Genomic DNA, 58,684 nt, shown 5'->3' on the forward strand with positions numbered 1-58,684 from the left:
AATGACATGGCGATGGGGAGAAGGCATTTCTGTGGCTTTAAGACTAGAGTATTACAACGCCACGCAGGAACATCTGTACATTATTTACACCTTATTGCGGGTGAGGGAAGCAATACACAACACTTACAAGAGGTGAGGAAGCAGACGGACGTCATTATTAAGGACCACGTCGACATTATGGGAAATGTGTAAGTTATCGATAACTGTGAAATCGATAAGTGGCGTCACTTATGGATTTTTTTTGCATGTGTAAAAAAAATATATATACACAAGTTTAAAATACTTTTCTTAAAAAAGAAAATATATATTTAACGTTAGTTTGTGTGTTGTGTCGTGGGCCAACTACAGGATCGCAAAAACTAGTGAGTGCCCGTGACACGCGGAATAACGTATATTTTTTTCTTTTAGGAAAAAAAGTATTTTTAACTTTATTTATATTTTACACATGTAAAATAATCATTTAAAGATATAAAGATATTTATCGATAATTTTGTCCGGATTTATCAATTCTTCCAAATGGCCTATCGTCTCAGCCTTAGAAATGTTCTCACCATCTTCTCCAGACTCAGACAAGTAGATAAAATACACATATCTGTGTTTTCAATAGAAAGTGATCTGGCTGCAAGCTAGCTTAGTTTAGCACAAATTAAATGGAAGTGGATATGGACTGGTAGCCTAGATTACAACTCGGAGGTGTTCTTGGCCAACAGCTAAGCTTAAAACTTGCTAGGCTAGTGGTCCGTATCCGTTTACATGAATTTGTGCTAAGCTAGGCTAACTTGCAAACGGATAACTTTCTACTGAACGCAGAGGAAATTAGTATCCATCTTCTTGTCCGACTCTGGAGAAAACAGTAAGCACATGTCCCATAATGTTGGTGTTCCTTTAAGCCAAAGGAAAAGGAATAGAAAATGCAAAGCTAAAGCCAAAAGATTCTAGAAGAGGCCATACCCCTGTGATGCACCTTGTGCTTATGTTGAAGACTGGAATATAGAGATGGATTCGATTTATTAACAAGTCAGGATACTTCAGAAGCTCTAGTCCTCACTAAGTTATACACTTGATCCCGTGAGCCGACGAAATGGCACACACTCCTGACACAACTCATAACTCACTCAAGATGTTTTCAATAGACTTCCAGGTTCTTCAAACCACTTGTTCCGTCACACCCATTCCTCAACATGGAAGATTCACTCACTTCAAATGCATAGATAAATGAAGTCAACACTGGACAACAGAATAATAATAATAATGATGATCAGTAGGTACTAATGAGGCAAGGGTTGTACAGGTGACATTCAGAGCAGCAATCTAAAGACCCCACAGTTTTTGCATAATCAGTTAATTAGGATGAAGTAGAACAACTCAAAAGTAAATGTCTTTCTCAACTACCTATGTCAAGGTATAGCTCTCTGGATTTAAGATATACATGCACATTAAACCAACTTAAGATAAATAGCAAACATGGCGAATATCGCTACTCTAGTGCATTTGAAAGTAAATCTAAAATGTGCCCATTTCTGCTTGCAAAGCATTTAAGGAGGTACATATTTATAATAAAAAAAATGTGCAGTCCAATGATTTTCTTTTGTAATAAATACCCACCCGATCTAGTCAACCAACTAACATAAGTCAAACATTTCGAATGCAAATCAAATTTAAATCACATTAAAAAAAAAATAAAAAAGGTATAGACAATCGATGTCTGATAGGGCCAGATTAACGTGCCAGCTTTCAATGTTCACTCCATACTTACAATGGTAAATTAGTTTTAGCACAACTCATAAATAAAGGTCAGCTGTCTTGCGTCTAGTTCAGTACAAGGGGGCTGAGGCTGGGAGGATAAAGGGTGATGAGAATTAAGTAGATTCAGGAGGCCAGCAGCTTAATGCACAAGACCCACTCACAACACAATTACCACATTGTACCGAATATAAGAGGTTGTTTTTTTCTCTCCAAGAAATAAATCTGAAAAAGGGGTGTTGTCTTATTTTCTGGGTCCATTATACATACAACAGATTAGGCCAAGCGAGCCACCACCTCTCTCACTCTATCTCCCTCTCCTTCTCACACATAGTGACAGGTGCCAAAAAAACACATGCACGTGTGCATACACAGAGACAGGCACCTGGAGAGATGGAGACACAGCGACGACAAGCACGAACAAATTGGCTCAAAAGTCAGGCAAGTTAACAAACAACAGAGGAGGAGTTATAATAATGCAAATTTTAAGATCATGGTGATCAACGAAGCAGTCATAAAACAACTGTTGAGCAGCTGAGAAATATGATGTTACAGAGTGTCATGTTAGAAGATAGCAAGCCCAAAAAGACCACTTTAAAAAACAAGATTTGGTCTTCAAAAGATTAATCTTGAAAATGAGGAGTCATCAAATAACGAGGGTCGTCTTATATTCAGATCAATGCGGTAAATGAACAAGGCCATATGTGATTCAACATAAACAACTATACATTTTGTTCACATTTTATTTGGGTAAAGTGAACAGCAACAAACTGCAGTGAAGGGGAGTGGGCGACAAATTTGGTTAGTGGGCATAGACAAAATCTGGTTGCTACGGAAACAACGAAAACTGACAACGAGCAAATAAAAACAAAACGTTATACACTTTTCTTTTCGTTTCCTTTTGTCTTTTTAAACCATAGTCTCTGAAGTGCTGCTTTGACAAGAACAGAGTCTCCAGTCAAACAGAAACCCCTCTCTCTCTTTCTTCCTTTTGCACCGGAAGACAAACAGCAGCGCGCATCCATTTCAAAATATACAAAAACCCAGAGCCCTTGTAAGAAAATGCTACATCCAGGGCCGGGCTGAGGGCGTGAGGGTGTGTACCAGTCAACACTGAGAAGTATCAGGAGGGCGGAGGTCAGGGGTCAGGAGAGAGCAGTCGTCTCTGGTGGAAGTGGCAGAGAAACTTTTGTCAGTGGCATTTCATTGGTGTGTAGTGTGGAGGACGTTTCCCCACCACATGGACCTCTGACCTCTCCGACCCCACTCTACACAGACACCAGAGGAGGTGTCCCAACGTGAAGCTCCGACCCCACTCTACACAGACACCAGAGGAGGCGTGTAGTGTGTGTGTGTGTGTGTGTGTGTGTGGGGGGGGGAGGGTTCTCAGTGTTGAAACTTCCCAGGGTTCAGGACTAGAAAATAAATGGCTATAATTCGACTCTTGAGAAATCAAGATTTTCTTTTCTGTAGTTCTATGTACAACAAGACATCACTGATGTCATAGTTTAAAAAAAAAAAAAAAAAAAAAAAAAAAAAACGTATATATGTATGTACACATATATGGAACCCAAGAAATAGAATCTCCAATGGACAAATATGTACACCGTCTGAAGGTTGCAGGGAGGCCTAGCGACGGGGCCAACCGCAGTCACTCCGACTGGAGTGCCGTGTGCTGCTGGTGTTGGTGCAGTGTGTGTGTGTGCGAGTGCGAGTGTGCGTGAGCTCCCAGGTAGCCGGGGGCCCCGCCGCCGAAGTCCGTCACCGACACGGCCATCTTGGCGCTGGTGATGTGGTGGTGGGGCCGCGTGGCCTGGTAGCCCAGGCCCAGGTGGTGGCTCCCCACGGCGGCCTCCTTGAAGGGCTCGGCCAGGCTCATCTTCAGCCGCTTGTGGGGCGGGTGCTGCTCGCAAGCCTCTGCGCCCAGCTGGCCCAGGTCAGAGTGGTAGAAGCCGGCGTCCAGCAGGTTGAGGCACTCTGGCTCTGCTGCTCTGCTGGGAGGGAAGCCCAGGGCCTCTGGGTCATGGCTGGACAGGGAGGCGCGGTGGTGCAGGCTGTCCAGAGAGGGGAACCCGTAGGACTCCAGGCAGCTCACATCGCCTGGGTTACACACCGACGCCACACTGCTGGACAATGCTGTTGGAACAAGAGAAGACATTAAGTATTACTGGTGCTAAAAGCGCTTAACCCTTTCACTGCCGCACTACCAAACCGTTAACCCTTTCACTGCGACAATACACAGAAGGTTAACCCTTTACTATCACACTACCGACGGGTTTCACTGCCACACTACAGAAGGTTAACCCTTTACTGTCTATCAGACTACCGACGGTTACCCGTCGGCAGTGTGATAGTAAAGGGTTAACCTTCTGTAGTGTGGCAGTGAAAGGGTTAACTGAATTAGCGGATCTCATTAAGAAGTTGGACCAGCGCCACTCAATGGCACCATCTTACAGACCTTTAACACTTTCAATGCCCAAAACGTGATAAGACGTTTTATCAGCCCAATGCCGCCCACGACAACAATTAGCGTTTTCTTTTTTTATTAGCGATCTGAATTCATATTTCATCAACCGAGTCTCCCGTTGGTATGCAGCCCCTGTAGGAGCTCAGATGTGAAAAAACCACCCCCTATCGTCTCCCAGATGGTAATGCACCCTTTTGGAATGGACTCAATGAAAATGAGAAAAGAAAAATCCGGAATCCACATTTGACTTCTCAGGCATGTAACCTGAGCCGATCGGATTAATTGTGGAGCCTCAGAACAGCGTGGAATACATAATACAGTATGTAGCGTTGGATCAATAAAAGCGATCGATTTTTGGAATGGCGATCAGGAATTGGAATGATCTTTTTGGAGAACATCTGATCTGAGGTAAGGAATCTATTTTACAAGTCTTGGGATAATCAGAGTTGTATTCGCTGAGATCTCAGCGTTCGCCCTATGTGTGTGTGTGTGTGTGTGTGTGTGTGTGTGTGGGCGATCGCTTTGAGGAAATCAGAGAATCGATTTTTCAGATCGCCTATATAGCGTGCATACATAATACTATCGATAATCTAGCGTTTATTTGAAAACGATTCATAAATAGGCCGAAAAATGACATGTATTCTAGAATATTCCAGTAAAGGGCGATTATCATGGAATATTTATATTTTCCTTGAAAACGAGGGCTTTTCAAAATGCTATAAAACGAAAATGAACCGATAAAAAAACAATCCGCTTCGACAATGTTGACTGGAAAACTAATCATTGATAAGCAGATTAGACACATAGCCATAATTTAAAACATAGATTAGGCGTTATTAACGCTAACATTGAAGTGGATGGTGGGCATTCAAGCGGTAAATCAAGATTAAGCTTGGGCTCTGAAAGTGTTAAAAACAAAGACTAAACTTACAAACGGAATTCAATCTACTCTCTCCACTAACGGGGCTCGAAAATTGCGACCGAATTGGTGGCATATGCGACGGAAATTGTATCTGTGTAACCTCAAAATATAATTGGGAGCATTCGTGCGAGTGCAAATAATTGTTCTGGTGCTCTGGTCAGCTAACATCAACGTCAACACTCTGTTGACACTCTGAGCTAGTTTGCAGACAGCAATGTAACAAACAATATGGTCCGTGCGGAACCATTATCCCCAACACATAGTGTGTGTGAATAATGTTGAGCCACCACAAAAGATGAATCCAAAGTTTAATGCAGTAAGAATAGTACTAAGCTATATTATTTATAACACATCTTTGCAAGTAGATTACATTAGCAAAATGCCCTTTTGACATGTAGCCTACATATTCATAATCATGAAAGTTTATTTGGAAGTATTTTATATTCTGTACTTAGTTTTAAAGTGGTCAGACAGTTCCCTCTGTGTGTAATACAGACAGTCTTCACACATTCATAAATAACACTTACAGAAAAGCTTATTGTGCACTGTAATAGGGCTGGGCGATATAACGATAAATATCGCGATATATTTTAATAATCGATATCGAATATCGAAATTAAAAAAAAACGTTTTAAAACCAGAGACAGTGGACAGACTTGTCTTTCTTGCCTGCAACTTAAAGTAATGGCTTTGCTTGTCCAAATGACAATACTGACCAAATTGAGATTTATTTTTCTCTTGTCCATTTATTTTGTTTGCTTTCTAATTTAAAATACAGTTTGAAACCGTCTGTACACAGTAGGCTATGTGTGCTAGCAGAGCTAGACTCCAGTCACGAGTCTAGTTCTGCGCCAAAAGCGCCAAAAGATCGAAAATAAACTAGCAGAGTGTTACGGACTCTGTCCTTATTTCATTCCTTATTTCATTATGTATGCATGTAATATTATATTGTATGGGTTATTATGTATATATATAATATGTGTTATGTATGTAGGCAGGTTGTAGTGTTTTCTTGTCTCCCTCCTATATAATCTATCTACCTCTCAGGGTCAATCACCATTCCACTCCAACCAACAGAAGAAGCAGCAGCAACCACAGCTGAGGCTCATCAGCCTAATTGGCCTCCACATCCCTTCATATAATCCCTGTGTATGCATTGTTAGCTAGAGCTCTGTCGGTGTATGTGGGTAATTATATCTGGTGGTGTTGTGGTAGAGCTCTCATTGTTTTTTGTGTATGAGCTAGTTAAAGCTCTGTTGAGCCCATGTTTAGTGCATGAGCTAGTTAAAGCTCTGTTGAGCTCATGATTGGTGCATGAGCTAGTTAAAGCTCTGTTGAGCTCATGTTTTGGAGCATGAGCTAGTTAAAGCTCTGTGGAGCTGTTGTTTGTGTGAGAGCTGGTCAAGGCTCTGGTTTTCTAGCAATTCCCTATAGTATTGTACCGTTTTGTGATCCTGCCTGTTGTACATTTCTGTTTTACCCATAACCTGTTTCTGTATTTATGTATTCCTCGTCACCCAGCTTATGGTGATTGTTTTTCTTATATATTAACCTTTTGTTTCGCACACAGGGACATTGAGGGCAGTGAAGATACCCTGGGGTCTACATCTGCATCACGTAGGAGAACCACTGTTAAAGACACCAGCTTAGAGTGAGCACCACCTCCTGTACTTTGGGGCGTCCGCGCCTGTAAAGGGGGGGGGGGCTTTTGTTTTATTTTGATATTATTTGGTGCTCACTGGTAGGTCCTCTTTGCTCTCTGTGTTGCTGATCCTCATTTGTGTAAAATAAATATTGTTATTTTACAACCCGTCTATGGTGTTTTGTGTCACTGCATCCTCACCTATCCTGTCTGTGGCCTAGTGTTGCGTCTCCCCACGGGGGCACGTAACATAAATGGGGGCTCGGTAGTTGGGCGACAGACATTTGGTGTTGGTGCGCGGTGGGCACGTTGCTTGGTTTTGGTTTTGGGTGGTAGTTTGTTAGGTGTGTTTTTGGTGTTTGGGTGCACTGGTCTGGGTAGGGATGTCGTCTTTTGGGGTGGAGGTGTTCCTGGGTGATCCCTCGGTTGATCGTTTGGATCAGTGTAGGAGGGAAGACTTGTTTGCCATCGCCTCGCATTTTCAGGTCGCCCTTTCTAAAAGTTTGGCAAAGGCTGACCTGAGAGAAGAGGTGGTGCGCATATTGGTGTGGAACAAGGTGCTCGGTGTCGGTGAGGGAGCGTCTTTTGTTTCTTCCCCTCTAAACACAGACGAGGAGGGCGAGGAACCTCCGGTGGTAGACCCGGTTAAAGACGGGGTAGAGGATAAGCCTCCCCTTTCGGGTGTCACGTCTCCAGTGCACGGGCGTGCAGCATCTTTCCCTAGTGGGAGTGCTGAGGAGGACAATCTTAAATTGAGTTTAGCACGGTTGCAATTTGAGGAGAGGAAGGAGGAGAGGGAGAATATAGTCATCGGTTAGCTATTAGAAAAATGGAGCTGGACACTGAGAACCGCCGGGTGGATGCTGAGAAGGAGGTTAAGTTGAAGCAACTGGAGCTCGACGCTGCTAAGGCTGGGAGTCCTGCTCAACCCTCTTCCACGGCTGTGGGGGCTTATGATGTAAGTAGGCTTATTTCTTTAGTACCTCAATTTCGTGAGGCTGAGGTAGACTCCTATTTTAATGCTTTTGAGCGGGTGGCTACGTCTTTAAAGTGGCCTAAAGAGGTCTGGGCTCTCTTACTGCAATGTAAGCTAACGGGAAAAGCCCAGGAAATTCTGTCTGCCCTCCCTCTGACTGACAGTTTGTCGTATGACTTAATCAAGACGGCGGTGCTTAGAGCCTATGAGTTAGTGCCAGAGGCGTACAGGCAAAAGTTTAGAACTCACAGAAAGTTACCTGGCCGGACTTTTGTGGAGTTTGCTCGGGAGAAAGAATCCCTATTTCATCGGTGGTGCAGGGCTTGTGATGTAGCTGATTTAGATTCTCTGTCTGAATTAATGTTACTGGAGGAGTTTAAAAATAGCCTAAATGACCGTTTAGTGACTTATCTCAATGAGCATAAAGTTGAGTCGTTGGCACAGGCGGCGGTGCTCGCTGATGAGTTTGTGCTTACTCATAAACAGTCATTTGGTACACTAAGACAGGAGGATAGAGGTTTTTATCCCTCTGCTCGGGCTCCAGCTAAAGTGCACACTAGCCCACCACGTTTGTTATCTCCCCGCTACAGGGAGGAGCGGGAATGCTATCATTGTCACCGGGTGGGTCATATTAGAGAGAACTGTCAAGCGTATAAACGCACACAGTCTACGCCAAGTGGTCGGCCAAAGGAGGTTGGTTTGGTGCAGACGGTGATAGTTCCACAGTCAGTGGTCCCCACAAAAATGTGTGGTGACCTGGAGCCCAGTTACGAACCGTTTATGTTGGACGGCATGGTTTCTTTCAGTGGTAGTGAGTTGGACCAGCGTCCGGTGCGCATACTGAGAGATACTGGGGCAGCGCAGTCTTTTATCTTGTCGGACGTGCTACCGTTTAATCATGAGTCATCAAATGGCTCAAGTGTGTTGGTGCAGGGGATCGAGATGGGTTTTGTGTCGGTGCCCCTCCATCTGATACACTTAAACTGTGGTTTAGCACAGGGGGTGTTCAAAGTGGGCATTCGCCCGTCGTTACCGGTACGGGGTGTCACTTTCCTGTTGGGTAACGACATCGCGGGTGGCAGAGTTATGCCCGTTTTGGAGGTTTTAGAGCGCCCTGAGGTTTTGCGTCCAGATGTGTTGGCGCAACAGTTTCCCCAGGTGTTTACAGTTTGTGCAGTCACCCGTGCTCAAGCACGTAAGTTGGGTGAGGTAGTTGATCTGTCGGAGTCTGTGCTAGCTACACAGTTGTCTGGCGCGCCTATTTCCCCACTTGTGTTTGTTCCACCTGCTATAGAGACGAGTGACAGTAATGCGCTTCAGCAGGATACGCTCACCTCTGAGACAACGCATTTACCCATGACTAGAGGTAATCTGATCGTTGCTCAGAAGGAGGATGCTAGTTTAGCAAAATGTTTTGCTGCTGCTCTTGCCCCAGAGACAGCTGAGAACAAGGAGGTAGCCTATTTTGTTGAGAATGATGTGCTAATGCGGAGGTGGAGATCACGGATGGATTTTGGTAATGAGTGGAGTTATGTTACCCAGATTGTTGTGCCAACACCGTATCGACAGTCTGTTTTGTCTTTAGCTCACGATCATCCTTGGTCGGGACATCTAGGCATCACCAAGTCCAATGACAGGGTTTTGAAGCACTTTTCTTGGGCCCGGGTTAAAGGGGGATGTGACCAGATTCTGTAATACTTGTCATGTGTGTCAAGTTACAGGGAAGCCTAATCAGGTTATTAAACCTGCCCCGCTTCACCCAATCCCAGCGATGGGGGAGCCGTTTGAGCATGTGATAGTGGATTGTGTTGGTCCCCTGCCGAGAACGAAGTCTGGTAACGAGTTCCTTTTAACAATTATGTGTGTAGCGACTCGGTACCCTGAGGCTATTCCTCTTAGAAAGATAACATCTCAGTCTGTAGTGAAAGCTCTGATCAAGTTTTTTTCTACGTTCGGGCTGCCAAAAGTCTTGCAAATGGACCAAGGTACTAACTTCCTTTCAGGAATATTTGAGCAGGTGTTATCATCATTGTCTATTTCTCACAGGATCTCAAGTGCGTATCACCCTGAGTCGCAAGGTGCCCTGGAGAGGTGGCATCAGACCTTCAAGTCGGCGTTGCGCAAGTATTGTATGGAGAGCGGCAGAGACTGGGATGAAGGTGTTCCCCTAGCTCTGTTTGCTGTGCGAGAAACAGTTCAGGAGTCACTGGGTTTTAGCCCAGCAGAGCTGGTGTTTGGGCATTCAGTGAGGGGTCCTTTGAGAGTATTAAAGGATCAGTTAATGGGGGAGGCTCTGCACACCGTACCTCCAAAGAGAGGGGTTTTGAACTATGTGTGTAGATTTAAAGAGCGGCTGCATGAGGCGTGTAGTATCGCTAAGGAGAGTCTCTCTGCTGCTCAGGGTTCAATGAAACGGCAGTTTGACAAAAAAGCGGTTCCACGTTCTTTCCAGTCTGAGGACTTGGTTTTAGTTCTGTTCCCCATCCCTGGCTCTTCTTTGAGTGCTCGTTTTTTTGGCCCTTATGCTATCGAGCAGAAATTGAGCAATACTGACTATGTAGGCGGCACGGTGGTGTAGTGGTTAACACTGTCGCCTCACAGCAAGAAGGTCCAGGGTTCGAATCCCGCTTGGGGACCAGGTTTCCATGATGCCAGTTACCCAGGTGGGGTATCTCCCAGGCCTTTCTGTGTGGAGTTTGCATGTTCTCCCCGTGCTCGCAAGGGTTTCCCCCCCCGATAAGATAAACCCAATGGAAAAACATGCACAACAACAAGATCGCTAACGCTGTGGCGTCCTTGACGAAGACGGACAGGAGCACTTGGATTGGTCCCCTGGCGCGGCTCACGTGGCGCCTGTCTGCTCCCGGCTGCCCTTGGGGGGGAAGGACGACGGGATGGGTTAATCGCAGATACGCATTGTATGCATGGTTCGCATGTGTGCCAAATGGTGACCTCGGAGCAGGTCCTAAATTATTATTATTATAGTCAGGACGCCTGACAGGCGAAAGAAAACCCGTGTTTGTCACATTAATATGTTGAAGCGTTATCTTCCCAGGGACAACCTGCAGCTGGAGAAACAAAGTACGTCCCCAGGGGCCGCTGTGGGAGCTGCAGTAGCAGGAGTGAGAGGAGTACCAGTGACTGTGGTTGCTGTTCCTTCTACTCTGCCAATGAGTGATGAGGATGGTTTGAATGGTTGTGAGGTCCAGCAGCAGACTCCTCGTTTATGCAACTCAGAGATGTTGTTGATCCTTCCCTCCCTGATGCCACACTTGGGTAAGGAGCAGGAAGCTGACATGGTGGCGCTCATTAGCAGTTATCCCATTTTGTTTGGGGATGTCCCAACCCGCACTACCGTTCTGGAACACGACATTGATGTCGGTAATGCAAGGCCAGTCAAACAGCATCCTTATAGGGTAAATGCGGTAAAAAGGGAAATAATGAAACAGGAGGTGGCATATTTACTGGAGCATGATTTGGCTCATCACAGTTTGAGCCCGTGGAGCTCACCATGCCTGCTGGTTCCGAAACCAGACACCACTCATCGGTTTTGCACTGATTATCGAAAGGTAAATGCAGTAACCATTCCTGATTCTTTTCCTATGCCGCGCATCGACGATTGTGTAGATACCATTGGGTCAGCCCGGTATGTGACGAAATTGGATCTTTTAAAAGGGTACTGGCAGGTGCCACTCTCGCCAAGGGCCTCTGAAATATCTGCGTTTGCTACGCCCGATGCTTTCCTGCAGTATTCTGTGATGGCGTTCGGGATGCGTAACGCACCGGCTACGTTTCAGAGACTGGTCAACATAGTGTTGGGGGACGTGCCCAACTGCACAGCATATCTGGACGATGTGGTGGTGCATTCAGTGAGTTGGTCTGCTCATGTGAGCTCATTGAGAACCGTATTCCAGCGGTTGGCAGACGCTTCTCTGACACTGAACTTGGCAAAATGCGAGTTCGGTAAAGCGACAGTGACCTACCTGGGGAAACAGGTGGGCGGTGGTAAGGTGCGTCCTCTAGGAGCCAAAATAGAGGCCATAACCATGTTCCCAGTACCGACCACACGACGGGAGCTACGTCGTTTTCTTGGGATGACGGGTTACTACAGGGGGTTCTGTAAGAATTTTTCCTTGGTTGCAGCCCCCCTGACTGACCTAATCAGTCCCTTGGTGCCATACCAGTGGACGGGCAAGTGTCAAGCGGCTTTTGAGAGCTGTAAGGCCCTTTTATGTAGTGCTCCGGTTCTTAATGCTCCTGATTTCAGTAAGCCTTTTTCTATTGAGGTTGATGCGAGTTGTGTGGGTGCTGGTGCGGTTCTGACGCAGGTGGATTCCGAGGGTTTGGTCCATCCTGTGGGCTACTTCTCAAAGAAGTTTAGTGGCAGCCAGACACGCTACTCAACAATAGAGCAGGAGACGTTGGCATTGCTGCTGGCGCTCCAATTTTTTTAGGTCTATGTGGGATCAAGTGTGGAGCCTGTGGTGGTCCACACGGACCACAACCCACTTGTTTTTTTGCACCGCATGTATAACCACAACCAGTGGTTGATGCGGTGGTCTCTGCTTATGCAGGGGTATAACGTGGTGGTCCGGCACAAGAAGGGCACAGAGAATGTGTTTGCCGATGCCCTTTCTCGGGGGTAGCCTGTTGAAACAGGTGTTTTGCTATTCGGGATGGTTGGGTGTTTGTTTTATTTGTTCTATGGTGACTGATGGTGTGTTTTCGTCGGCCATGGGCTGACTCCTTGGGGGGGGAAGTGTTACGGACTCTGTCCTTATTTCATTCCTTATTTCATTATGTATGCATGTAATATTATATTGTATGGGTTATTATGTATATATATAATATGTGTTATGTATGTAGGCAGGTTGTAGTGTTTTCTTGTCTCCCTCCTATATAATCTATCTACCTCTCAGGGTCAATCACCATTCCACTCCAACCAACAGAAGAAGCAGCAGCAACCACAGCTGAGGCTCATCAGCCTAATTGGCCTCCACATCCCTTCATATAATCCCTGTGTATGCATTGTTAGCTAGAGCTCTGTCGGTGTATGTGGGTGATTATATCTGGTGGTGTTGTGGTAGAGCTCTCATTGTTTTTTGTGTATGAGCTAGTTAAAGCTCTGTTGAGCCCATGTTTAGTGCATGAGCTAGTTAAAGCTCTGTTGAGCTCATGATTGGTGCATGAGCTAGTTAAAGCTCTGTTGAGCTCATGTTTTGGAGCATGAGCTAGTTAAAGCTCTGTGGAGCTGTTGTTTGTGTGAGAGCTGGTCAAGGCTCTGGTTTTCTAGCAATTCCCTATAGTATTGTACCGTTTTGTGATCCTGCCTGTTGTACATTTCTGTTTTACCCATAACCTGTTTCTGTATTTATGTATTCCTCGTCACCCAGCTTATGGTGATTGTTTTTCTTATATATTAACCTTTTGTTTCGCACACAGGGACATTGAGGGCAGTGAAGATACCCTGGGGTCTACATCTGCATCACGTAGGAGAACCACTGTTAAAGACACCAGCTTAGAGTGAGCACCACCTCCTGTACTTTGGGGCGTCCGCGCCTGTAAAGGGGGGGGGGCTTTTGTTTTATTTTGATATTATTTGGTGCTCACTGGTAGGTCCTCTTTGCTCTCTGTGTTGCTGATCCTCATTTGTGTAAAATAAATATTGTTATTTTACAACCCGTCTATGGTGTTTTGTGTCACTGCATCCTCACCTATCCTGTCTGTGGCCTAGTGTTGCGTCTCCCCACGGGGGCACGTAACACAGAGCCAGAACTGTTCAACTCCCCTGGAGCCACAGCCAGCAGAGAAGCCGGTTTACTTTCGCTTTTAAACCAGCTGCAGCCTGAGAACTGGAGTGTGAGGGGATGTAACACTAAAGATGGCGGCAATGACAAAGAATTGCTGCAAAATAAACATACATCTGTTTATATAAAAAAAAAAATTATACTTATAACAATTTCGATAATTATTGATATCGAGAAATATGATAACATTATCATATCGTTATCGCAATATGATTTTTTTCCATATCACCCAGCCCTACACTGTAATACGTTTTGTTCAATGGGGGATTTTTTTATGTACCGAATACCGTGAAAACGAGGTATTTTTTACCAAGGTTATCGTACCCTCAAAATGTCATACCGGCACATGCCTAGTTACACTATAGGCTACACTACTAGGTCTACACTATACTATAGTTTAAGGCTACTTTCACTGTTTTACTGCATTACAGTACTGTTATATTGTATATAAAAAAATATATATGACATAATGTTGGTGCTCCTTACATTTTGGTGGGTGCTCCTACATTTTTGCTGGTGCTCCCAACTTTTTGAAGAAAAGTAAATGTACTGTAAATATGTTATAATGCACAAACTGAATGGTAGTTTACCATGGCCATTTTGTCAGGTCAAAACTAACGTAATTTACATGTATAAATGTACTGTAAATATGTTCTAAATGCACAAACTGAATTGTTTCTGACGGCTGATTTGCATATACTGTGCATCTGTGAAGTAATTTTTTTTTTCACTTCATCTTCAAGTTTCAAGTTTGTTTATTATTATATACAGAATACTTTATAATGCAATGGTTTTTATAACTTGTGTGTCTTAGATTAGAATATACAAAATACATTATAATGCAATGCAAAAATGTCAGAATACTTGTCAGACTGTACCTGCCATGTATGGACGATTCTACACTGGAACACAGGTAAATGTGCAGAGCAAACACAGCTGAGTATGTGGGTTGCGCCTATGAAGAAATTGCAGAATCTAATTCAAACAGCTAACAGTACATGAATAACAGACAGCCAATGTGTTATAGCTTATTCGTTTACCCCCCCCCCCCCCTCCAATGTTGTTTTTGACAAATGTTACTATACATTTGTGCTCATGACACCTAGGACCTGTAAATATTACTGAACCTGATCGAATGCAACAGATATATAGGCCTATAACGTAATCAATACAAGATATCCCTATTTATTACATGGCGTTTTCACATTCGCCGAAATGCTTGCTTGTGATTGGTCAATAGCGCGCGTCAGAGGTCAGTTATCAGACAATAATGACCGCTGTGGGACAATAATGACCGCTGTGCGCAGCTGTTCGCAATCAAGCCCACAATAATGACCGCTGTGCGCAGCTGTTCGCAATCAAGCCCACTGACATCAGTGCAAACTGCCGGCTGCCGGGGAAGCTGCTGGGGGGCGGAGCGACGAGCACTCAGCGGAGCCAGAACCAGTGTTACTGTTGCGAGTCGATGTAAAATGAATTAGGTATATTGTTAGTAAGTTAGCCATGTAATAAGCTTGATAATGTATAGCTATACTCGATCATTGTCTCAAAATAATTGACCTTCACTGACGTTTAAAACACCTCGCTGAGGCGGCTCGGTATTTTAAACTCTGTGTCGGTCAATTATTTTGCGACAATGACCTCGTAGCTATACATTATCCCTTACATAATAGCTTTACTGCATTTCATAAATGATGAACTGAACACTAGGTGGTGTGTTTTACCCTATGAACTGGGAATAATGTGTCTCAGGCGAGCAAAGAACATGATTTGCGCATGCTGCACAAAACGCTCCATAACTCTCTTTCTAGGAAATTCGCCTGGATTTCAGTCAATGTTTACCTTGGAATTGTGAACAAACCTTTAATTTTTTTTTACTAATATAATGATAATAGCATAATAATGCAAGGAAACCGTTTCAAAGTGCAATAAACCTTTAACATTGGAAGACATTTTAAATATCCTAAATTACTACCTAACCAATCAGATCTGTGATATGAGGTAGCGTCACAAGCAGAGTAACCTCGTTCCCAGTTTTATCTCCGTGAGAACAATGATAACCGACATCTAAGAAGGGAGATCCCCCCTTGAATGGCCCTTCTAAGGTTTCTCTCCTCCACACTGTCTGCCTGTGGAGAATTTTTTCCTATTGTTAGGTTTTAGTGAGTTTTTCCTTACCTTCGCGTGGGGTATGTCTGGGAGTGCTTGCATTCTTTCATCTATTTGCATTTATTTTAAATTTGTTGGACCTTATGGTGTCCTTGTTCTATTCTTGACCTATTGTTATGTTTTCTTCTTGACTTGTTTAAAGAAGACTTGTACGGCCCATGGGGACATTAACGTGTGTTGTTGGGCCTTATAAATAAATTTGATTTGATTTGCTTTGATAAAACGAGCAGAGCAATGTGTGTGGACACATTGCTTCAAAAAGAGGGACATCCTCTCAATATGCAGGACACGGTCAAATGGCTGTGCAGTACAACCAAAAGCGGGACACCTGGTCACATGATGTACTCAAGTACTCGTGGAGGAAAACGCTGTACAAAATAAACGTCTTTTCCGGTGTTTTAGACTTTTATTTTGAAACCCACCGACTGGAGCGGAAGTATTGTTGTTATTATCCTAGCAGAACCTATGAGCGGACAACTTGTCTCGTCCGGTTCTGTGTTTTTGAGCTAATGATAAAACAAATGTTGAGATTGTTGGTGAACAACTAACTTTAGGTTAGTTTTAACTAGGGATGGGTATCGTTAGGATTTTATCTATACTACTACTCTTATCGATACTGCTTAACGGTTCGGTACTTTATCGATACTCTTATCGATTCTTTTTGATTATTTTGCAAGATTTTTTTTATATTAAGAACAGAATCGACATTGCTTTATTATTCTTTTATATAACTATATAAATATAAATAAATATTATTTCTTCAGCAGCAACAGCAGCAGCAATGTTTTAAATGTGTCTGAATTATACACTTTTTATAATTAACAACAAATGTAAAAGTTGGAGTCATACAATACTATTTTGATTGACAGTCGATTCTGCCAATTACGTCACACCGCTTGCACCCACCTCTTCTTCTAACCACCTATCGGAAGCTCTCATTCGTTTTTTCACTTCCGGAATTTCGGCCATTACTCTACTCGGAGCTCAGGCTAATAACGTTAGCTCCCCGCCAGCCACATTGACATTGAAGTACCAGTGCTTATACATTACTGGCAAATGTCTTGTTGCACTTGTGGCAACGAGCGTTGTCAGCATTGACTTTAGTAAAAATAGACCCAGACTTTTGAACGTTTCGTTCTGTCCACCATGATGAGAGCAGAGCTGTCTGTACTGTAGCCTACAACAGCACCCGTGTGTGTGTGTGTGTGTGTGTGTGTGTGTGTGAGCACAGCACAGCCCGCTCCTCGCGCAGGCAGAGAGACCGAGGCAGGAGAGATATAGAAAACGGCCAACAAGATTCGTTTGCGACGTTTAAATTCCAAAAAAAAAAATCCATAATTTCTCGAGTACCGATAGCAGTACCGATAACGTCGGAGATTTAGAATCGGGGTCCGGGGGTCATCCCTAGTTTTAACGTTAGCTACTAACGTTAGATGCAGCTATTACAGGCAATCAACAATGAGGAGGAAGCGTCAAAGCCGTATATAATAGAATAGCCCTGTGGTGCGTAGTAGGGGTGGGAATCACCAGTTTCATCACTATACGATATCGATTCAGGTGCCTGCGATCGATATGAGACAATATTATGTGCCCATTTAACACAATCAATCACATTTAGATCAACTAAAAAAAGGCTACGGAAATATCAATTGATGTTTTTATTTTTGAGCTCTTCCAGACATTTAAATGAAAAACAATATATTGTTTTTAATACAAATATACCTCCTGTTCACTTTTTATATATTGAGCTTTAAACTTTAAGTAAAATGTTTTGGAACTCACAACACACAAGCTAAAACCCCTTCCTCTCCCAAACTTCCTACAATTGTTTTATGTTGCATGATGATCATGAATACATTTATTATGTATTCATGTTTAAATATCAACATTATCTGTCCATCCTCAGTAACACACACACACACACACACACACACACACAGAATGCCCCTCCCCCAGTCCCCCACAGAAAGGTAGACTGCCCCCACCCCTCCCAAGTCCCCTCTCCTCTCTCCTCTCCTCTCACGGTTAGCTGCTTAGCTTAGTCGGTATTAGTGGGTATTTAACGCGACGTGGGCATAAAGGAATGGCGAGGATGGATGGAGGATGCATGTTAGATGCATTTGACCCCTTGTGGGGGAAAAAAACAACAGGCACTTATTTCGGGCAAAATAGGCGGACTCTGAAGCATTGCTGTCTAACGTCTACACACGCTGAGCTGCGCTGAGCTAATGTTGTTGTTCCGGCCAGGGGCGGATATGCTCACGAGGGGATTTTCAAAATAAGAGTATCGCAATATGAATCGATCGTTTTACGTTGCATCGATCCTATTTGATTATTGATAATAGATCGATATATCGATCTGGATCGATGTATCGTCCCACCCCTAGTGCGTAGGCACGGCAGCGCAACTCGAAACTACCCGTTATAATAAATTAATTCATGTTTAACTTGTCCCTGTGTCCAGTCCTTTGACTAGCCCCACCCGTTCATTGTAAACAATGATGCATGCAATTGTATCAACGTTATTGTGTGTTGTAGCTATGTTATACATTGTATTTCGTTGGTTAGCTATTTAGCTAATGTTGATAGCATTGAATAGCATCAACGCTAGATCTTTAATCTTTATTTAGTAGTCCAGTTTCTCCGGGCAGTAGCGAGTAACTACTTGGGTCTAAAAATAGCTACACTACAAAGAACGCTACTTGGTTCAAAAGGAGCAACGCTATTGAGAAATGTAGTTAAGCTATGTAGCATTGCTACTGCCCAACATATGCATGGTGCTCACAGGAGCTCCCGTGCTGTACTCTAGTAACGCCAGCGGCCCGCCTCCCCACACGGAGAGTGACTGACAAGAGGTACTGGTTCCGCCTCATTAAAACAAACACGCAAATAGCAATTAATTGCGCCCGTCAAAATCATTGCATTCATTTTAATTATCGGGCGATAAATAGATTTATTGCTTATCGCGACAGGCCTACATGCGTTACTCCTCGCCACTGAGAGGTCGCGCTGTACAGGTGAAAAGATGCGACAGCTGCCTCCTCGTGTACCGGAGGGGACACGTGATGCAAGGCTTGGTCCACATTGCAGCCGACCAGTGGGAGGCATGGTCTAGCAACGTTCGAGACAGGGGAGGGTAGAATTGGATAATACGAAATTGGGATGGGAGAAAAATAGAAAATGGGGAGAAAAATAGAAAATGGGGAGAAAAAGTTGACCAAAAAAAAAGAAGAAAAAAAAAGAAGAGGGAGCTGCCCGGCCGAGCACGAATAATTTATTTAAAAACAAAGCCCTACCCAGCCCGAACCCGTCGGGTCGGGTAGGGCCCCGTCGGGCTCGGGCAGGGATGCAGTGCACTAGTACTCACCAGAGAGGTCACTAGCAGTGATGGAGTTGAGCAGGTTGAGGTGTTGCTCCGCTGTGGGCTCCATCCTGCCCCCGCTGCTCCCCGAGCAGACGGACACGGACCCGTCCACCAGACCCTCCGCCTCGTCCACCAGACGGTCCATCAGGTCCCTGAAGGAGGAGACGCATTAATTAATGGAAAGCTTACCACAGACATTCAAAATGGACACAGCTAGTTGATAGTCACGGTCTTTTAACACATTAATTGCCAATAACGAGTATACTCGTTATTGGCCGCCATGCGCTGAGTGCCAACAATGAGTAAACTCGTTGTTATGATCGTTATTTCTTTTATTCGCTATTGGCATTCATAATTCATCCAGGAAGCCTCCGGGAGCCAGCTGGACCCTGTTTGATATTGCAACGCCTCAATACCGCCGCCTGGTGGATTTCGGGCGAGTTATACTCCACTCTAAACCGGAAGTGGCGCTCGGTGCATCGGGGGAAAAGCTCCGCCAGATATGTTGTTACGTGGATCAATATACACACCTCCAGTGCATTGGATCTCTTTCGAGACGCAAGAATCCATATGCTTTCGGCGTTTATTGCGTCATACAAACGGAAAATGGATCTAGCATATCGACGTCAAATAATTGGAATTTTTTTCTCCAGACGCATTGGCCAGAGGTAAGAGGAATCTAACGTTATTTCCAGCTCGATTGTCCATTTATTTCATTGCAATCTGTCAACGTATGGTGTCTTACTAAAGAAAGCCGTTAGTGACAATCAAGGAATCATAAACGACCCCCCCCCCCTTTCCTTCATGCATGATGGAGGATAATGTATAGCGATCATATGCATTTGAAATTTTTAATATAGCGTGTATAGGGACGAAACGCCAATCGATAATGTATAATACGCGTCGGGGCCTATAACGCTCGCTCTAGGAATTACTGCTATACAGTCTAAAAACATACTTATATTCTCGACTGTACTAACACGACAATGTATGAATGGAAAAATATTACGTTCCCACATCCGGAACGATAGATACAGTAATGCCAATATAGCTATAATATTTAAAAAGTTATAGCCCTGCAAAGAAGGTGAGCCACTCCATAGGGCAGGGCTATTCAACTGGCGGCCCGCGGGCCAGATCCGGCCCGCGGGATGATTCTGACCGGCCCGCCAAAGATTACATGATAATAAAAAAAATAAAAAAATAAATAAATAAAAATTTTACTTTTTTCTTTTCATGTCAACGTTAACACGCACAATTGAGCCAAAAGTCACTCAATTAATGACAGATTTCATTGATAAATTGAGGGAAAACTTTGCAAGTCGATTTGATGAATTTGACATGTCCAGAGAATTGATGCATTTTGTGAGCAACCCATTTGCCAATGTAGCTGCTATTTCCACAAAAGGACAAGAGTTCCTTGCATCACTTCATATTGATGAAGGTCTCCTGCAACTTGAAATAATTGACATGCAAGCATCATCTGCTCTGAAGCAGGCACTTGAGAATGAATCCACCACAACATTTTGGATAAAGTGTATTCATGTCAAGACATTCCCCAAAATAAAAACGCTGGCAATATCTGTGCTAACAATGTTTGGCTCAACATACACCTGTGAATCCAGTTTCTCTCACATGAATGCCATTAAAACAAGCAACCATGCCTCCTTGACAAATGAGCATTTGCATCACTGTTTGCGGGTAGCCCTCACTTCCTATGAACCCTCTTTCTCTGCCATTGCCCAGTCAAAGAAGTGCAATCGCTCTCATTAGATGTGTGTATGTAGGCTAGGCCTGTCTGCCCCCCACCCCCCTGATGTTTGAGAGTTAAGAGTCGACAATAAGTGCTAATAAGATGCTGTGATTTGCTGTTGTTGCACAGACATGAAGCACTTTTTCATAAGCTCAGCTGCACTATAAATGTGTTTTTTTTGTTCAAGTGTTGATGTTAGAATGTTCAGATGCACATCATGCACTTGTTTGTTTTTTATTTTATTTTTATATTGAAATGTTGAAGAGGAGATGTTGCAGTTGTTGCACAGTCATAAATGAACACTTTTTGCAGGAGATGTTGCAGATGTGGCACATAAATGAAGCACTTTTTTTTGAAAAGTATACTACTTTTGCAATGTAGTTAAAGGGGAACTATCTTATAAATGGCATTTTTCAGTGTTTAGCATTGTTTCCTAGCTATGTGGACTTATATTAATATGATCTATGTCTCTAATTCTCATATTGGCGCATTCTTCCAATTCTCCTCTCACAATATTCACCCTCACTGAACTGAGTCATCTGAAAATGTGCTGATTTGTGATGTCAGAGAGACACCGCTGCATGATAATCAGCTGAGTTTCCACACAGTTCCCACTGTGGTTGGAGCCCAGGCTCAAAACGGCTTAAGATCTTGAGGTAGAAAAATGCTGTTTTTGAGTACTTGATTAGAAATACAAAACAATGAATTAAAAAAAAAAAAAATTACAGAGGTGTTCCATAAACCCACAGGAATTGTGTAAAAGTGCCCAAATAGTGAAAGAAATAGTAAAATAGTTCCCATTTAAATAAATGTTGTGAAAATGTGGTTGCGTGTTGTGTCAAGTGACCATATATTCATAGCACGGGGAGGCGCCGTGGCAGTCCGGCCCCTGGCCCCATGGGTTTCTGACAATGTGGCCCCCTGAACCATTTAGTTGAATAGCCCTGCCATAGGGTTACAGCACTGGCAGAGAGTGGTAAAGATGGGCATACTGCATGGCACCCAATGTGTGACTGAGAGACTCGTGTGACGTTTGTGACTGGGAGACGTGGTAAATACACAGGTCACAACATGTTTACAGGAACATTTGGGAGTTGTATTTTGATTGTATTTGGAGTATATTTCCTGACTGTAGTGACGTAGGCTAGATGTCTGCCCCACTTCCAGTGATGAAGCTAAGCTAGGCTAACGGTCCAGGCGTTCCCTAATCCGCGATCACGGAATCGCGGACGGAATCTCGGAATTGAGCAATAAAAATGGAATCAACTGTAAATAAAAAAAAAAAAATGTTTTTTTTTATTTATTTTTTTTATAATGTTGTGGGACTTGTACAGCACTTTGTTCAACTTTGTCAGTGCTGTAAAGTTTAAACCTTTTTAAATCTTAGACAAACAAAACACTTGGCTTTCATGAAATATTGTAAGCCGTCATTTGAGGCTTTATAAAAGCAGCACAATGAACACAAATCTGTCAGTGCCGAGTCTGACCTCATCTTAAATAACAAACAGCATTGCTTGTTGTAATTAACAAAGAGAGGCAGAGTTGATTTTGCAAAAAAATATATATATATCATTTATATTTTTTAATAATCAAATTTTATTTTCATATTCGAATCCCATGCCCATCGAACGAAGCTTCGAAGTATTTAAGACAGCCCTATTAAATGGACTGTTATATCTTATTAAATTGTGGACATTTATTCATTCCCACTTATTAGACACTATTTCTGATGGTAAAATGAGCGTACAAAGCAAAATACAGAATTCTGAAATATTAAAACGAAAAAAACGGAATTTGGAAAAAAATAAAATGGAATTTGGAAAAAAATAAAACGGATTTCATATGGCTCTACCTAAGCCCAATGTATGCAGAGAGAAGAAAAAGGTATGTATCTTCTTGTCTAACTCCAGGGAAGATGTTACATAAGCTAATTTCCCAAAATGTTGGAGTTTTCCTTTAAGCGTGTTTAGATGAAGAGCGACCGTGTGCTCAGTTTAAGCTCCGTTCCCTCCAGGCGATACTGACCGTTACACAACAGTGCCGCACGGCGGGAGTGAAAGGAATGTTAACCCTTTCACTGCCGCACTACCGAATGGTTAACCCTTTCACTGCGACAATACAGAAGGTTAACCCTTTCACTGCCGCACTACCGAATGGTTAACCCTTTCACTGCGACAATACAGGTTAACCCTTTCACTGCAGCACGACAAAGGGTAAACCCTTTCACTACCACACTACAGAAGGTTAACACTTTACTATCACACCCGTCTGTAGTGCGATAGTAAAGGGTTAACCTTCTGTAGTGTGGCAGTGAAAGGGTTATGACACGAGAGCAACATCCACGTTACGTCAGCTTTCTACAAAAGCTTAATAACTGCAGCAAATGTCTAAAAACGTATATTGAAGAACCACTATGAAGAAGCAACAGGGATTTTCTGAATTTGTTTATAAAAATCTAATTTGCGCAGAACGATCAAGATCTTGACCAGTCCGGCTTTCGCTACGTCTACGTCCAAACGCAGGAATTTCCAGCTGAAGTGTTAAAGTGTGCAATTAAAGTGTGCAAATAAAGGGTGGACTCAACAACCCCTAGTCTAAACCACCCCTAGTCTAATCCACCCCTAGTCGGTTAGTCTAAACCACCCCTAGTCTAAACCACCCCTAGTCGGTTAGCCTAAACCACACCTAGTCTAAACCACCCCTAGTCGGTTAGCCTAAACCATTCCTAGTCTAATCTATCCCTAGTCTAAACCATTCCTAGTCTAATCTATCCCTAGTCTAAACCATTCCTAATCTAATCCACCTAGTCTAAACCACCCCTAGTCTAATCCACCCCTAGTCTAAACCACCCCTAGTCTAAACCACCCCTAGTCGGTTAGCCTAAACCACACCTAGTCTAAACTAGGGGTGCACGATATTGATTTTTTGACACCGATACCGATAACTTTATGCTCCTCAATGCCGATACCGATATTTATTGTATTAATTTTTTTTTTAATGTATATATATATTTTTTTATCAAATATAATTTTTTCCAACATGAAACAAAACATATCACAATACAATAATAATAATACATAAAAAGACTTCCCAGGACAATAACTCAACACCAACTTAAATGTATATTCCTGTAGTTTTGACCTAACCAGACAACAGAAACAAAAGCCAAGACAACAGTTTTGACTGATAAAGTGACTATTTATTTTTCCAAATGAAAATTCACAATCCGTCAACAACTTATAATACATCCAACCTAAGACGCTCAAAGCTTTTTTTTCTTCTTTTTTCAAAGCTGTCCGCCTTGAAAGAAAGGCTTTGAGTGGACACATAGCCTAGCAGGTCGCCTGCGGCATCACCACCGCTGCGATGGTGTTAGAAGCCTACGACGACGGCGCAAGCACGCTTGTACCTATTGACGAGTCGTTTGCTAAATTAAAGAAGTTTGACAGAAATGACCCAAGGGCTCAAGCCGCTAGCTTTTAAGCAGTCCTTGGTGGTGCAAATTAACCTGGCTACTACGGAGCAATAAGTGACTGCGTATTCAACCAAGGGTTGCATCACAGGCATGAAAGGGGCTAGCTTTGCTTAGCTCCCTGCGTTGTCGCAGGCTTTTAAGTTAACACAATAATACACCATTGCAGCGGTGGTGATGCCGCAGGTGACCTGCTAGGTTGGATGTATCACAAGCCGCTGCCCTTTTCCCTCCTCGTGGAACTTCTGCATTGCATTTATTACAAATAGCAAGCGAACTTTTTCCCTCTGAAATAATCCCCACTAGCGTCGCCATCTTTGTTGACATCCGCGGCGCGCTGCTTCAAGAAACTTACGTGGCTACGTCACAGCCAAGAAAGGGAGCGCTGGATTTGTGTAAAACACCCTGTTCCTAAACAACACGCTATCAGTCGTACCACAGTACTGGCAAAACGGGAGGAGCCCACAGTCAAAACAAACGCACTTCATCCAAATTCACCCACACCGCATTTTTTTTTACCAAAAAATATATTATATTATCGGAGCTATTAATAACGTTATCGGGTTTCTCGGGATGACGTCATAATTGCTGATATCGGCCCGATAATTATCGTGCACCCCTAGTCTAAACCACACCTAGTCTAAACCATTCCTAGTGTAAACCAGTCCTAGTCTAAACCATCCCTAGTCTAAACCACCCCTAGTCTAAACCATTCCTAGTGTAAACCAGTTCTAGTCCTAGCCTAAACCACACCTAGTCTAACCCACCCCTAGTCTAAACCATTCCTAGTGTAAACCAGTCCTAGTCCTAGTCTAAACCATCCCTAGTCTAAAACACCCCTAGTCTAAACCATTCCTAGTGTAAACCTTTCCTAGTCCTAGTCTAAACCATCCCTAGTCTAAGCCATAGTTTAGGCGTCTAAACAATGGAATCCACTCTGGTTGTTTGTGCTTTGATGAAGGAACGTGCTTCAACAACAAGAGAGGACATCACTCACGTGACACCCGGGTAGCTGCTGTACTTCTTCTTGCCGAAGCGGTTCTGCTGGACGAAGAAGTCGAATCGCTCAGACTTTTTCCACATGTAGTAGAAGGAGACGCACTCTGCCACCGTCCTTGTTTTTACCTGACATGGGACAAGGTTTGGTCAAACAGTGAGACAACAAACAAATTCAATTGTCCACACAAGTGCAATATCAATCAATAACGGGGGAGAAAATGCTTCACGCTTGAAGTCAGATGATTGACAGGGGCTGGCGTGAGCTGGGAAGTGTAGTTTTATGAAATTCGAAAGCCCATCGAAAGCCCTGGGTCTCTTCTCTCAGGTTAGGTTGCGCCGTGTCCTTGCGTCAATATGCGCCTTTTTCCGACTCGATGCGCTAAGATTTCTATAAACTCATATTTCACTAATAACACTTAGGGCGCTTTCACATATAGTTTTGGCGGACTCGGTGTGATTCGGGGGGTGGAGTTGCAACATTGTTGCATTCTTCATTTGTTTCGGTCTGCATTCACATTGCAATTTGTCAAGCGCACCAAACTTTCTGAACAATGTCACGTGGTCGAAAAGGGCACTCGTCTATTGGACACAATAGAGAGTGGAAATGTGTGTGCGTGACTGCAAGCCCTAACGTGTGTGCGCACGTGTGTGTGTGTGACTGCGAGCCGGAGGCGGTGCTGGTGATGCCTTCTGATGGGTCTCATCTTCGAAAGACTCAACGATATGTTTCGGGCTGGATGTGGGTCTTGTGCCAAGTATAATGTCCAGCCAGGTCATCATACCAACTGACACTGGCTGTCTATCTGACAGCCACAGATAATAAACTATAGATTTATATGGAATTCGTTAAACGGATCCGTTGTCTTACTTATTATTAAACATATTATTTATTTTTCCCAAATGAAGGTTGAAAGTCTGTCTCCGTCACAAGCGTAATGTAGGATAGACCGGTCTATCCTATATACGCGCAACCAATGAGTCTATCGAGAGAGAGATAGACCGGTCTATAGAGAGAGAGCACAACTCATTGACTGCCTTAAATTAGCACACACAAATAATCTCCAACTAACGTTATTTATTTAAATTGTTCCTGTTAATTAATAATTTTTAATATACCGGTCTATCTCTCTTGATAGACCGGTCTATCCTACATTACGAGCAACCAATGAGTCTATCTGACGGCCACGGATAATAAACTATAGATTTAGATTCAATGTCAATGTCTACGCCTTTTAAATATTTTCTCAAATGGATTAATGTCAACGGCTCATTCAATTTCTCAAATCCGTCAAACAGCACATCTCACCAGAATTTTTTTTTATTTTTTTTTAATCTTTTCCCCCCTCCATTTTCCTCCGATTTTCTCCCATCCCAATGTTAGTCGTATGCCAATTCCCAATCCCCTTCCTGGTCGCTGCGCACTTACCCCCCACAGTCAGATCATCTGGGAGAGTGGAGGCTATCACGTGCTTCCTCTGACACACGTCCAGCCAATCAACCGCTTCTTTTCACCTGGCAGCGCGGATCCTCCCTGAGAGGGCGTAGCGTGTGGAAGGATCACACTATCCCACTCAGGTCCTATCCGCGCTTAGCAGGCGCCCTGACCGAACTGTAGGAGTCGCTGTTTACAACGACCCGGACCCACCCCGCCAGCTTCTCCCACCCTCTAATACAGCCAATTGTATTAGTGTGAACGGCCAGCCAAGCTGGTGACAACCCCGGAGCTGTGAGCTGGATTCGAACAGGCGAATCCAGCTCACAGCTCCGGGGTTGGTGACGAACGCAATCTCCGCTACGCCACCTAACCGCCCCTCATCAGACATTTTAATCCCAGTTACAATATCACAATAACGTGTGAGTGACCGTGATACAATTCAACAATCCACAGATTCAGATTCCTCGTAATTCATAATCCACAGTCCACGCTATAGATTTATGCTTGAATGAAACACAATCCAGGCGCTCCGTTAAGCAAATACATCCACAGCAGAGAATATGAAACTAATCAGAGCCAAACGCCCGATAGGTTTCATTTAGGGATGCCCCGATCACATTTTTTGCCACCGATACCGATCACCGATCGTCTTGAGCCATATCGGCCGATACCGATCGTTTCTGGTTTTATAAAAAAAAAAATATATATATATACACTTTTTTTTATTTTATTTTTTATAAAATATATATATTATATAATTATACTTGTAGTTGTATTATCTGCGAGACATCGCCACCACACAACAAGTCAAAATGCTCGCTATCTCCACTGTCTGTGTGTATACTCTGCTTTAGTCAAATCACATTCAGCATGCCCTCAGCAGGGTATATCTGCGGCTGCGGCTCTGCAGATATACCTTACTCCCTCAGCTAGCCCCTTTCGTGACTGCGATGCAAGCCAGGGCTCGAATACGCATTGAATCAATGTTATAAGACATTGATATCAGGAGCTATCTGTAGCTACTGCTAGCCGGCTAGATAACGTTAAGACAACGCCTCAGTTTTATATAAAACATTGATGAGGTTCGGACTGAACGGGAGGGCAATGAAGATGATCAAGGCGCTATATCAAGAACCGACAGCGAGGGTTAAGGTGAATGGCAGCCTGACGGATAGAATCAGATTAGAGAGGGCTACCAGACAGGGATGTTGTCTCTCACCAACGCTCTTCGCCGTTTTCATAGAACCACTGGCGCAACTGATCAGACAGACCGAGGACATCAAGGGAGTAAGGATAAAGGGAACGGAATATAAACTAGGCCTATTTGCGGACGACGTGATAGTATACATGAGACAACCAGACAAGAGCTTCCCGGCACTGATGGATCTACTGAAGGAATATGGCCACTACTCAGGATACAAACTAAACGTGACAAAGACACAGACCGTAGCATGGAACTATACCCCAACGACGGAAATTAGGGAACAATACGGGATAAGATGGGACATGGACAAGATTAAATACTTAGGGGTGAACATCACGAGAGGGGTGGAGAAACTGTTTGAGGCGAACTATACACAGATAAATCAGAACATCAAGAGAGACTTAGAGAGATGGACAGTAATGCCCTTGGACTTCAATTCAAGAATAGAGGTCATTAAGATGAACATACTATCAAGGTTACTGTACCTGTTCCAGTCACTACCGATACAAATACCACAGAATCAATTCAGGGAGTGGGACAGACTGATATCGAGGTTCATATGGGCGGGGAGAAGACCACGGGTCAGATATAAAACACTACAACTACCAAAGGAAGAGGGAGGGATGGCAGTACCCAGCCTACAAGATTATTATTATGCAGCGCAACTGAGAGCAGTGACGTGCTGGTGTAACGACAAATATGAGGCAAGATGGAAAGACATTGAAAAAGAAGGGGAGGGATACAAGGTACAAGCTCTGGTGGGAGATAGGGAACTGTTCAAAGAAAAAGAGGGACTGTTAGATCCTATCACCAAATGCACCTTGACCATATGGAACAGAGTAGTAAAAACACACAAATTAGAGAAGCAGTCAGGGGTTCTGAGATGGATAGCACATGACAAGAGATTCAAACCAGGGAGGCTGGACCATGGATTCAGAAGGTGGGAGAGGGGGGGGGGGGCAACAGCGATATGCAAAATGATAGAGAAGGGGGAAATGCAAACACTACAAAAATTAAAGGAGAAATTTGGACTAGAAAACAAGGACCACTTCAGATATCTACAGATTAGAGATTACTATAATAAAGAAATAAGAGGGGACAAGGAAGAAGAACAGAATGGAATAATTAGGATGATAGTAAGGGCATATGAAGGAGGGAAAGGAAGGGTAATATCAGCACTGTACCGGGCTATAATGACCAGCAAGGGACACACGACCGATTATATAAGGGAGAAATGGGAGAGAGAACTAGAGATAGGAATAACAGGGAAGGAATGGGGGAACATATGCGAGGTGCAACATTCAACAACAGGATCGAGGATATGGAAAGAGTTTGGATGGAAAAACATAATCAGATTCTTTATAACCCCAGAGCTGAAGGGAAAATATGCACCAACACAAAGAGCATGCTGGATGATGTGTGGGAAGGAGGGGGCAAATCACACGCACATATTCTGGGGGCGTGAATATTAAAGGCAACCAACTTGTGTTCAGCTTTTCGTTCAGCGTTTCTCTGATTGGCCACACGGCCAATCAATCAATCCACTAGCATGCGGCCTTGCGGCAAGAGAGACAAGAGAGACGCTGCAGTCGCGGCAGAGAGCCGCGCATGCGCATGAGGCTCCCCCAGGTGCTCTTGAGAGGAGGAGGTCCTTGTGTTTGAGACAGCCATATTAGACACATAGCCATAATTTAAGAACCACCGCATCGCCCCGCTGACGTTAAAAACGCGAAATAACGTTACTGATGTACAGTGACACCCAGAGTTTCTAGTTACAGTAGTGACGCGTGACTCGAGATAGTCCTAACACTGTAACAGTGTTTATTATTAAGAGTCAGATAGTCCTAACAGTGTTTATAGTCCTAACACAGTGTTTATTAGTAAGAGTCAGATAGTCCTAACACTAGTGTTTATTATTAAGAGTCAGATAGTCGTAACAGTGTTTATTATTGCGAGTCCTAACAGTGTTTATTATTTCATAACTGTATGGGCTTTGTTTATACATGTACAGTGACGAGTGAATCTACCGTTGGTTGTTAAAAACGCGAAACATAATAATCAGTCAGCAGCGCTCCACTGCTACCGCAGCCCAACACAAGTGCGTTGGAACAGCAGCCCAACACTACACAAGTTGGTTGCCCGCGCTGCCGCGCTGCCGCACTTGCTCTTTGGATTTCATTTGGGACGTGGGACGGCTGCGCTTGCCTGCGCGTGGGGGCGCGGCCAATCAGAGAAAAGCCGAACACAAGTTGGTTGCCTTTAATATTCACGCATTCTGGGGATGTCAGAAGCTGAAGGGGTATTGGGAGGAGATAGGGGAGGCAATGATCAGAATATTAGGATACGGGTTACCACAAACAGGACTGGTGCTTTACTTAGGAGACCTGGCACACGAGGGAATACAAGGGGGGGACAAATATTTAATAAAGATAATGTTGATAGCGGCCAGAAAAGCAATAACAAGACTGTGGTACAAAGAAGACCCACCGACAATAGCACAATGGGTAGGAATAGTGGAGGAGATACAGGATATGGAGAGGATAACACACATGCTGAGGTTACAGGAAGAGAAATTTGGAGAAAGATGGGGAAAGTGGGAGGATTACAAGGGGAACGAAAACGACATCACAGAGGAAGAACCAAATGCATCACAAGAGGGCGAAGGGTAAAGGAGGAAAGAGGTTCAAGGAGGGTCTCTGAACCCATGTCACACACTTTTGACTTAGTTAGTATTTTCTGATTTTCTTTTTCTTTTTTTTGGGCATTAAAATTGTATTACATTTTTTGTACTTTATTATTTATGTCTGTTTAACAATGTTGTACTAATAATCAAGGAAGATGTGGTTTGTAAATGGGTGAATCAAAAGGCAAAGAGAAATTTAGTATAAAAGAAATAGAGAGGGCGAAGGATAAGAGAAGAAGGAAATTCAAGGAGGGTCACTGGACCCATACCATACATATTTGCCTTAGTCAGTATCTAATCCTTTTGAGTAGGTATTAAATTTGTCTATACCTGTTCAAGGGCGGTATACAATCAGTCTTTGTATTAAGTGCCTGGAAAAACAACTGTAGTGGAAACATATAACCAACAATGCTATTCATGTAACCATTTATGTTCACTGCATTCTTTCATATGGTGTTATGGGATCCATTTTTGTGTAAGTGTTGTTTGTCTATAAATGTTAATAAAAATTTAAGTAAAAAAAAAAAAGACAACGCCTCAGTGAACTATTTAGTTTAATGGGACATTTCGTTTTGAACAGTGAGCTAACGTGAGCTAACATGAGCTAACGTGAGCTAACGGAGGTATCATGCACTACTAGACTATTGCTGGAGCATTTGTTGATATCAGGAGCTATCAGTAGCTAGCCGGCTAGATACCGTTAGACAATGCCTCATGTATTAAACTAAAAGTGAATAGTTGACTGGGTAATTTTGTTTAAACAGTAACGATAGCTAGGTAGCTAACGTTAGCTCACAGAGGTTGCATGCACTAGAGCAGACTATTGCCGGAGCTTGTTGACACAGGTAAGGGAGGGGCAGGAGGAAGAGGAGGAGGAACGGCAGTTTGCAGCTCTGTGTGCTTGAGAGAGAAGTCAGCGAGTGAGATCTCCGCTAAGAATTGGATCATGTTTTTCGATCGGTTTTCACGATCGGCGAAAATAAAGCATTATCGGAATTCACCGATCTCATATTTATACTGAATATCGGCCGATACCGATCGCTGGCCGATCGATCGGGGCATCCCTAGTTTCATTCATTAAAAATATCCCCGCGGGATTCACATTTGCAATGCGCCGTTATTAAAATAACCACATCCACATGCAGTGTGTATCGCGACTCGGAGCGCCGTATATAACGTGCATTATTTAGGACAAAGTAAATTTAGTATCAGCAATTTAGTATCAGCATTTTAGGTCTATTATTTTACATTTCAAAAGCCCCCCCTAGGAAAACGAAGCACAAAAACATAATTCAGAATGGTATAATGCAGATCTACACTGTGATAATTATTTCAGGAAGGGAGCTGGCATTTCTTTGCGAGGGTGTGGCCATGGTTCATCCAGCTAACTGAACTAAACCCTGCTCCGGAGCAGGTTCAAACTTTTCGATCTGTTGCCATAGCGACTTAGAAAATCCGACGTCGGGGAACGGAAAGGTCTGGCTTAAGTCAAGCTATGCTGAAAATGATCCGGCTAACTCAGTTAGCCAGGTACAGGGAATAGGGCCCAGGTAGGATGTGCTTCATCTAGCTCAGGGGTGGCCAACCAGTCAGAGACTAAGAGCCACAAAAAATGACTGTGGTACCACAAAGAGCCACACCATATACTAGCGTTTCTCAACCTTTTTTTTCAGTCACGACACCCTTCATGTGTTTATAGGTCTCACCCTCTGGCCTCTGAAGTTGCTAATGTCTTTTTTATTTGGGCCTCACAGGGTTAAAAGTACCCTGTGAGACCCACGGTTGCAAAATTACAAAATCACTTTTAGCCATTTAAAAAAATAATGTTTATTTAAAAAATGTTAAAGGGGAACTATTTTACTATTTCTTTCACTATTTGGGCACTTTTACACAATTCCTGTGAGTCTATGGAACACCTAGGTTTTTTTCAAAAAAAATGCATTGTTTTGTATTTCTAATCAAGTACTAAAAACCGCATTTTTCTACCTCAAGATCTTAAGCCGTTTTGAGGCTGGGCTCCAACCACTGTGTGGCCTGGTGCCAACTGCCACATCAACTGCCACATTATTATGCAGCTGAGAAATCTCTGACATCACAGATATGCACATTTTCAGATGACTCAGTTCAGTGAGGGTGAATATTGTGAGAGGAGAATTGGAAGAATTCGCCAATATGAGAATTAGAGACATATATCCTATTAATATAAGTCCACATAGCTAAGAAACAATGGTAAACACTGAAAAAAGCCATTTATAAGATAGTTCCCCTTTAAGCACATGTATAGTCAATTGGTCCTGTTGTTCAGCCTCACAATGCTATTTGATAGTAAATGTGTTTATATGTCCCACCCTCTGGCCTCTGAAGTTGCTAATTTCTTTTTAATTTGGGCCTCACAGGGTTAACCTCTTAAGCCCGAGATATACAGTAAAAGTGTATATTTTCAGCATTATGTTTGTTTACCAATTATTTTAACTGTTATTAGTGAAATATAAGATTATAGAAATCTCAGGGCATTGAGTCGGAAACCGGCGCATATTGACAGGAGGAAGTGGCACAGCCAAAAGTGAGTGTAGTCTTTTGAAGGAAGAGACTCAGGGCTTTCAAATTTCGAAAAACTACCCTACCCAGCTCACACCAGCCCCTGTCAATCATCTGACTTCTGGATTTACTTTTTAATTTCTCTTATTTTTTGGGATTATCTCCCACAAACCTGAACGTTATTGCCATAAAACAGAACGCAGTTAGTTTCTCTACCTTTCTGTGAACGTCTTGCAAAAAACGGTGTTGCAATATGATGAAGAATGGTGGAGAAATTTACATTATAAAAAAGATGGCAGAATTCAGTACTGTATCTACAAAACCTTCTGTTTAATCATCTTCCCTTTATTCATTTGCTTAGATTTTTCAGGTCTGGTCAATTTTAGCATGGTGTTATTTACAGTCAAAGATAATTTTTTTTTAAATAGAATTGATATTCTCCTTTGGTTCATTACAATTTACTCAAGCCTAGTAACAGACACACTATTTCTGACACTGATCCATATAATGTCCCTACATGTAGATTCAGATACCAAGAACATGCAAATGGACCATTTAAAAAAAAATTGTAAATGTTTATTCTACGTCCTTATGGAATGAGTGACATAAAAAAAAAAAAAAGTAAAAAAAAAAAAAAAAATTTAAAAAAAATATTTTTTTTTAATTTTTTTTTATGGATGGAAGAGCCGCACATTGACGGGCAAAGAGCCGCATGCGGCTCGCGAGCCGCGGGTTGGCCACCCCTGATCTAGCTATTCAGCCGAATGCATGAATGCTGAGTCTGGCATCAGTTTGCTTACATCAAACACAATGAATGGTTTTGTTACACGTATTATTATTCTGCAGTATTATTAATTTGCTCAAATGTGGCCTCACACGGTGCCAACTGCATCGTCTCGCCATCTCAAAGATGACAGAGCATACATATGCAGCAGCATCCGCCTGTTTGGTTGCTCAATGCTGTAAAATATTACATAAATGTTTTTTATGAACGATATTTGAGGAGCCTAATAACAGGGACTTTCATTAATCTTTTTTGCATTTGTGCCCGTTTTACAAGGAACGTATATAAGTGTTATGCTCCCTGCTGTTTTACAGAGGCTGTCAGTGGACAATACTGTGTTTAGCCTATATTAAATAGTCTAATTGTTTTTTCAGCCCGTTATTCGTTTTAACTTTCAGCCTGTTAATAAATATGTGTCGTTAATTCAGTATTTAACTTCTTGAATTCATATTTATTTAGGCTATGCTAATTAAAAACACAAATGACATCTAATTTAATTCTCTGCTTATTTATTAATATATTGCTGACGCAGTTTTTTTATTTTGACGTGGCATTGATCCATTGTTCTATTGAAGCCCATTACCACCATCCTCTCGCTAAACAACTTGTACACCGCATTGTTTTTATGAGTGCCCACAAGTAGCTGTTTAATTTGGTCTTCTGCCCATATTTATATCAGGGCTTTCACCTCGTCATTCGCCCATGTCTGTCGACGAGACATGTTTACCGCTGTGTTTGTTTTGTTTCCAAGATGCACAGTTTATCAGGTCACTTCCTATATTTGGTCTTGCCTTTAGTCCGATGAAGCGAACCAAGACCTACGTTTTCAGGCGGACCAGAGTTTGCGTGTTTGGTCCGGACCAGAGTTTGACTGAGCATTCACACCACCCCAAAAAAAGCGGACTATCCGAGGAAACGAACTCTGGTCCGATAGTCCGGACCAAACAGCTCTGGTGTGAAAGCACCCTTAACCTCTTAAGCCTGAGCGGTCTGGTACTGGACCGCAAATGACATCACGCCATAAATCCATCTCTACAGAATGTATGAATGTTGCGTTTTTTCCCCTCAAATGTAGCCAAGAGTAAAGACCCTAACCCTGTCAAAACAGCAGTAAAGTGTATATTTTCAGCAATATGTTTGTTTACCAATGGTTTAAAGTAGGGCTGGGCGATAAAACGATAACGATAACTATCGCGATAAATTATTTCCTCGAAATAAACATGAAACGTGGTCGCAAAGTTTCGATATATCGATTTTCCAAGCTTGGATATGAGCACACGCACTAACAACCAATCAGTGAAGGAGATGGCCGACAGCGGAAAGAGACCCGGAAAAAGAACCGGAGGTAGGACTCGTAAACAAGGCTGGCTAGGCTAATTAGCTTGCACGGCGCTATTTTATAATTTACCGGCCGAGTTGGTGTGTGTTTTGAATTCTGAGGGTAACTGTTATAGTAGTGTGGGATATACGGTGGACGTCGTTGCAATGTATTGGGGCGGAACAGAGTATTTTATGGTCATATTTAGTACATTGTCATGGAATACACCGCTTGTAAATGAGGCTGGCTATGATAATTAGCTTGCACGGCGCTATTTTACAGTTTACCTGCCGAGTTGGTGTGTGTTTTGAATTCTGAGGGTAACTGTTATAGTAGTGTGGGGTATACGGTGGACGTCGTTGCAATGTATTGGGGCGGAACAGAGTATTTTATGGTCATATTTAGTACATTGTCATGAGATACTCCGCTTCCTCTGGCTAACTGCTAACGTGCGCGGACTGATGACGACATCAACTCGACTCTCGAGACATTCGCAGCAGCAAAACAAGTCTATTAATAGCCCGTCCATCGGCGCCGGGCATAACAAGTTAATTAAACTTGACAGACATTATATCGACGATAATTATCGATATCGAGTTATATGAAAATAATTTTATAATTTTATCGCGATAACATTTTTGGCCATATCGCTCAGCCCTAGTTTAAAGTGTTATTAGTGAAATATGAGTTATAGAAATCGAGTCGGAAAAATACTAGAATTGACGCTAGGAAATGACGTCGCCATTTTGTTTGTAGTCCTATGAGGAGAGGAGACCCAGGACTTTCGATGGGCTTTCGAATAATAAAAAAAAACTACACTTCCTGGCTCAGGCCAACCCCCGTCAATCATCAGACTCCTAGATTAACTTTTTTATTTCTCTTATTTTTCTGAATCATCTCCCACAAACCTGAATGTTTTTGCCATAAAACAGAACAGTTTGTTTCTCTACCTTTCTGTGAACGTCTAGCAAATCTGATGAAAAATGGTGGAGAAATTTACATTATAAAAAAGTAACTGTACTTACAGTAGATTTCATTCACTGTTTGTGAATCACGCCTGGTGATACTAAATCCAGATTGAACTCTGCCATTGGAAAGGGGAGATTTGGCCCGATCCATAGATGTGCAACCATAATAAGGTAATTTATAGGCCTCATATTCTATAATCATATGCATGTGTCCGGATGGCACTGTATCTACAAAAAACCCTGTAAATCATCTGCCCTTTATCAACTTGCATTGATTGACATTTAGTACACTTGATCTCAAGAAGGTGCTGAATGAGCTCAGTGTAAATTGTTCACGTCTGGTCAATATGGTGTTATTCACCGTCAAAGATGGGAGAAATTATAATAATACATTTATATTCTCCTTTGGTGCATTACATTTACTCAAGCTTAGTAACAGACACAATATTTTTGACACTGGGAATCCATTCCCCGAGATCCATAGATGTCCCTAGATACAAATAACATGCAAATGGACCTTGTAGAAGTGGAGCAATCTTCCATTTACTTGGGTATGTACTTTTAGGCAGATTTTCTGAAAATATGGCATAAGCGGTTAAGCATCTTCATTACCTTGTGTTTCTGTACAAGGTGAAAGTTCTTCTCGTAGAGGAGCAGCGCATGTTCAAAGTTCCGGCATTCCTCTTCGGACCACGGTGACATTTCGCCTGCGCAGAGTGAAAGCACAAAACGTGAGTGAAAGCACCAACATGATTGAAAGCACAAACGTGAGTGAAAGCACAAAGCGTGAGTGAAAGCACAAACGTGAGTGAAAGCACAAAGCGTGAGTGAAAGCACAAAACTTTGAGTAAAAGCACAAACATGATTTAAAGCACAAAATGTGAGTAAAAGCACAAAACTTTGAGTAAAAGCACAAACATGATTGAAAGCACAAAATGTGAGTAAAAGCACAAAACGTGAGTGAAACAACACATAAGTGAGTGAAAGCACAAACGTGAGTGAAACAACAAAAACGTGAGTGAAACAACACAAACGTGAGTGAAAGCAAAAAAACGTGAGTGAAAGCACAAACATGAGTGAAAGCACAAAGCTTTGAGTAAAAGCACAAACATGATTGAAAGCACAAAATGTGAGTAAAAGCACAAAACGTGAGTGAAATAACACAAACGTGAGTGAAACAACACAAACGTGAGTGAAAGCACAAAACGTGAGTGAAAGCAAAAAACGTGAGTGAAAGCACAAACATGAGTGAAAGCACAAACGTTAGACCATTCACTGGTGAATAAACAAGGCAACTAGCTCGTCCTCGTACCTTTGGAAGCCTTCTCACTCCTGCGATAGCACTCTCTGGCGTCTTGGACGTTGTAGTTGCATTTTACCAGCTCATACAGGGCCTGACAAGAGAGGATGGACCTTCAACTCTGGTTTCCAAGTTGTCGAGTGAAACATTTGACCTATATCAAGCCATGCCCCCTTTTCTTGATCCTCCAATCACAACCGTTGCTCCCCTCAGGCTCAGACAAGCAGTTGTGATTTGAGGATCAAGAAAAGAGGGCAGGACTTAAGGGAGAAGGAAGGTACCTGTTCGTGGTCTTGAACTAGACCTCCCTCCGGCGCAACCTTCCCATTCACCACTAGGGCGGCGGTGTCGCACAGGTAGTCCTTCACCCTCTGCTCCGGCAGGATGTCAGGTTGCCATAGCAACTGGTCCTCGTTCTCATACACTGAGAGAAGCATGAAAACAAATATTGGCGTGGATATACCTTGGTATCGATATGGATTCATGGACATTAACTGATCTGCATAACTTTCCGAAAGGACACACCTAAACAACATTTATTTTTGTAAAAAAAAAAAAATTAGATTTTGTATAGCGTTTGGTCTTTTACTCCTCTACTCTTCACTGTATGAAGAACAATCTCAGGAGGGTCATACAGAACCAAGCATTTCACTATAATGTACATGTACCTTATATGTGACAAATAAAACTAAACTTGAAACATCACCAGGGACAAACAAACACACCTTTTTCCTCCTCGTCATATTTGCAGCAAAGGGCAGGGATCTCAGCCTGATACTGGAAACCCACCATGATCTCCTGTACAAAGAACAAACACAGCACTTTGGTTATCTTCAACTGTTCGAGTTATTAAGTAGAATTATCAACAGCCAGTTTGAGTCATTACAGTAAATAGAACATTATCAACAGTCAGTTTGAGTCATTACAGTAAATAGAACATTATCAACAGTCAGTTTGAGTCATTACAGTAAATAGAACATTATCAGTCAGTTTGAGTCATTACAGTAAATAGAACATTATCAACAGTCAGTTTGAGTCATTACAGTAAATAGAACATTATCAACAGTCAGTTTGAGTCATTACAGTAAATAGAACATTATCAACAGTCAGTTTGAGTCATTACAGTAAATAGAACATTATCAGTCAGTTTGAGTCATTACAGTAAATAGAAGATTATCAACAGTCAGTTTGAGTCATTACAGTAAATAGAACATTATCAACAGTCAGTTTGAGTCATTACAGTAAATAGAACATTATCAACAGTCAGTTTGAGTCATTACAGTAAATAGAACATTATCAGTCAGTTTGAGTCATTACAGTAAATAGAAGATTATCAACAGTCAGTTTGAGTCATTACAGTAAATAGAACATTATCAACAGTCAGTTTGAGTCATTACAGTAAGTAGAACATTATCAACAGTCAGTTTGAGTCATTACAGTAAATAGAACATTATCAACAGTCAGTTTGAGTCATTACAGTAAGTAGAACATTATCAACAGTCAGTTTGAGTCATTACAGTAAGTAGAACATTATCAGTCAGTTTGAGTCATTACAGTAAATAGAACATTATCAACAGTCAGTTTGAGTCATTACAGTAAATAGAACATTATCAGTCAGTTTGAGTCATTACAGTAAGTAGAACATTATCAACAGTCAGTTTGAGTCATTACAGTAAGTAGAACATTATCAGTCAGTTTGAGTCTTTACAGTAAGTAGAACATTATCAGTCAGTTTGAGTCTTTACAGTAAATATCAAAAGGGGAATATAAATGTAGACCTTTCTGGAGTCATCGGGGCAAACGCCATCCTCCTCGCCTTCCGATTCCTTGTCTCCATCATAAATGGCATTGGCTGGAAACAGAGGCAATGTGATGCATGGCAGAGATTATATTATAGAGGCAATGTGATGCATGGCAGAGATTATATTATAGAGGCAATGTGATGCATGGCAGAGATTATATTATAGAGGCAATGTGATGCATGGCAGAGATTATATTATAGAGGCAATGTGATGCATGGCAGAGATTATATTATAGAGGCAATGTGATGCATGGCAGAGATTATATTATAGAGGCAATGTGATGCATGGCAGAGATTATATTATAGAGGCAATGTGATGCATGGCAGAGATTACATAAATTGTGGAATTCTCCTAACACACTTTGGACACTATACAGTAAGGGTGGTTGTATCATAATCATAACACATTGTATCATAACACATTGTATTAACTAGTGCTGTCAATAGATTAAAAAAAATAACAAATTAATCTCACAATTTTCTGTAATTAATCTAGATTAAAAATAGCATTTTTCTACTTAAGACTGAAGCTTGTAACAGATATTTACTTGAGTAAAATCATGGAATTAATGTAAAATCAACACAAAGAAAGGATATTTCGATTCAAAGACTATTTTAATAGCTTTCTTTGAATACAGTTTCTCTCCTGTGAAATACAAATGTTCAACAAAACCATCAACATTGACTCAGCTAGACCTCTTTCTTATATCCGCGGCGCTAAAATTGAAGATTTTTCACTGCATAGATTAATCTAGATTAATTTATTTTAATGCTTAAAAATAATTTAAATTAATCTCCTAAATTAAAGCTTTAATTTTGACAGCCCTAATCATAACACATTGTATCATAACTAGTGCTGTCAGGCGATTAAAACAATTAATCTAATTAATTACAGGATTTGTAATTAATTAATCGAATTAATCGCATTTTAATCGCATAACCATTTTAGGCCTGATGTTTTATATTCTATAATCATATTTCAAATTGCATGTGTCCGGATGGCAGAATTCAGTACTGTATCTACAAAACCTTCTGTTTAACCCATTCTCTGCCGGAGCTTATATCCATCATTGTAGCCTCTCTGCCAGCACTGTAAGTCTATGGAGATGTTCACCTTCTTTGCAGGGCTATAACTTTTTAAATTGTATTGCTAAATTGACATTACTATGGCCCATTCAACATCAATTATCTATCGTTCAGGATGTAGGAACGTTTTACTTTTTCATTCACACATTCATACAATAATACGGTCTAGAGTATAAATATGTTTTTATCGTTTTCTGCAGTATTTCATAGAACGTGAGATATAGCCATAAATGCAGTTTGATACCGATCAACGGCAGATAAAAAATTTCAATTGTACATGATCCTAGACATGTTGACTGATCATCTGCGGTTGACCGGAGGGGGGGGGGGGTCGTTTATAATTCTGTGTTCGACGTTAAATCATTTATGTAGTATGGGTGATATATAGATCAGAGCAGTTTGTATCGAAAATGGTAAAGAAAAACGCTGAAACTCACCCCAGTCTCCTCTTACCGTTGGGTGATGAGCGTGGAGCAAAAAGATCGCTATTATGGGATGTTGATCTAGGTGATCCAGTTCCGGTTTGTATAATACTAATATACGTCCAATCATGTTGTTTATTGAGTTATGGCAACGGATATGCACGGTGTCTGGATAGAGTCCCGCGAGCGATAGCGAGTGGCCGGACGGAATAGGGGACGGACTAAGCACTTCCGGCCACTTCCGGTTTTGGCAACTCGCCGATCTGCCACCAGGTGGCGGTATTGAAGCGTTGCAGAGTTGAGCAGAGTCCTGAGATATAGTTAAAGATACAGTACCTGCTGTTTTAATGAGATATAGTTACAGATACAGTACACTGCTGTTTTAATGAGAGATATAGTTAAAGATACAGTATACTGCTGTTTTAATGAGATATAGTTAAAGATACAGTACACTGCTGTTTTAATGAGAGATATAGTTAAAGATACAGTACACTGCTGTTTTAATGAGAGATATAGTTAAAGATACAGTACACTGCTGTTTTAATGAGATATAGTTAAAGATACAGTACACTGCTGTTTTAATGAGATATAGTTAAAGATACAGTACACTGCTGTTTTAATGAGATATAGTTAAAGATACAGTACACTGCTGTTTTAATGAGATATATAGTTAAAGATACAGTACACTGCTGTTTTAATGAGAGATATTGTTAAAGATACAGTACACTGATGTTTTAATGAGAGATATTGTTAAAGATACAGTACACTGATGTTTTAATGAGAGATAGTTAAAGATCCAGTAGACTGCTGTTTTAATGAGAGATATAGTTAAAGATACAGTACACTGATGTTTTAATGAGATAGTTAAAGATACAGTACACTGCTGTTTTAATGAGATATAGTTAAAGATACAGTACACTGATGTTTTAATGAGATAGTTAAAGATACAGTACACTGCTGTTTTAATGAGAGATATAGTTAAAGATACAGTACACTGATGTTTTAATGAGATATAGTTAAAGATACAGTACACTGCTGTTTTAATTCAGTCAAAAATGGCTTATTGTGGACTTTGAAAACAGATCCCCTCACTAGTTTTAAGGACTCTATCGCAGTTGTTTACACACACACACACCTGCAACGGTCACCCAGCCTTTTAACTGTAATTTGACTGTTCTGCTTCATGTATGCCCCTTTGTAATTTTATTTGGTTGTTTGATGTGTGTTTTATAATTATTTCCCTTACCTCTGTGATGTATGTATCATCCGTCTCTTTTCTATTCATTTTTGTGTTCGTTTTTTTCCCCCCCGTTACCCTTCGAGGGTTATATGGACCTTTTGTCCTCTCGCCAGGCCGCCATTGAAAATAAGAATTTGTTCTTAACTGACCTGCCTGGTTAATAAAGGTTTAAAAAAAATATAAAAAATATCTAAACTTACAGCGCAGAGTTCTGGGGAAGAAATCGCTGGCGTCGTGTGACGTGACCGAGGGCGTGAGGTCGTCGGCGGAGGACTGGGTCTCCTCGTCATCACCGGACAGCAGGTCCTTCGCTATCTCCTCCTGCAGAACACAGAGAGCACGGTCAGGCAGACAGAACACAGAGCGCACGGTCAGGCAGACAGAACACAGAGAGCACGGTCAGGCAGACAGAACACAGAGCGCACGGTCAGGCAGACAGAACACAGAGCGCACGGTCAGGCAGACAGAACACAGAGCGTACGGTCAGGCAGACAGAACACAGAGAGCACGGTCAGGCAGACAGAACACAGAGAGCACGGTCAGGCAGACAGAACACAGAGCACGGTCAGGCAGACAGAACACAGAGAGCACGGTCAGGCAGACAGAACACAGAGCGCACGGTCAGGCAGACAGAACACAGAGCGCACGGTCAGGCAGACAGAACACAGGAAGTGGTGGTGTACACAGGTGTAAGGAACTAGAGCCGTTTCCCTGAAGCCCGTTTTTGGGATCCGAACTTCGCCAGGGTTTTTCCGAACGGACGTTCGAACCATCCTTTTTAACACTTTGAGTGCCACACCGGGTTTTCCTTTTTACCCCCTTGATGCCACGGTCCACTTCAATGTTAACGTTAATATCGCCTAATCTATGTTTTAAATTATGGCTATCGCTTCATTTCCGTTTCAGAGCATTTTGAAAAGCACCCGTTTTGAGGTAAAAAACAGTTCATTCTAGACCATTCTGTGATAATCGTCTTTTACTGGAATATTCCAGAACGTTGATATTCGTCTGCCTATTTATGAATCGTTTTCAAATAAACGCTAGATGATCAATATTATACGTGCACGCAAGCACATTCGCGCCGCGCACGGATAATCGCCGTGTTCATTTCCTCTTGGACTTTTACAGTGAAACCGAAAGAGCCCATTTCACAAAACAGCCTATATCTTCATCAAAATTAGTCTGATTATCCTAACACTGATAACATAGATTCCTTACCTGACATCAGATGGTATCCAACTGGTATATTCCAATTCCTGATCACCATTCGAAAAAATCGATAAGTGTATGGATCCAACGTGATACAGTAGTACACATGATTCCGCGGGGCTGAGAGGCTCCAGAATGAACTCTAGTAACCCCGGCTGGATCAGTGGACTGGAAAATGTGGAGTACCGGATTTTTTTCCCCATCCATTTTCATTGAGTCCATTCCAAAATCCCTTATGTCATCTGGGAGACGATAGGGGGCGCTTTTTTCCACATATGATCGCCGGCGGCGCTCGGGTATACTCGGGTAGGCTCGCGTGATGCAATATGATTTCAGATCGCAAAAAAAAAATAATAATTTCCGAGAAATCTCGTGAGTGGCTTTCAACATAACTATCGGAAACCCGAGATATCTCGTGTGTGGCAGTGAAAGTGTTAATCATGCAAAAAATGTGCTCATAAATAATTTGTCTGGTTCAGTACTGTTGAGTCTTGACTTTAGGCACACAGCGCACATTTACGCATAGAACGTAGCACATAGCGCATATTGCTGCGGTTATTAAGAGTAGTAGTACCTACTTACTGGTCATGGGAGGCTTCAATTTGGAGGGTAATCCATTTTGTGAATACATTTGCTGAAACAACATCTTTGTTGGCCGACGGCTCCTGCTATCTTAACGTTAGCAAGCTGCGCTCTGCATAGCTTAATTAACGTGCATAACATACTTGTGTAACTAACGTTAAGTAACTTGTGTTCCACTGGCAAAGTTCAGCATCACTGCACATACACTTGGTTTAATCCAAACGTCCATTCGGAAACGTTGTATTATGAAATAAGACGGGTGAGTGTGAGTCACTCAACTCTCTTTTTTGCATTATTGATTAATTTCCTGATAATGTATGACGGTGACCCCTCCTCATCTCGACTAGACTGTGTTGTTGCGTCTGTGTTCGCACGTGACTTTCGAATTATTGTAAACACAACATAGTACTGTACTGTGATATTGTGATATATCAAATTCTGATATATATTTGTGTACAAAAAAATTGCTAACACATTTTTTATTGCAAAAAAAAAAGGTTCGAACCCATTAATTAAGATTTTAATGCCAACGTAACAAACGAAGGTCCGAACGTTTGGGCTCAGCCCTATAAGGAACATGCCAACATTATGGGAAATATGTTTACCACATTCTCCAGTGTCAGACAACAAGATAGATACCAATTTCCTCTCTGTACATTCAGTAGAAAGCTATACGACATAGCCTAGCTTAGCACAAATAAATGGAAGCAGATACGAACCACTAGCCTAGCTTAAAACTCCGGGAGGGGTGTTTTTGACCACCAGTTAGGCTAGTCGTCTGTATCCGATTCCATTAGTGCTAAGCTAAACTAGCGTGCAGTCGGATAGCTTTATACTGAACGCACAGGGAGGAAATTGGTATCCATAGTCTGACTCTGGAGAAGATTGTCACCCAGCCCATAGTTTTGCATTTCCCATAATATTGACGTGTTCCTTTAACATATTGGTCGCCAAAAACGGCGTAAGTCGTTATTGCCCGCCATGTGTTGAACGCCAACAACGGCGTAAATCGTTTTTGGGATCAATATTAAATTTTTTCGCCATGGCGTTCTTAATTCATCCAGCCTCCCTCCGGACTGCAGCGGCACCCTGTATGAGATTGCAACGCCTCAATACCGCCGCCTGGTGGATGGTCGGGCGAGTTACACTCTCGCCAAAACCGGAAGTGGCGATCGGTGCGTCGAGGAAATCCCTCCGGCAGTCATATCTTGTTACGTGGATCCAGACAAACACTGTAGTGCATTTGGATCGCTTTCGAAACACAATAATCGATATGATTTCGGCGTTTATTGCGCCATACAAACCGGAAATGAATGTAGGAGATCGACGTCAAATAATTGGGATCTTTTTCCTCCATTCTCATCGGCGAACGGTAAGAGGAATATAACGTTATTTTCAGCCCGATTGTTTATTCATTTTACTGCAAACCATCTGGTCAACATATCACCCATAATAAATAAAGCCGTTACTGACGATCAAGGAATTATAAACAACCCCGCCCCCCCTTTCCTTCACGCATGATGAATCATAATGTATACCGATCATATACATTTGAATTTTTTAATATAGCGTGTATAGGAAATAAACGCCAATCGATAATCTATCATATGCGTTTGGGCCTATAACTAGCGTTTTTGGAATTACAGCAGAAAAGCTTAAAAACATACTTATATTCTAGACGGTATTAACACAACAATGTATGAATGAAAAAATATAACGTTCCCACATCCTGAACGATAGATAATCGATGTTGAATGGGCCATAGTAATGTCAATATAGCAATACAATTTTAAAAGTTATAGCCCTGCAAAGAAGGTAAACATCTCCATAGGCTTTCAACGGTGGCAGACTGGGTACAATGATGGGCACAACCCCCGGCGCCCAATGTGTTAATTGTTTCATGAACATTTTTATGTGACGTATGCTGACCTTATCCAAGGTCATATCTGGGAGCTCGTCGGTCAGGTCCACCGAGGAGCTGTCTGTGCTGGAGCCTCCAGCTATGCTGAGAGAAGCCTCATATCGGTACATGGCCAATAGCTCCTCCAGTGGCATGTTGCCCTCCTGCAAGAAAGAAAACATTTACCACAACTTAAAAAGGTGCTATAGATAACATTCAGCCACTATATGTCGCACTACTAGAGCACCAACATGTAATTTATCCAATCAGGTGCATTCCATGTGGGGAAATGGGAAGTAGGGACATGCCTGAAACATGTAAACAACCATATTAATTTTGGACCGACACATTTTTTCAATGATAAATTAATTATTTGGGTGGAAAAGCAACTTTTATTCTGCATCTTTCTAAATGGATGTATTATTAAAAAGAATAATACAAAATATATAGCACCTTTAAGATTAGAGATGACAACTGACCGTTTGCAATTTCTATGCATGCCATTGCAAAAAACGTCCCAAGATCAAACTAACGACTACCATTTTTGCATTAGTAAATTAGTACATAGTAGTACACATTAGTAATACTGAAATATAGACAAGAAGTTGGTGGAGAATAAATTACATTTTACCGTTCATTGTACAATAAGCTGCATCACGACATGGCTGCATTTATATACCGCTTTTATCCAAAGCGCTTTACAATTTGTTCCTCACATTTGTACCCATTCACGCACACATTCACACACCGATGGCGGAGGCGACCATGCAAGGTGCCAACCTGCTCATCGGGAGCAATTAGGGCTTAAATGTCTTGCTCAAGGACACATCGACACACTGTCCGGGAGGAGTGGGAATCGAACTGGGAACCTCCGGATTACCAGACGACTGCTCTAACTCCCGAGCAACTGTCGCCCCATGTTTTTGAATGTAAATGGTTTGTCAGTGATCTTCGACTTGTTTCTAAACGGTGACACACTGTCACGTCATACAGACCTTCTCCAGATCTGCGATCTCGGCACTGACACTGGTTCCACTCTCCTGCGTCTCCTCCTCGTCCATCGTGCGCTCGTCGTCATAGTCGTGAACCAGCATCTCCGCCGTGGGGTCGAAGTCGTGGTCTTCTGAAGACAGGGAGCCAACTAGAGAACAGTTGGGAGGATAGGACCAACTTAGCGCCTCAAACATCCAAAATAGTGGACAAGACAGCTCTGGGCGAAGTGAAGTATGAAGAGTTAGATAAATAATGTGCATGCATAGTGTTATGTCTAGTTAATGAGTCGTGAACCAGCATCTCCGCTGTGGGGTCGAAGACGTGGTCTTGAACTTCTGAAGACAGAGAGCTAACTGGAGAACAGTTGGGAGGGATAGGACCAACTTAGCGCCTCAAACATCCAAAATAGTAGACATGACAGCTCTGGGCGAAATTAAGTATGAAGAGTTGGATTCTAAATAATGTGCATGCATAGTGTTATGTCTAGTTGATGACATATTGACAGTAGAATAATGTTTTTAAATAACACTGTGACCATAAACAAAAGGGGAGGTGCTCACCTGGGCTCGTACTTCCAAAGGAAGCCTGCCAATAGAAGAAAACAGGATTTAGAGATAGATGATCAATACTGACTTATGACAAGCACGGTTTCTCATGAGAAGATGGTGATGTTATTCTCGTGTCGAGAGAAGTGAGTGACAGAAGCTAACGGGTGAAACAAACTATCATTACACATGGGCAAAACAGAGTCCATTCTCTTCGGTTCAAATAACAAACTCAGCAAGACCGACGGCTTCTCAGTTGCAGTGGGTGACAATATTGTCACAGGGAAAGATGAAATTACCTACCTGGGCTCCATCCTAGAGGCTAATCTTTCCTGTGACAAAATGGCATCCAATGTAATAAAAAAAAGTCAACCAACGAACTCGATTCTTGTACCGGATCTCCTCTCTGGTAAACAAGAACACCCTGAAGACTCTGGCAGGAGGACTCATTCAAGGGTACTACGACTATGCTTGCACCTCATGGTACCAATTAAGCACCTCAAAGGCGCTAAAAACAAAATTACAAACATCTCAAAACAAACTGGTCAGACTACTGCTTGACCTTACTCCTAGAACCCACCTCACCCCTGCCCACTTTGACAACCTAGGATGGCTTAGAGTAGACGATACTGTACAGCAACTTGCAATGGGCCTGGTCTACAAGATACACTACACGACCAAGGTACCCATGTACATGTCAAAATACTTCCCAAAGGTCAGTGAATACCACGATCACAACACCAGAGGGAGCTCCACAAATCATGTTAAACCCAGATTCGGCTCAAACAAGGGACTAAACACGTTTCGCAATTATGCCACATCAATGTGGAACGCCCTACCCAAAGCTGTAAAGGAATGTGAATCACTACCCACTTTCAAAAACACTCTCAAAGAACACCTACGGGAGACTGCAATTCGAAACTGGCCCATGTAAATGTCCTAACCCAACCCCCTCCAATGTACAGTAAATGACCAAGTATGGTTGTCAATATTCCAATGTACAGTTTTGCTTGTACAGTTGTACAGTGGTCGCCCCCACCCCTCCTGCCCAACCCACCGAACCACCTCCAATGTACAGCCCCCCCACCTACCCAACCTCCCCAATGTACAGTTTTTACGTCAAATGTATATACACTTTTCTGGACTCTTTTTGTATCACAAACAGTACTGTATTTGCAAATATGGTATGTCATAAATGTATAGATGTAGCAGTATTGTCTATCTGTATGTCATATATGTCCTGGTGAATTGAAAATGGGGGACCCTGATGTAAACAAGACGAAAGTCTTTCTCTGGTCTGCATCCCCTTAACAATTGTGTGTATTTAGCTGTACTGTATTGTACCCATTCTGCAATCTGTTAATAAAGTATTCAATCAATCAATCAATCAAGCAATCAATCAATCAAACATCGAATCAAACGTATAGCTAGCCGACCAGCTCCCGGGTGACACAATATAAACGCTCAAGGAAAATTAAAGATTAGATAAAAAACCTTACCATGCTAATACAGTTAGCTAAGGTTGCCTACTTATAGTTGTCACTGTGCACAGTGAGCTCTGGCTAGCCCCTTTCGTGACTGTGATGCACCGAGTGAATCCACAGTCACTTGCTCCTCAATAGGAAACCAACTTATGTTGACCATGAAGGACTGGTTCTGCCCGAACCGCTCGTTGTACAAGTATCACAGAGACATTTCAAGGGTACTCACAGTTGCAAGAGGGTTTCGGACAGAGATACGGGATGGTTTGAAAGCTCGGCGTTGCTAATAAACATTTTAAATATTTTTTATAAACTGATCAACACTGCATTATTTCCGGCGTTGGGTGCATGATGCGCATGCGCTGTGATCACAGCGCAGGCGCACCAGGAAATAAACCCGTGTTGAGCAGTGTTGACAAGTTTATAAAACAATATTTAAAATGTTTATTAGCAACGGCGAGCTTTCAAACCATCCCGTATCTCTGTCCGAAACCATCATGCAACTGTGAGTACATTTGTAATGTCTGTGATATTTGTACAACGAGCGATTCGGGCAGAACCAGTCCTTCATGGTCAACATACGTTGGTTTCCTATTGAGGAGCAAGTGACTGTGGATTCACTTGGTGCATCACAGTCACGAAAGGGGCTAAGCTCTGGCAAGAGACAGACGTCTCACATAAAGTGGGGTTCCACTGCACCCGTATGCTTTATAAGTAAGCTGCCGACTATTTTAGCATCGTATTCAAATGAAACATTATGGCTAGCAGGCTACTAGCAGAGCGAGCTAACAGCAGTAGCGGTGTGTTTGGACGCGGACGCCGGGGCCTAAACCCGTCACCGAGGACGCCGATGATATTTTTCACAACACAACACATTATTTTTGTTTTTTTTTAATCAAAATACCATCGCTTTGCCTAGCTGGCGAAGAATAACCGAAATACAACATAGTATAAACACAGTCGATAGGCACGGGGCTGTTTTGGTACCCTGTTAATGTGGAAAAATATACATTTAAAATACCGAGCTTTCCCCCGTTTTCCCACTCACCTCCGCCATCTTGGTAGCGTGAAGCTAACAGCTAGGCCGCGGCTGGAGACCCGGATGGAGCCAGCCGGGCTTGAACCGCGCGGCGCTAAACTTCTGACTTTATTTTCTCATTCGCGTTGAGCATGTTTTCACCCGAGCTACCAGTTACTTACTAGACCAGAATGAAAAGTGAACATGAAGTGGACGTTGAACTCTGTAACGTGTGGTACCCTGACAAAAGCTTGAAAGACTGAATTAAGACATGTCCAAAGTAAACCCAACCCCCTCCAATGTACAGTTTCCCCCACCCCGCCTACCCAACCCCCTCCAATGTACAGTTTCCCCCACCCCACCTACCCAACCCCCTCCAATGTACAGTTCCCCCCACCCGCCTGCCCAACCCCCTCCAATGTACAGTTTCGCCTACCCAACCCCCTCCGATGTACAGTTTCCCCCACCCCGCCTGCCCAACCCCCTCCAATGTACAGTTTCCCCCAACCCCCTCCAATGTACAGTTTCCCCCACCCCGCCTACCCAACCCCCTCCAATGTACAGTTTCCCCCACCCCGCCTGCCCAACCCCCTCCAATGTACAGTTCCCCCCACCCCGCCTACCCAACCCCCTCCAATGTACAGTTTCCCCCACCCCGCCTATACCCAACCCCCTCCAATGTACAGTTTCCCCCACCCCGCCTACCCAATCCCCTCCAATGTAGTTTCCCCCACCCCGCCTACCCAACCCCCCACCCCACCCCACCTAGCCAACCCCCTCCAATGTACAGTTTCCCCCACCCCCTCCAATGTACAGTTCCCCCACCCCACCTACCCAACCCCTCCAATGTAGTTTCTTCCACCCCACCTACCCCACCTCCTCCAATGTACAGTTTCCTCCACCCCACCTACCCAACCTCCAATGTACAGTTTCTTCCCCCTCAAATGTATATACTCTATTTTTTAGACTTTTTGTACTCAAACAGTACTAAATCTGGTATGTCATAAATGTCTAGATGTAACAGTACTGTCTATCTGTATGTCATATATGTTATGATGAATTGAAAATGGGGCACCCTGATCCCTTAACAATTGTGTGTATTGAGCTGTACTGTATTGTACCCATTCTGCAATCTGTTAATAAAGTTTTCAATCAATCAATCAATCAATTCAATTCAATCAATCAAACATATTGCAAATGTAAAGTAAATTCTACTTTTGAGTGGGAAAAAAATTAAACAATGTATATGACTGTATGGTGAATCAAGGGATGTTTTTCACGTTCTCATATTCCTTGGTTAAGGAAGCATTTAAAGCATTTTTGTCCATTCTTTATTTATCACCTATGAAGACCTGGAGGAGGACGCATATCGGAGGTTATCCTATAACTCTAGTTATATAACTACTGGCAAAGCGTCTCGCTTCGCCTATTGGACTACACTCGTGCCTATTGCACACGTCTGAGAAAAACAACCATGCACCTTACATCTACCCAGCCACGCCTACCTCCGGTCGTATAACCCGGTGTAGTGGCCATGCTCACCCTTCAGAGTCTGAATTTCACGTGAAAACAGCCAGGGGTCCTCAGGGCCGTAAAGCGAGACGAGGACCTGTGAGGACCAAATGCACTGCCTTCAATTCCAACCCATTGATATGTAGGGTAGACAGAGCAGGCCAACTGCCTCCTACCGCAATGGTCCGACATGTCCCCCCCCCCCCCAGCCTGTGAGGGAGGCATCGGAGAAGACTGTTACATGAGACGTGACACTGCCCTTGGGGACGCCACCAGTAAGGGTCCCCAGCTTCCTCCAGTGGTTGAGGTCCTCTATCACTGATGTGGGGATTCTCAGACTTGCTTCTCACGTGGTCTATTTTCATGCTGGAAAACATGAAACGCCATCCTGCCGAGCAGGCACATTACGGACCATGCCGTAACCACCCTGCGAGGATGGAACTCCCTCAGTGCACAGAGAATATCTTCCCGACGCCGCTCCAAGAGAGTTGCCCTCCTAGACCTTGAGTTTAGGATCAGACCCAAATACTCCACCTGCTGTCTGGGAAGAGGAGTATTCTTCTTCCAGTTCACAGCAAAGCCCAGACTGGACAGGTGTTCCACCACCCACCTGGTCTGGGACCTGGCGACCTCCTCCGACCGGCTGAGGACCATTATGTCGTCTAGATCAAATTAAATTATTATCCCCTGACGACGCAGAGGGGCCAGCGCGGTCTCCAGGCACTTGGTAAAAGTGCGAGGGGCCAGAGTAGCCAAACAGCATTCTCTGGTATTCGTACGCTATTCCCTGAAAAAGGAAGCACAGGAATTTCCTGTGAGGAGGAAAAATCGGGATGTGAAAATACGCATGCTTCAGGTCTATGGAAGTGAACCAGTCTCCCACTCTGACTGCACGCAGTCGGTGTCTGACGGTCAACATTCTGAACGGTCTCACCGCAATCGACCGTATGGGTCCGTTTTCTTGGATACCAGAAAATATTGGGAGTAGACACCTCTCATCACGTCCTCTAGCGGGACCGTGATAATGACCTGCTTTGCCAACAGAGATTGAATCTCGTCGGCCAGGGCTGTCATTGCCGCACCATGCCGCGGCCTCTGATAACAGAGTAGGGTTCAAACCATCATCTTTCTCTCCCATTACAGAAGCCGAGACCCTGACACTGGTAAAGTCGAACCGTCCAACTACATGCCAGCTGGACCAGTTACCCTCCCCACTCCTCCAGACCATAGCACCAGACATCCTCCCATTCCTAACTGCAACTCCTCCCTCAACTCGGGGGTGGTCCCCACCTCCCTAAAACAAGCCAGCCACACCGCTCATAAAAAAAAAACTATGAACCCCACCGATAGGCAACTATCGTCCTGTCTCTCTTCTCTCCTTCCTTTCTAAAACACTTGAATGTGCTGTATCCAACCAACTTACTGCTTATCTCTTACAGAATAACCTCCTAGACCCTAATCAGTCAGGCTTCCGGACTGGCCACTCCACAGAAACGGCCCTCATTGCGGTCACAGAGGCCTTTCAAAAGGCCTTTCCTCTGTCCTGATTTTCCTAGATCTATCTGCAGCCTTCGACACAGTCAAGCATCAGATCCTCCTCACGTCCCTCGCAGGAATGGGAGTGGCTGGCTCTGCGCTGACATGGCTGACATCATACCTCAATGACCACTCCTACCAAGTGTCATGGAGAGGGACCCTGTCGGCCAGCGGACAGGTGTCCCCCAGGGCTCGGTCCTTGGACCCCTTCTCTTCAAGTTCAAGTTCAAGTTCAAGTTCTTTAATAGTTGTCATACAGAAGTACAGAATACTTTCATACAAAATGCTTCTTACTGTTACGCTCCAGAGACTGTGCTAGACAAGATAGTATCAAATAACATAATAACATAATATAGCATGAATTTAGAAGAAGAAAATGAGGTCACAGTGTTCGGTATAGACATATGTACAATGTTCTGAGTTACCATATAATATACAATACACAATACTATGCAGTGTACTAATGTACAGTACTATCTAGTGCAAAGCAGAAATGGGATGAGGTACAATTTTAGGTACAATTTACAGTAAGGTGTACGAGTTGTAGTGCAATCCTTCATCCATAAATATAAAGTGTGGGGAGTGGGTGCTACAGTGTGTTTGTTTAAAGTGGGTGTGTGCTATAAGTGTGTGGAGTGGGTGCTACAGTGTGTTTGTTTAAAGTGAGTGTGTGCGTGTGGATGTGTGTGCTATGTGCGTTTGGTGGTTGTTGTTGTGTAGTGTTCATTCATTGTTAGTTTAGCAGCCTGATGGCCTGGGGATAGAAGCTTCTTCTGAGTCTTTCTGTGCTCGCCTTGAGACTCCTGTATCGCTTGCCTGACCGCAGCAGTTCAAAGAGGCAGTTGTTCGGGTGACTGGAGTCTTTAATGATTCTCTTAGCCTTGCCCTTGCAACGCTTGTAGTAAATGTTCTGGAGGGTGGGGAGCCCCCCTCCAATTGTGCGTTCGGCTGAACGTGTCACTCTTTGTAGTCTGCTTTGGTCTTGTGCAGTGCTATTCCCAAACCAGGAGGTGATGTTGCCGGTCAAGATGCTCTCTATTGTACATGAGTAGAAGTTCTTAAGGATCTTCTGGCTGACTTGGAACTTCCTTAGGCGCCTGAGGAAGTAGAGGCGTTGTCGTGCCTTCTTCACAACACTGTTAATGTGTGTGGTCCATGTCAAGTCCTCGGATATGTAGGCTCCGAGGTACTTAAAGCTGTTGACTCTCTCAACCGGTGCCCCGTCGATGCTGAGGGGGCTGTAGTCCTTGACCCCCGACCTCCTGAAGTCCACAATCATCTCCTTTGTTTTGCTGACGTTCAGGGAGAGGCTGTTTTCCTGGCACCATCCCGCCAGGACCTTGACCTCTTCCAGGTAGGCCCTCTCGTCGTTGGCAGAGATCAGGCCCACCACCACTGTGTCGTCAGCAAATTTGACGATTGTATTGCTACTCCGCTGAGCCACACAGTCGTGTGTGTACAGGGAGTAGAGGAGGGGACTCAGAACACAGCCCTGGGGGGCCCCTATGTTGAGGGTGATGGATGAGGAGGTGCAGTTGCCTGCTCTCACCACCTGGGGTCTGCCAGTCAGGAAGTCCAAGACCCACTGGCAGAGGTCATAGCCCAAGCCCAGGTCCCTGAGCTTGGCTATGAGTATGGAGGGGACTATGGTATTGAATGCCGAGCTGTAGTCGATGAATAGCATTCTCACATAGTTCCCCTGCCTCTTGTCCAGGTGTGATGCTGCTGTGTGCAGCACATGGGATATGGCGTCCTCCGTGGACCTGTTGGGGCGGTATGCAAATTGCAGGGGGTCCATGTTTATGGGGAGGGAGGAGCAGATGTAGCCCTTTACTAGCTTCTCGAAGCACTTCATGGCTATGGAGGTGAGAGCTACAGGGCGGTAGTCGTTGAGGCAAGCAGGCTTGGATTTTTTGGGTACAGGGATAATAGTGGACTTCTTCAGGCAGGTGGGGATGACAGCCTGTTCTAAGGACAGGTTAAATATGTCAGTGAATACTGGGGCCAGTTGGTCGGCACAGACTTTTAGGACGCGGCCGGGGATGCCGTCTGGACCTGCTGCCTTCCTGATATTCACTTTTTTAAAGGTCCGCCTCACCTCATGCTCTGTTACCCTGAACACTGCGCCTCCATCAGCAGCCGACCCCCCCCCCCCATTGCCGAGGCTTGTGAGCTGGTGTTGTTATTACCAGCATCAAACCTCGCATAGAAGGTATTGAGGTCATTTGCTAAGGAGATGTCACTGTTCAGTTTGAGGGAGGCGCCTTTGTAGTCTGTCATCGTTTTGAGCCCCTGCCACATAGCTCTAGAGTCAGCTTGTTCAAACTGGAGTTCAATTTTATCCCTGTAGCGTCGTTTGGCCTCTGACACTGTCCTCCTTACGTTGTATCGCGCCACCTTGTGGTCATTCATGTTGCCTGCCTCTAGGCCGTCGTTGTATGCTTTGGTGCGCTCTCTCAGAGCTTCACGGACGGATTTGTCTACCCAGGGTTTTTGATTTGGGTAAACTTTCATTTTGGTAGTGGGGATTGTTTCTTTCACCCTAGTACAAACATAGTCCAGCACTGTCTCCGTGTAGGCATTAATGTTATCTGTGTCGCGGAACACATTCCAGTCTGTGTTGTGAAACACTGACCGGATCGTATCCTCTGACGTCACATCCCATTTCTGCACCTCTCGCGAGACTACGGGAGTACTTTTAATTCTCTGTCTGTACTTTGGTGAAAGAAAAATGGATGCGTGATCTGACTTACCGAAGCCACTATCAGAATGAGCCTTGTAGCCACCTTTAAATTGCGTGTAACAGTGATCTAGGATGTTACCGCCTCTGGTGTTGCAAGTCACATGCTGATAGAAGTCAGGCAATACCTTTCTCAGATTGGCGCTATTGAAATCTCCCAGAACTAAAATGGCGGCGTTAACATTCGCCACTTGGATTCTATTTACCTCGTTGTGTAGTCTGGAGAGCGCAACCTTGTTGCTGGCTTGCGGTGGAATATACACTCCGACCAGGACGATCGCCGTTAACTCCCTCGGGAGGAAGAAAGGACGACACTTGATGGTTATATATTCCAGTTCTGGGGAGCAGTGGTTGGATAATTCCTTCACATTAGTTGGGTCGCTCCAATTTTTGTTAAACATGAAGGCAATACCTCCTCCACGTTGTTTACCGGACTCTGCTGATCTGTCCTTGCGGTGGATAAAGAAGTGATCAGCCGGTTGAATTGCGTGGTCTGGGACGTCCGGCGTCAACCACGTCTCGGTGAAGCAGAGGACGTTGCAGTCCCTAACGTCTCTTTGATATTGAATCCTTGCTCGGATGTCATCCAGTTTATTGTCAATTGATTGTACATTGGCTAGTAATATACTGGGTAGTGGCGTTCGGTGTCGTCTGGATCTCAGCCTGTTACGGATCCCAGCCCTCTTCCCTCGCCGTCTGGTTCCTCTGTTCCTGGGGTCTAGGAACAAAGGATCTGGTCCTGATCTCCGGAGAATTTCTTCAGGCCATTGATGCGGTTCGGAAAGCTGATCCAGTGAGTAATCCAGTTGGTAAGTTTCCCGTAATCCAATGTCTATGAGTGACTGACGGTCATATACATTAAATGCACCAACAGTTGGTACGAACAAAACTCTAAAAACTATAAATATTAACAAAAGTAAACACAGTCTCGACGGAGCGAACAGAGAGGCAGCCGGTCGGAGCAGCGCCATCAGCCTTCTCCCTCTACACTAAATCTCTGGGTAACATTATCACATCTCATGCCTTCTCGTATCATTGCTATGCCGATGATACTCAACTCTTCCTCTCCTTCCCTCCCTCAGATATCCACGTCTCTGAGCGGATCTTGGCCTGTCTGTCTGACATCTCCGCCTGGATGACGACCAACCACCTCAAACTGAACCTAAGCAAAACAGAATTGCTCCACCTGCCGGCCAAGAACCTTGGTGTTGTCCTCGATGACCAGTTGAACTTCTCTGCTCACATCGCAGCGACAACCAGAACCTGCAGATTCCTCCTGAGCAACATCAGAAGGATCTGCCCCTTCCTGACAAAAGAAGCCACCCAACTCCTCGTCCAATCAACAGTCATCTCCCGCCTCGACTACTGCAACGCACTGCTTGCTGGCCTTCCGGCCACTGCCACCAAGCCTCTTCAACTCATTCAGAACGCAGCAGCCTGCCTGATCTCAAACCTACCGAAGTCAGCCCATGTCACCCCACTTCTTAGGGACCTGCACTGGCTCCCCATTGCTGCACGAATCCGCTTCAAGGTCCTCGACCTGGCATACCGTGCGGCAAAGGGAACCGCTCCCGCCTACCTCCGGTCAATCGTCTCTAACTACACACCCTCAAGACCCCTACGCTCTGCATCTTCTGGCCGTCTCAGACCCACTCCTATCCGAGCTCCGGGAGGGTCATCAAGGAGAAGCCGCCTTTTCTCAGTCCTTGCCCCACAATGGTGGAATGAACTGCCCACCCCAGTTAGGACAGCCGAAACGCGTCCAATCTTTCGCCGTCGACTAAAGACGCACTTCTTCAACCATTATCTAAAATAATAATAATAATAAAATAAAGTCTAACCCTAACTAACCTTATTCTCATGCACTTGTCCTAATAAACTAACCTACACTGTAGCACCCAACACTTTGATGAACATTGTTACTCAGCTGATAGAGTTGTGCCCTTCCTGATGACTTGTCGTACAGAACTTGTAAGTCGCTTTGGATAAAAGCGTCAGCTAAATGACTAAATGTAAATTATGTAAATGTAACCCGTAAACGGAGGGTGGGGGTATTTTAATTATAATACGAGCCCCAATCTCAACGTTCTCTCTATCCATTCTGACACGTTGCACTTCCGTAGACATACGTGGTAAAAATCGCAAAGCGGTCGTGCGGCCAACTGGCGTTGCCCTGCTAAGAACTGTAGATAAGAGGACCCGGTCCCTCCCGCCGTGCATTGCAACTGCCCCCATGGGGGGACCCCGACAGAAAGGGAGGGTTTTGAACTAGGGGAACACCCGATGTCATACTTGTCCCAGAGCAGGCACGTGCAGTCGTGCACACATAGAGCCCAAGGGGTGCTTGAGCACCTGCCCTTTTGAGCCTCATAAAAAAGTGCCCCTTTAAAAAATTTCAAAAATCTTTTTTTTCCCCGTTACGCATATAGACTGCCCTTCCAACTGAAAAATGTCAGGATAGAATACAAATATTAGATAAAGAGAGAGCGATGCCCCATATTCCATTGCAGTTTGCATGGCCTCCTCAGTGTGCCTCTCCGCGGACCTATATAGTGTATGCATAGCGTGGGTGGTGATGATGATGATGATGATGATAGAAACCGCTGTGGCGCATAAAGTTGAATAATGGTATTACTCTCATTGAGGGACACGAAGAAGTCAAGTCCGATGGGATTTGAATAAAACCGGGATTGGAATAAAAAAATGCATTTATATGAAACAATACAGAATATACAGCACTTCTTGGGGTCTGTAGGGTAAGCACTTATTCCCTCCCCCCTGAACATTTATGGAGATGTATGGGCCTTTTAAGTCAGTGATAAAAGTGTCTTTCAAGGATAAGTGAGCTCCTGTACTGATTATTATACTTCAATATTTGATCACCAAAACCCCCCAAAAAGCATAGAAAATTCAGCCAGCCATGAAGCCCATTCATTTTTATTTTGAGCAAAAGAGAGACGAGGAGAAAGAGGAATCCGGCGAGGCAGCTAATGTTACTGAGGCGGATAACGTTAGCGAAGTTAGTACACGCACATACACGCACACTGTGGGCCAGCCAGTGACTTTGGTGGTGTG

At 43.4% G+C, this 58,684-nt stretch overlaps 1 protein-coding gene across 1 annotated transcript; it reads right to left on the bottom strand.

Moving 5' to 3' along the window:
- Positions 1 to 3,301: 3,301 nt before the first annotated feature.
- mier3a (mesoderm induction early response 1, family member 3 a) lies at positions 3,302 to 46,912 on the bottom strand. The gene is made up of 11 exons (XM_084324203.1): positions 46,780 to 46,912; positions 45,814 to 45,948; positions 42,294 to 42,414; positions 39,323 to 39,396; positions 38,270 to 38,342; positions 37,826 to 37,968; positions 37,557 to 37,638; positions 36,857 to 36,951; positions 25,313 to 25,440; positions 19,094 to 19,242; positions 3,302 to 3,879 (listed from the first exon to the last, which is right to left on the bottom strand). Exons 1-11 carry the CDS (start codon positions 46,876 to 46,878, stop codon positions 3,395 to 3,397), a joined length of 1,584 nt encoding a protein of 527 aa, XP_084180329.1. The 5' UTR covers positions 46,879 to 46,912; the 3' UTR covers positions 3,302 to 3,394.
- Between the last annotated feature and the right edge of the window lie 11,772 nt (positions 46,913 to 58,684).

This window comes from Notolepis coatsorum (assembly GCF_963971535.1).
Source record: "Notolepis coatsorum genome assembly, chromosome: 11".
NCBI lineage: Eukaryota > Metazoa > Chordata > Actinopteri > Aulopiformes > Paralepididae > Notolepis > Notolepis coatsorum.

Bases quoted from the DNA above. Each gene is read 5' to 3' on its own strand.
- mier3a (XM_084324203.1), bottom strand. From the start codon at position 46,878: ATGCTGGTTCACGACTATGACGACGAGCGCACGATGGACGAGGAGGAG. The intron at 42,415-45,813 runs GTCAGCATACGT...TGTGTTCTGCAG, and splicing joins CAGATATGACCTTGGATAAG to GAGGAGATAGCGAAGGACCT. The intron at 37,639-37,825 runs GTACCTTCCTTC...CTCTCTTGTCAG, and splicing joins TAGTTCAAGACCACGAACAG to GCCCTGTATGAGCTGGTAAA.